Source organism: Schistocerca gregaria, chromosome 3 (genome assembly GCF_023897955.1).
Source record: "Schistocerca gregaria isolate iqSchGreg1 chromosome 3, iqSchGreg1.2, whole genome shotgun sequence".
Classification (NCBI taxonomy): Eukaryota; Metazoa; Arthropoda; class Insecta; order Orthoptera; family Acrididae; genus Schistocerca; species Schistocerca gregaria.
In genome coordinates, this window is record NC_064922.1 from 896,309,285 (window position 1) to 896,381,373 (window position 72,089).

The 72,089-nt window shown below is 43.7% G+C and overlaps 1 protein-coding gene across 1 annotated transcript; it reads left to right on the forward strand.

The window, feature by feature from the left end:
• Positions 1–3,282: 3,282 nt before the first annotated feature.
• Positions 3,283–34,939, forward strand: LOC126355663 (aminopeptidase N-like). Its single transcript, XM_050006027.1, has 18 exons — positions 3,283–3,416; positions 5,174–5,369; positions 9,401–9,507; positions 13,071–13,229; positions 14,064–14,151; positions 22,674–22,829; positions 22,921–23,063; positions 23,223–23,290; positions 25,638–25,719; positions 26,311–26,491; positions 26,587–26,761; positions 29,279–29,592; positions 29,760–29,932; positions 32,564–32,728; positions 32,951–32,983; positions 33,042–33,185; positions 33,716–33,794; positions 34,802–34,939. Exons 1-18 carry the CDS (start codon positions 3,283–3,285, stop codon positions 34,937–34,939), a joined length of 2,535 nt encoding a protein of 844 aa, XP_049861984.1.
• Positions 34,940–72,089: the final 37,150 nt, after the last annotated feature.

Here is a 72,089-nt window from a genome sequence, read left to right on the forward strand (position 1 = left end):
TACCAAAGTAGCAACGTCTGAAGATAGTAAGAATTTGCAGAACGACCTGCAGAGAACGGATGAATGATGCAGACTCTGGCAGTTGGCCCTGAACGTAAATAAACGTAACATATGGCGCACACATAGGGAAAGAAATCCTCTACTGTACAGCTGCACGCCGACTGGAGTGGCCGTGCGCTTCTAAGCGCTACAGTCTGGAAACGCGTCACCGCTACGGTCGCAGGTTCGAATCCTGCCTCGGGCATGGATGAGTGTGATGTCCTTAGGTTATTGAGGTTTAAGTAGTTCCAAGATCTAGGGGACTGATGACCACAGCAGTTACGTCCCATAGTGCTCAGAGCCATTTGAACCATTTGAACTGATGCACTATTGATGAAAAACAGCTGTAGACAGCGGCTGCCGTAAAATACCTACGCATAGCTATCCAGAGTGACCTAAATTGGAATGAAAATATAAAACAGAAAGTAGGAAAAGCGGACACTAGACTCAGATTGATCGGAAGAATCTTAAGGAAATGTAACTCATCCACGAAAGAAGTGGCTTATAAGACGCTTGTTCGCCCGATTCTTGAGTATTGTTCATCTATGTGGAATCTCTATCAGGTAGGACTGATAGAGGAGGTAGAGAAGATCCAACGAAGAGCGGCTCGTCCTGTGACGGGATTGTTTAGCTGGCGAGAGAGTGTTACGGAGCTGCTAAACAAACTCCTCTTGCAAACGTTACAGGAGAGGCGTTGTGCAACATGGAGAGATTTACTATTGGAATTTCGGGACAGCACTTTTCAGGAGGATTCAGACAACGTATTACTTCCTCAAACATACATCTTGCATATTGACCAAGAGGAGAAAATTCGAGAAAGTAGAGCCAATACAGAGGCTTACCAACAATCATTCTTTCCATACACTATTCGCTAGTGGATAAGAGTTGGAGGGATCAGATGGTGGCACCGAAAGTACCCTCCTTCACACATCATTAGGTGGCTTGCGGAGTATGATGAAGATGTAGAAGAGTTTCCTTAGAACATCAGAGGTACTTAATACCACTGCTGTAAAACACCAGGGTGCAACTTTGGAGGGATAAGACTTCTTTTCCCTATGGTTGGAAAAGAGTTTCCGAACTCTGCCTCCAGGACATGACGAGGAATGGATGACCCGGAAACCGTTGATTAGGCTGAGATCAGGAGTGGGTAGATGAGGTTTTAATCTGGCAAGACTGAGGTACAGTAGAGAAAACAGTATCAGGTATGATTGTGGAGAAGTCCAGATTGTCCAGCACATGCTTCAGTACCGACTGTGTCCAGCCTCCTGTATTGCAGAAGACCTCCACCAAGCGACAGACAATTGACTGGAAGTGGCACAATTTTGAACAAAAACTGTATTGCGTGCACCTGACACGAAAATAGCAATGTATTCCGTTGATGTGGTTTGTTAATTTATTTAAAGTCTCCAAACTTTCCCTTCCATTGAATAAGTGTCCATACATATTGAAACGTCCCCTTAGAAAAATTATACACAACTGTGCTTAAACTGACACACAATATTTTTAGCGCAACGCAATCTGACTCAAAAATCCCTCCAAAATAATGGCCCTGACTAACAGTAACCTATACATATCACAAATCACTTACCTCACAAAAATCTTGGTTACTCCAACTACTGCAATACAGCGAACGCCACTACTGCCAGCTAATTAAAAGATTCAAACTACGGAAGTCACTAACTACTGATAGGCACCGTTAGCAAATGAAAGATTTTAATAGAGAACAAACGATGTATTTACCTTAATAGTCATAATACATATATCAGTTCGTGACACCAATTCTTACAAATTTCAAAACTCCTCCATCTCTCTCGCCACGTCCACCACCGCTGGTGGCTCACCTCCAACTGCGCAACGCTACGCGCCGCTAAGAGCCAACTGCCCAACGCTACAATGGCGAGTATTACAACAATGCCACCCAGCCACAGACTGTACACGGCACAGCCAGTGATTTTCATACAGAGCGCTACGTGGCGGCGGAATTACCAATAAAAAAAACCTAAATAGCCTACTTACAATATTAGACTTTTATACCAATGGAATATCGCAACTACTATCTTCTCAAGATTAGTTACATACACAAATTCACAGTGAATGTGTCCATAGTGACCGTCAAAATGAGAACAGTAGTTAAAACTGTTATTGCGACAGTAATGCTTTAGAAACTGTATTGCACACAACACACACTGTTTACAAATATGTGACTGGGGAAAAGCATAACATCGACACGATTCACGTATCATAATATCATCTTGAATCAATAGGCGATAATCGAGGGACATCAGAATTGCTTATGGAGATCTTCAAGTTCTTAGTACCACATATTGGTGTCTCAGCAGCTGTCCCAAAAATTCGAAACGCAGCTGCTGTTCTGCAAGCGATCAGACCACAGAATATCATCCAGTTCGCCTGATACAAGGCACACCAAGAAGCAGTACCAAAGTGGGTGTCATACTAACGACACGCTCCTTGTCAGTAACTCGCCTTTATCATTTATAGAGGAGATAAATCAGTACAGCTGCCGTTTTAATCAACGGAATACGAGCCTCAGTTGAACTAGATCATAGAACGCCCTTACTTCATTTCAGGCACAACATATACCATACGATGCTCTCAGAGAGGCACAACTCTCAAGACTGAAACAGAAAGCTATGATACTTCCAGACCTCCAGTAGCTCCATCGTCATTCATTTACGTGATTCAAGTGATTTTGAAATACAAAAAGGAGTATATGTATCTCCCTAAAAATTTACTCTTCTCTCACAAAACGTTTAATGCGTTTCATAATACGTCTTCTATACTATCTGGAAACATACACTCTGTGATAATCCGATAAATGGCCGTATGTGTTACCCTCGAGCGCAATGTTATGTTCGGAACATGATTTTGAAATACAAAAAAAGATTACAAGTATCCCCTTAAAATTTACTCCTCTCTAGCAACACCGTTTAAGCTATCAAATGACGCTTCTGTACCCAACGAAATGTCCGTCATTCATGGCTTAGGGTCTGACACTACAAAACTGTGGAGAGATCTGGGCTTTATGCACATCGTTGTGGTTAGGAATCACATGACACCACTTTTCCTTTCCATGGTAAAAATCTGTTCATTTCTTCCACAACCAGTCTTATATCAGTGATAGGAAGCTCAACAACTCGCAGCACAAATACTTTTTGTTTGTCTTTGGCAACTATTACACCATTTGAAGCCCACAACGCGACTTATATCCCCAGCTGTCGCAGCATGAGGGTTGTGTGGTGTTTGGTGGCCCTGGCGCAGCTGGTGGCGGTGGCCCACGGACAAGACGACCGCCTGCCGGGGGAGAGCCGACCCAGTTCCCAGAGGGTCGACGTCACGGTCTACCAGGACAACGAGAGGCGAGTCACTCACCTCCTACCTCGCCACTAGCCTAAGCTACAAGTACTTCTGCTGCACAGCCGATTTCGATGACTATTGATACTCAGTTTGTTGTACATGTCACTCGTCTTCCACAGTGAAGAATCATTACGTCTGGTTTCTGCTTCTGGATTTCAAGTGACTAAACAGTAACACAATCGCCGGCCGGAGTGGCAGAGCGGTTCTAGGCGCTTCAGTCTGGATCCGCGCGACCGCTACTCTCGCAGGTTCGAATCCTACCTCGCGCATGGATGTGTGTGATGTCCTTAGGGTAGTTAGCTTTAAGTAGTTCTACGTTCTAGGGGACTGATGATCTCCACTGCTAAGTCCCATAGTACTCAGAGCCATTTGAAGCAGTAACACAATCAGTTAGCGAGGCAGACGTAAATCTTGAAAGATTCAAGTAAAGGGAATGGAGCACTACCAGATAACTCTGTCTTTTGTGAATCTAGTAGAGTTACAAACTGTGTATATGTCTTCAGGTAGTGTGACTCACAGAGAGCAAATTAACCTGGACGTTATTTATACAGTTTTTGAGAGTAAGAGCACTTAGCGACTTCCAATGAACTTTACATGTAATTTCAGGCATTTATGAAACCTATTTCACTCTGTCCCGCCCCCCAAGAAAATCGTGAAAAGAAAAAACTTTACCCCTTTCTACATTGTCGTTGTTCATGCGGTAACATTTCCGCATCAGATGTCTGTTTTAATTCATTACTCATTTACTATTGCCTCTATATACATGTCTATATAATTGAATATGCCTGCAAAGTTATATCATTATATGACAAATGGTTTAGGAGATTTAACGTCACAAACAACGAGTTTGGTGAATAAATGGCTATTGTTTTAACGGAGCGCAAATTACCCAGATTGTACTCATATTCTGGATTCTATAATCCGAGCACTTAGTTGACCATATGCTTCATGTAAACATGTAGCACATTAACGTATTTGTAAAGTAATCACACGTTTGAAGATGCTCTATACATGGGAGCTCGAGTCTTTAAAGAATCGAGCGAGAGGGTTTTGCTGGTAGTTGCGGAATTCGTAACAGTGTACATGCGAAAACATGTCCTACTACTGTGGCTCGCATGAAACATTTAAACACTATTTTGTATCACTAAACTCATACGGCATGATTCGTAGGGGGCGACGGAAGGCAGCTTCAAGCCACCTAACTGGAAAGGTTTTCCCCGTCGTTCATTCCCATTGGCATCTTCCCTTTGCAGAGTTTGAGAGTTTCGCATTTAAATGCACGTGGTAACTGCAGGTGACTGTAGTGAGTTTATGTGTGGTCTAGTGTCATGTTTGTATTGGACGATAATGAGAGAAGGGAGTGCTCTCGAAAAGTACAAAGGCAGCCACTAAGGTTGAGACATTGTGGAGAGGTTTGGAGTTTAATCCAGAACATCGACGCAAAGATTGGTGATTAGGAACGTTACGCAACTACCTCTCCTTCCGTTTACCCTAAAGACACAGGTAAAGCAGGCAACAGCACACGGCACTCACCTATGCAAGCTCTGCCCTTAACCACAGTTCATTAATTTCGGTGATGTGAAGGGAACCGGTGTATTCCACGAGCCAAGGCCGCTGGCACTATGACGGAATGAGGGTAAGTGATGGAAAGAGACGAGGGAAGTCAGCTCTCTGTTGTGCACCTGGCAGCAAACGATGTCCGTTGCTGTACATTCGCCACTCACTGCCTTAACGGCCGTTGTGTTTGCTGCCCTGGCAGGGAGCGCAGCTTCACCTTCGAGGGCCAGACGAGCGTGACGGCACAGGTGGTGCGTGACACGGCGCAGCTGGTGCTGCACGCCGCAGTCAGCGTCTCCTCCCTCACGGTTCGGTACCAAGGCGGCGATGTCATCGCCTCCAGCTACGACCAGCCTCAAGACGGCTGGGACTTCTTGGTGTTGTCGCTACAAGAGCAGGTGAGAGATGATAAAATTTCTGTAGCAGAGTTCATCCACATTCTACGCCAGAATAAATTCTTGGTAGCCGAACTGCTGTGAAAGACGTGAGACCATCACACAAGGAGGTAGTACACATCATCATTTAATAGTGTAAACAAATCTGAACATTGAGGAACTTATATTAAGAAACACAAATTTTTCTCCTGTTTCACTAGACTTTTAGCTCAAAATAATAAAAAAACAGCAGTTGATGTATTCTATTTCTTCCGTTTACCTTCAGGTAAAGATTCACTGAAAAGGTACATTTAATTGAGTTTGATAAAGTATGTACATTGACTCTCTGAATTAGGTGTTGCTGCATTTTACTCTTTGCTCTCACAAATTTTTAATAGCAATAGCCCATATTATGTAGTTTATCATATATTATTAAAATTCCAGTTGGAAATCTACAAATATCTGTAGATTAGACAGTTTTCCAATGTTCCTTTGCTTCTGACGCATTATTTTCTAAAAGTACTTTTTTCGGTTAAAATGTAATTGAGGATGAAGAGAGAGTTGGCTAGAGACAGAAAACGTGGCGGTTACGAGTCTAATGTTGTGGGTTGTATACTCGACATATCAAGTAATTGATGCTAGATCAGGGCTAACGGCTTCCACCGTTCTCGCTGCAGTTAATCGAATGTGACGTGTCTGAGAGGTGTGGCGCTGCGGTCGCTTCGTACTCGTCGACTCGTTCTCTCTTACTCAAGCACGCAGGAGCGTAACGCTAGTTGTGACTTGTTAGCACAGAAGATAAGTACACAATCTTCCTGCAATAATGTAGCAGCGACAAGGCGAAATGACCGATTGCTGGGGTCAGATAGCCATTAACGAAGCTATGTTTTGTGAGACTGGAGGGGTTGCGACGAAAATTACCTGTTGCAAAAGACACAATAGCAGATGCATTACTCCAGAGGAAGAGTGATATCTGGAATAAGTTTCGTGCTATAATCCATGCTTCAACGGAAAACATACAAATTTCGTCCAATGCAAACAAAATGATTCTATTCTTTATTCCACCTCCACCATGAGAAATAAATTGTGCCGTGACAGACGGAAACAGGGCACAAAGCGAAGTCAGTCTTATAGCCCTGTGACAAAAAAGGTCGCTATTTCTGTATTCATTTGTTCGGGGCAACCTGCGTTTGTGGGCAAATGGCGAGTTTGAGGCTTATACAGTTTCAAGGAGAGCATAAGGGAGCAATTAACAGGAATGGGGGAAAGAAATACAGTAGAAGAAGAATGGGTAGCTTTGAGGGATGAAGTAGTGAAGGCAGCAGAGGATCAAGTAGGTAAAAAGACGAGGGCTAGTAGAAATCCTTGGGTAACAGAAGAAATATTGAATTTAATAGATGGAAGGAGTAAATGAAGCAGGCAAAAAGGAATACAAACGTCTCAAAAATGAGATCGACAGGAAGTGCAAAATGGCTAAGCAGGGATGGCTAGAGGACAAATGTAAGGATGTAGAGGCTTATCTCACTAGCGGTAAGATAGATACTGCCTACAGGAAAATTAAAGAGACCTTTGGAGAAAAGAGGACCACTTGTATGAATATTAAGAGCTCAGATGGAAACCCAGTTCTAAGCAAAGTAGGGTAAGCAGAAAGGTGGAAGGAGTATATAGAGGGTCTATACACGGGCGATGTATTTGAGTACAATATTATGGAAATTGAAGAGGATGTAGATGAAGATGAAATGGGAGATACGATACTGCGTGAAGAGTTTGACAGAGCACTGAAAGACCCGAGTCGAAACAAGGCCCCAGGAGTAGACAACATTCCATTGGAACTACTGACGGCCTTGGGAGAGCCAGTCCTGACAAAACTCTACCATCTGGTGAGCAAGATGTATGATACAGGCGAAATTCCCTCAGACTTCAAGAAGAATATAATAATTCCAATCCCAAAGAAAGCAGGTGTTGACAGATGTGAAAATTACCGAACTATCAGTTTAATAAGTCACTGCTACAAAATACTAACGCGAATTTTTTACAGACGAATAGAAAATCTAGTAGAAGCCAACCTCGGGGAAGATTAGTTTGGATTCCGTAAAATATCGGAACATGTGAGGCAATACTGACCCTACGACTTATCTTAGAAGCTAGATTAAGGAAGGACAAACCTACGTTTCTAGCGTTTGTAGACTTAGAGAAAGCTTTCGCCATTGTTGACTGGAATACTCTCTTTCAAATTCTGAAGGTGGCAGGGGTAAAATACAGGGAGCGAAAGGCTATTTAGAATTTGTACAGAAACCAGATGGCAGTTATACGTGTCGAGGGGCGCGAAAGGGAAGCAGTGGTTGGGAAGGGAGTGAGACAGGGTTGTAGCCTATCCCCGATGTTATTCAATCTGTATATTGAGCAAGCAGCGAAGAAAACAAAAGAAAAATACGAAGTAGGTATTAAAGTCCATGGAGAAGAAATAAAAACTTTGAGGTTCGCCGATGACATCGTAATTCTGTCAGACACAGCACAGGACTTGGAAGAGCAGTTGAACGGAATGGATAGTATCTTGAAAGGAGGATATGAGATGAAAATCAACAAAAGCAAAACGAGGATAATGGAATGTAGTCGGATTAAGTCGGGTGATGCTGAGGGAATTAGATTAGGAAGTGAGACACTTAAAGTAGTAAAGGAGTTTTGCTATTTGGGGAGCAAAATAAATGATGATGGTCGAAGTAGAGAGGATATAAAATGTAGACTGGCAATGGCAAGGTAAGCGTTTCTGAAGAAGAGAAATTTGTTAACATCGAGGATAGGTTTAAGTGTCAGGAAGTCATTTCTGAAAGTATTTGTATGGAGTGTAGCCATGTATGGAAGTGAATCATGGACGATAAATAGTTTGGACAAGACAAGAATAGAAGCTTTCGAAATGTGATGCTACAGAAGAATGCTGAAGATTAGATGGGTAGACCACATAACTAATGAGGAAGTATTGAATCAGGTTGGGGAGAAGAGAAGTTTGTGGCACAACTTGACTAGAAGAAGGGATCGGTTGGTAGGACACGTTCTGAGACATCGAGGGATCACCAATTTGGTATTGGAGGGCAGCGTGGAGGGTAAAAATCGTAGAGGGAGACCAAGAGATGACTACACTAAGCAGATTCAGAAGGAAGTAGGTTGCAGTAGGTACTGGGAGATGAAGAAGCTTGCACAGGATAGAATAACATGGAGAGCTGCATCAAACCAGTCTCAGGACTGAAGACCACAACAACAATAACAATCCATTTATATCATGTATTTTAATGATTAATGATCATTATGCGTCTGCGCGTAAACCTGATGTCATGTTTTTTCGTACTATAGTTTAAGACTCTGCATCTGTCAATGTAATCGTTAGACATTTTCTGAACAGCTATAAAAATTAAATTTTCAGCAGTCTTCGGAAACGTTTTATGTGTATTAATCTTTGTATAAACAGAACTATATTTACTGCCCACCGAACGGTCATTGGCGAGACGGACGTTTTGTGACATTTCAACTTGCTCTTGAGAATGCTTTCAAAGCGGAAATCATGACTGTGTGAAATAAATGAATATTAATTTACAGTTCAATGGTGGAAATTTATTTCAAAACGGTTTTGCATGTAGCGGGAATGGCGTGAGTCCGCCGTTATACCTGCGATCTCGTGTACTTACTCTTCTCTGTGAGCGAATTGAATGAACTTGTGCCCAGCAGCAGACTCAGATGTGTGGGCTTCGGCAGAGGTTCACGAGTCTGGTCTACAGACACACGGGGACAGCGAGTCCCGAGATGACTTCACAGGACACGCTGATGAGTTAAAAGCGAGTTTCTAATCTCCAATAGTTGAGTTACTTCGGTACTAAATGATGGGAATAAAAACATTTGGGTCGTTCACTGAGAACAGACCAGCTAGTGGAAGTGATTTGTTTTGTTAGATGTCATCAAATTCTTTCTGTCACAGTTTTCCAGTTGAACTAACCTCTATCCTCAGTACCTAACAAAGTGTTCCATGGGCTGCATTATGGGTCATTCACGTCTCCATGTTGCAGGAGGCAGAGGGCAGCCTTTTGGTGCTGGACATCATCTTCAGTGCCAACATCGGCAACAGGGAGCCCGGCTTCTCTCGCTATGACTATCAAGGGCGGAACGAGCAAGCGTGAGTATCATACAGGTCACAGTGCTGTCAGCATTAGACACACATTGGGAGACACTGATCTTGACCCTTAGAAACAGCAATAGGCTATAACACTACTTAGCATCTACAAAATATCCTCATGCAAGGTATTATCTAACACTGCCCAAATGACTATTTAGATACTTGTTGGATGTGTACACGTTTGGCTGTTGTAGACGAGCAATAATGGGAGACTTGTCTAACTTGGAGGCCATAGGACAGTCAGGCAGAGAGGGCACTAGCAGCTATATCAACGATCGCCGTCATTTTAGATGAGTAGCTTCGAGTGAGCTGGTGACAACCCGTAGAAATCAGAGGTCACTAATAAAACGTAGCATGTATTCTCATATATACAGCATCCTTAGTAATTTCAGCTACATGTAAAGTGGTATGGTGGTTCTAATGCACACTTTTCAAAGATATGTTTACTCCTCTCACAACTATTATCAAATACCTCAAGGGCAATCGATAAATGCGGCTCAGTCAAGTATATGTAAATATTTTCTATTCTTCGTCGATATCTGGCAGCTTTTCGGAGTCGGCGCCTATTTTCTAAAGGTAAGGGATAGATTCAGTGCGTACTGTAGTGTCCGCTTTTCAGAGAATCAAAATATCCACTTCATGTACTGTTTTGCACCATTTGATCCACCTTCTGTCAAAACCTTTCATAGTCCTGTACAATGCTTGTAGAAAAGTTTTCTAGTTGTGTTTGTTCCCACCAATTCCTTCAAACAAGTTTCTTTTTTGCTCTTAGCTAAATATGTTAATCTACTTTCTTTTCTAAGGTGCTGACTATTATTAGTTACTGATTATTAGCATGCTTTAACTAATAATAATTATTGAGACTACCACTTCATTTGAAGCATAATAGTGATGTGCATGAAATGAAATTAATGTCGACTGGTAGATTTAATGCCATATTCTATTCTCTTATCGCAAAAGGCCAGGAATCAACTTAAAATTAGGTGCTGGTTTAGCGTCCTCTCGTTGTCTTACTGGCAACTACAGGAGGCTATTGTGGTGAGTGTGGGTGGGGGGGAGGGGGGGGGGAATGATAGGGGAAGATGCATTCGTACTATCCGGAGACATGTGTTACCAGTTCAGTCAACATTTCATTCTCTTGTCCTAACACGTTACGGATATTACATATGCTAACTCGGCTATAAAGTGATACGTTCCTTTGGCTATATCCCCAACTCTTCCTTATGATATCGTGTTATGTTCAAATATAGCAATTCATTATCATCATTACTTTGAGCTTATAGTACATAAATCAATGAAGAACGGTGAAATCTCCCCACCAGAAAAAAAGTCACAAAATGATTCAGACATGTTTAAAAAGCAGGAATTTCTTCTCGGTGTTTATTTATCAATAGAAACTGTTCACAGTAGGAAGTTTGCGCTTTCTGATTTTCAGTATGACGTGTAACACGACGAGTTTGTTATTCGGTTTGATTGTGTGGTGTAATGTTGTCTTTCATTTCTCACTCTTCACTGTAGCATTAATGGGCAGTAACACAACTTTATCAGGGAAGAAGGGGACATAGAGTAGAATACCAATGGCAAGATTAAAAAAGATACATTGCAGAGAACACTTACCTATCTCGACAGAGCACATTATCAGATCTTTCTCAATAGAATTTCTATGTCCTTTTGTCATGATCGTGGCAGCTTCTGATAGGAATCTCCTTCCAGTGAAATACACTCCTGGAAATGGAAAAAAGAACACATTGACACCGGTGTGTCAGACCCACCATACTTGCTCCGGACACTGCGAGAGGGCTGTACAAGCAATGATCACATGCACGGCACAGCGGACACACCAGGAACCGCGGTGTTGGCCGTCGAATGGCGCTAGCTGCGCAGCATTTGTGCACCGCCGCCGTCAGTGTCAGCCAGTTTGCCGTGGCATACGGAGCTCCATCGCAGTCTTTAACACTGGTAGCATGCCGCGACAGCGTGGACGTGAACCTTATGTGCAGTTGACGGACTTTGAGCGAGGGCGTATAGTGGGCATGCGGGAGGCTGGGTGGACGTACCGCCTAATTGCTCAACACGTGGGGCGTGAGGTCTCCACATTACATCGATGTTGTCGCCAGTGGTCGGCGGAAGGTGCACGTGCCCGTCGACCTGGGACCGGACCGCAGCGACGCACGGATGCACGCCAAGACCGTAGGATCCTACGCAGTGCCGTAGGGGACCGCACCGCCACTTCCCAGCAAATTAGGGACACTGTCTCCATGAAGCTGGGCTACGGTCCCGCACACCGTTAGGCCGTCTTCCGCTCACGCCCCAACATCGTGCAGCACGCCTCCAGTGGTGTCGCGACAGGCGTGAATGGAGGGACGAATGGAGACGTGTCGTCTTCAGCGATGAGAGTCGCTTCTGCCTTGGTGCCAATGATGGTGGTATGCGTGTTTGGCGCCGTGCAGGTGAGCGCCACAATCAGGACTGCATATGACCGAGGCACACAGGGCCAACACGCGGTATCATGGTGTGGGGAGCGATCTCCTACACTGGCCGTACACCTCTGGTGATCGTCGAGGGGACACTGAATAGTGCACGGTACATCCAAACCGTCATCGAACCCATCGTTCTACCATTCCTAGACCGGCAAGGGAACTTGCTGTTCCAACAGGACAATGCACGTCCGCATGTATCCCGTGCCACCCAACGTGCTGTAGAAGGTGTAAGTCAACCACCCTGGCCAGCAAGATCTCCGGATCTGTCCCCCATTGAGCATGTTTGGGACTGGATGAAGCGTCGTCTCACGCGGTCTGCACGTCCAGCATGAACGCTGGTCCAACTGAGGCGCCAGGTGGAAATGGCATGGCAAGCCGTTCCACAGGACTACATCCAGCATCTCTACGATCGTCTCCATGGGAGAATAGCAGCCTGCATTGCTGCGAAAGGTGGATATAGACTGTACTAGTGCCGACATTGTGCATGCTCTGTTGCCTGTGTCTATGTGCCTGTGGTTCTGTCAGTGTGATCATGTGATGTATCTGACCCCAGGAATGTGTCAATAAAGTTTCCCCTTCCTGGGACAATGAATTCACGGTGTTCTTATTTCAATTTCCAGGAGTGTATGAGTGGTGCTTGTCGAAAATTCAGCTATAAGGTTTGGTTATAGGACAGTTGATTGCGTTCCCAGTACTTGATCTCCACTCGTACGTTGCAGAGTTCGTTGTAAATCGTATGTCATAGAGTTTTCTTTTCAGATTTTCTGATTAATTTCTCTTATAGTTCCGCACAATTGCTGTAACCGTGCCTCCTAGTGACTGACTTTAATTTTTGTTCATCTTTTGTAGCTGTTGAAATACGTCTTCTGCACGCGTTACTCAGCTTGTTTAAAGCAAACTTACATCTGGTGATACAGTTAAGTGAAAGGCCGTCTGCTGTGAATTTCTCTGTTTGTATGATCATGATGCCCAATCCCCTTATGTTAATGGTAAATTGGTTCTACTGTACGATGACATGAGTAAAATATATAGGCAGCGCCTCAGCTACAACATAACTGCCACGTTACGCTCTTCTGTCCACAGGGCCGTATATGCGACGCAGTTCATGCCGAACTACGCGCGGCGAGCAATGCCGTGCTACGACGAACCAGCATTGAAGGCGCGCTATCAACTCAACATGCGACTGCGGCCCAAGACTTACCAGGGTTACGAGTCCAACACTCGGGCCAGCTACGATGATGAGTAAGCAAAAGTGATTGCCTCCCACTATCACATGTGCGCTATGTAGTTTGAGTCTGACGGCGGTCAGCAAGAAGCACCAATGCAAATATTTCACTGTCCACGACAGCAGTTTCGTGGATGGGGATGGCCGACATTTAAATAAAATGTTTGTAAGCAATGGAAGGGAGAAACTGATAAATATTTTGCTGTCGCAAGGTCCACTGAAGAAACCAAAACAAGTACAGGCATTCGAAGATCTTTCTCTCATTCAATGTGCTTAATATCTCGAACAGAGTGGCCTATTGCTTGGTAGCCGGAATGGATTCAAACAACAGTTCTCTTGCGAAACTCAACGGGTGCTTTTCCCACATGACATTCAGAATGCAAGATTCAGGGCAGTCATATTGCAGCAATATATCTTGGCTTCCAAAGATCATTCGACTCACAATCAGTGGCATATTAACAATTATTAACAAAAATACGATCGTATGCTGCATCAACCTAAATTTGTGAAAAATAATGATTCCTTTTTAGAAAGGTCACAGCATGTAATCTTGGATGTAGATTTAACTGCAGGCGTGGCCCATGGAAATATGTTGGGGCCATAGCCGTCATGTTGCAAATTAATGAGCTTGCAGACAAGAGTTACCTAATACTTTTTACGGATGATACACTTGGTAGGATTTCAAAGTGGTTCGAATGTTGGCCACGCACATTACAATGCTTATGAGAGTATGGATGTAGATGCACTCAACGTTCTAAGTTCTGTCAGCTGCATAGTAGTGGTGTAACATTGTAAATATATGTACTTCCAGAAGCTCACAAAATGTTACGTGGAGCACTTGTCATTTTCAGATTGGACGCTCAGGGTTTCCGTGGCTACTACTTGGAACAGACGCCCCCGATCAGCCCCTACCAGCTATCCTGGGTGCTGCACGACATGGTTGGTAGGGTGTCGTCTGGGGACGTTAGCACTGTCGTCTGGCAAGTGACCTCCAGAAGCGACCAGAACGGTTTCGCGAGCTACATGGGGCCTCCTTCTGTGGAAGCTATGGAGAGCAGCTGCTGGGCGTGCCCCTTTCATATTATGATATCAACAAGATGGATCATATGGCCGTACCTGGCTATATAGAGGAAAGCATGAGCGGCTTGGGCATCATCACACTACACGTAAGGACAAGATCAATCTCGTCTAAGGCACTGACAGTGCAGACAATAATTTGACAGACCTACTGAGCCATCTCTCATGGGAAACACATTTCTGCATCGTTTGTGTTTGAAATGATAAATTCTACTGGTGACGACTATACAAATAATTAATTGACTTCAACACAGAAATTACTTTCTAATTGTTCTTAATAAAACTCACAGCTTTGCAACTTATAACTGCACCCTTTTGGTTAGACTACTAAAACTTCATGCATGCACTTCGCATGAGTGTCGCTAATATTGCATATACTTTTTACTGTTCCAAGAGAAGATGTTATGTTAGCATTTATCTTCATCCGGCATCAGAGTATAGAAGAAAATTACAGACAACATACACCACTATATTAAGATTCATCAAGGCACTTTATTATAACGGCTGAAGCATTTTACTGTGCTTTAACTTTGACCTTTTTATTTCGACGGATTCTTATCACACGGTGTGATTACAAGAAGATTTGATCACAAAAATAAAAGATACAGTGTTTCCACACAGGAGACACAAAACAAAATACATGTTACATGTGCAGTGGAAGTTCTTAGAGATCGTAGCCTGGCTGACCCAACACTGAGAGATAACGAGAAGTGAGTGTTTTGGCACGCGTTGCGATGTATATGTAAAACAGTACTGCTTCCAGAATAATCTAAAAAATTCAGTACATCATATTAGTAAGTTATGCAATTTCTATTTTTGGGATAATGACAAAATAACAGAAATTATATTTTTTATGGCTTCTAAATTCTTAGAAACATAAAGGAAACATAAGTTATTTATATAGTTACGGAAGTAAATTCAGCAACTTTAAATGTTTCCCACGTCAAATTGTTTGTTTATATTTTGTTTTACACCAAGATAGTTCCCTTCTGTACTTTAAGCTTCTTTCTGAAGTGTAATGAAGATTCTTACAAGGAACCTCTTGAGTTCGAGGTTGCAGAAGGCCAATGATGTTTACGGCATTCGACGCCCTACATATTGTCTACCATGCAACGGTAATATTTGTTGGTAATGGTACTAGGCGCCTTAACTGGAGGTAGCCATTGGTGAGCATAGCATAAGGCTACGGAGGGTAGCTGAACTGTTTATTCTACGAGTAACAACAGGCAGTGCTAGTGGTGTTGATACAATGCAGAGCAATGGTAAAGATAAACGAAGCCGCCATTGCATTATCTGTACCACATCAGTTGCCAAAGCAACCCAAGGAATTTCGCAGGGTCAGAAAGACGTGGCAGAAGAAGTTTTAACGCTTCTGCAACTTGAGACAGTGCAATGTGGTGCCGTATACGCTCTGAAGTGCGGACATTGTGCATGAGGAGTTCAAATGTTCAAATTTGTGCCGAGGTCATCGATCCGTAGACTTACACACTACTTAGACTAACATATGCTAAGAACAATACACACGCCCATGCCCGAGGCAGGACTCGAACCTCCGGCGGGAGGGGCGGCGCAATTCGTGAGATGACGCCTCAAACCGAGCGGCCATTCCGCGAGGCACATGAGAGGTACAAAGATGCCGATCTGCAGTTAACAAGTGAAAGTGATACTGAAAGGTGTCAAGCCACGTAGTTCATCTTCCTTGTCGGACACGGAGCCATAAGTCCTAATCCCAGTGGAACGTAGTATAGACTGATCTTTGTCCTAGGAGAGAGTGGTAAACATAATTACGTACATAAAAGAGGATGAACATTTATGAACAGATTTAGAATAAGTACGCAGCAATATGACCGTGTAGTGCATAAGGCTCAACCTCGATATAGTGGGGATCAGTGAAGTGAAATGGAAAGAAGAGAAAGATTTCCAGTCTGATGAGTATAGGGTAAAATCAACAGTGGCAGAAGATTGTATAATGGGAATAGGATTCGTTATGAACAGGAAGGTAGGGAAGAGGGCGAGTTTATGTGAACAGTTGAGGGATGGGGTGTTCTCATTAGAATCGACAGCATGCCGATGTCGCAAGTGGAAAATAAACAGAGAGAGAAAGCATACGCTGAGCATCCAGAACATTATGATGACCGACCTACTATCGATATAAATACGACCAGGTGGCCGCAGCTTCACCTGGCGATGAATGACTGCTAGTCAGACACATGCACGACTCATGTAGTATCAGTGAGAGTGCCTTCCGTGTGTAGAATGAGGAAGGCGCGCCATATGAGGGCGCGGAGCCTCGGCACGACCATTTCACAAACAGCACGATTGGGGAGAAGAGACGTTTGTGGTACAACTTGACTAGAAGAAGGGATCAGTTGGTAGGACATGTTTTGAGGCATCAAGGGATCACAAATTTAGCATTGGAGGGCAGCGTGGAGGGTAAAAATCGTAGAGGGAGACCAAGAGATGAATACACCAATCAGAAGGATGTAATTCTTCATGCTTTCCCGGCGATCTGTTGACAACTTGGATATTCGGGAATCCAGCCGGATGTTCGCGTCGTTCTCGCACGATATTTCAACAGCGTGCCTCGCTGTCTTCTTCAGGTGCTACCTGAGACTGGTCCTTGGGTCGATCGAGTCCAGTATTTATGCCTGGGAGGAGCTGGGCGTTCCCTAATCGGTCCGCGCCGCGTCGAGTGTTCCATCTGTGGTCCGCGCCCGCCAGACTCAGCTTCAACGGACCCCTCCAGTCGCGGATGTTCCGACTGCAATCGGCGCCGGTTTTGGCCGTCCTCAACGGTTGTGGTTGTCATTTGAGGTGTGTCAGACCCGATCTGAGATGTTGGGTACTCTATCTCATGACTGTTACTACGGTTTCCACTTCTGTTGCGTGCTGGGCGCTCCCTAATCAGTCCGCGCCGCGTCGTGTCTTCCATCTGAGGTCCGCGCCCGCCAGACGCAGCTACATTGTCCCTCTCTGGTCGCTGGTGTTCCCTCCGCCGTCCGCGCCCGGCCTGGCCGTCGTCTGAAGTCGAGTTCCTGATCTGGGGTGTGTCAGATCTGGTCTCAAATGTCCAACACCTTGTCTCACGTCTGTTCCCTCGGTCTCCACTTATATTTCTTGCAGAATCCCGGAGTGTCGTGCGTTGAGTTTTCACAAGCTCAAGCGCAGGATTCCAGGCAGTGCTGATTTGGTATCCCGAGTCACAGTTGATTAGATTGTCTGTGACCTTAATCTCAATTGCTTCTTTAATGACACTGTCCCAAAATCTTGAGGTCTGTGTCACAATCTTGGTGTCATTGTAATCCATTGAATGACCAAGTTCCAGACAATGCTCTGCTATGGCTGATTTAGTTGCCTGCCTGAGTCTGGTATGTCTCTGGTGTTCTTTACACCTGATGTCCACAGTTCTGGTGGTCTGGCCAATGTATGACATCCCACACTGGCATGGTATGTTGTAAATACCTGGCTTGCGTAGCCCCAGGTCATCTTTTACATTCCCCAGCATAGCCCCAATTTTGGTGGGTGGGCAAAATATGAGCTTGATGTCATATTTCTGGAGAATCCTGCTGATCATGGTAGAGATAGGTCCGGCATATGGCAAGTATGCCATCTTCTTGGCCTCTTCTGGTTCTTCTTCTGGATCCTTTGGCCGGTTGGCAGGTTGAAGTGCCTCCTGGATATCTCTAGAGGAGTACCCATTCCTGCTGAACACTGATTGTAAGTGTTCTATTTCTATGGCCAGACTATCAGGATCTGACAGAGTTTGTGCTCTGTGGACCAGTGTTTTGAGCACTCCATTCTTCTGTGCCAGATGGTGGCAACTGCTGGCTTGAAGGTATAAGTCAGTGTGTGTAGGTTTGCGGTACACACTGTGTCCAAATGTGCCATCTCCCTTTCTCTTCACCAGGACATCCAAGAATGGAAGTATTCCATCCTTCTCCATTTCCATTGTGAACTTAATGTTCGGATGGCAAGAGTTCAGATGTAGCAGGAACTCATCTAACTTCCCTCTACCATGGGGCCAGATGACAAAGGTATCATCCACATACCTAAAAAAGCACTTGGGTTGATATGTGGCTGAAGAGAGTGCTTCCTCTTCAAACCTTTCCATAAATAGGTTGGCCACACCAGAGACATACCAGACTCAGGCAGGCAACTAAATCAGCCATAGCAGAGCATTGTCTGGAACTTGGTCATTCAATGGATTACAATGACACCAAGATTGTGACACAGACCTCAAGATTTTGGGACAGTGTCATTAAAGAAGCAATTGAGATTAAGGTCACAGACAATCTAATCAACTGTGACTCGGGATACCAAATCAGCACTGCCTGGAATCCTGCGCTTGAGCTTGTGAAAACTCAACGCACGACACTCCGGGATTCTGCAAGAAATATAAGTGCAGACCGAGGGAACAGACGTGAGACAAGGTGTTGGACATTTGAGACCAGATCTGACACACCCCAGATCAGGAACTCGACTTCAGACGACGGCCAGGCCGGGCGCGGACGGCGGAGGGAACACCAGCGACCAGAGAGGGACAATGTAGCTGCGTCTGGCGGGCGCGGACCTCAGATGGAAGACACGACGCGGCGCGGACTGATTAGGGAGCGCCCAGCACGCAACAGAAGTGGAAACCGTAGTAACAGTCATGAGATAGAGTACCCAACATCTCAGATCGGGTCTGACACACCTCAAATGACAACCACAACCGTTGAGGACGGCCAAAACCGGCGCCGATTGCAGTCGGAACATCCGCGACTGGAGGGGTCCGTTGAAGCTGAGTCTGGCGGGCGCGGACCACAGATGGAACACTCGACGCGGCGCGGACCGATTAGGGAACGCCCAGCTCCTCCCAGGCATAAATACTGGACTCGATCGACCCAAGGACCAGTCTCAGGTAGCACCTGAAGAAGACAGCGAGGCACGCTGTTGAAATATCGTGCGAGAACGACGCGAACATCCGGCTGGATTCCCGAATATCCAAGTTGTCAGAAGGATGTAGGTTGCAGTAGGTACTGGGAGATGAAGAAGCTTGCACAGGATAGAGTAGCATGGAAAGCTGCATCAAACCAGTCTCATGACTGAAGACAACAACAACAACAACTTGCTGGGTGTTCGCGGAGTGGTGTGGTGAGTGGCTTCAACACATGGCGAAACCAAACTGAAATCATGTCCGGACGTGAGGGGTTGGGCGATCACATATCATTAAGATATCAGACGTCGTAGCCTGGGCAGACTGGTAAAAGGCTTTAACGCTGGACGGAGTAAAGTGTGTCTGAACATGCAGCGCACTGATCACTCCAAACGATGGGCAGCCGCAGCTGATGACCCATCCACATGCCAATGCTGACACCACGATGTCGACAACTACGACTGAAATGGGCACGTGATCGTCGGCTCTGGACGTCGGTGCATTGGCAGAGCGTTGCATGGTCTGACGATCCCGATGCGTTCTTCATCACGCCCTTTGTCTTCAATGACGCCTGTATTGCAGGATTGAGACTAACTGGTGGCGGCTCCATTATGCTCTGGAGGCGTCCATGGCCCCAGTGATGCTCGTGCAGGAAGTGTTGACGGCCAAGAAGTGTTGTACATGACGATCATGTTTCCCCATGACAGTGACTTGTTTCAGCTAGATATTCCGTCCTGTCACAAGGGCAGGAGTGTCTTGGTGTTGTTAGAGGATCACAGTGGCGGGTTCCAGTTAATTTGCTAGTTCCCCAACTCGCCAGATCTGAAACCGATCGAACACATCTCAGATGTGTTGAACGTGGCGTTAGAGCTCATCGCCACTCTCTCCAGAATTTTCGGGAATTAGTGTGACTCGTGTGTGCAGATGAGGCGGCAATTCCCTACAGCAATCTACTAAGGTTTAATTATTTCTATGCGACGACGCGTCGCCGCTGTTATCCGTGGAAAAATGGACATCCGGTTGTTGGGTAGATGGTCATAATGTTCTGGATGACCAGTGTACGAGGATATTGAACGGGTAATTCAGTATGCAAATTTAGATGAAAGTCTCATGGGCGTGGGGGACTGCAATGCAGTTGTAGGGAAGGAGTAGAAGAAAGGATTGCGGGACAATTGACCTTTGCAGTTGGAGAATCGAAGGATTAGAAATGTGATGCTACAGACGAATGTTGAAAATAGGTGACTGATAAGGTAAAGAATGAGGAGATTCAATGCAGAATCGGAGGGAAAAGGAATATTTGAAAGCAGTGGCGAGGAGAAGCGACAGGACGATAGGACGTTTGTTAAGACATCAGGGAATGACTTCCATAAAACTGGAGGGAGCTGTAGAGGGCAAAAAGTGTAGAAGAAGACAGAGAGTGGAATACATCCATCAATAATTGGGGACGTAGGTAGCAAGTGGTACTCTGAGATGAAGAGGTTGACACAGGAGAGGAATTCGTGGCGAGCTGCATCAAGCCAGTCAGAAGACTTATGACTCAAAGAAAAAGTAGGAATGAGAGAGGAGTAAGATTAATTGAGTTATGCAATAAACATCAGTTAGTAATAGCGATTACTCTTTTCACAAAGCACAAGAAGAAGAGGTATGCTTGGAAATGACAGGGAGACACTATAAGATTTCTGTTAGATTACATCATGGTCAGGCAGAGATTCCGAAATCGGATACTGGAATGTAAGGCGTACCCAGGAGCAGACATTGATACAGATCATAATTTACGTGTAGTGCAGAGTAGGCTGAAGTTTAAGAAACTAGTCAGGAAGAATCAGTGCTCAAAGAAGTGGGATATGAAAGTGCTAAGGAATGAAGAGATATGCTTGAAGTTCTCTGAGGCTATAGACACTGCAGTAAGAAATAGCTCAGTAAGGTTTTCAATTGATGAAGCATGGACATCTCTGAAAAGGAAAATCACAAATTTTGGGTAGACAAATATTGGTACCAAGAAGGTAAACGCGAAGAAATCACGGATAAGAGAAGAAATACTTCAGTTGATAGATGAAAGAGTACAAAAATATTCAAGGAAATCCAGGAATACAGAAATACAACTCACTTAGGAAACAAATGAACAGAAAGTGAGCGGAAGCTAAGGGAAAACGGCTCCATGAAAGTGTGAAGAAATTGAAAAAGAAATGATTTTCGGGAGGACACACTCGGCATATAGAAAAGTTAAAACAGGAAGGGTTGTAGCATTAAGAGCGCGATGTGAATTCCACTGTTAAATGCAGAAGAGAGAGCTGGTAGTCGGAAAGAGTACATTGAAAGCCTCTATGAGCGAGAAGACTTGTCTGACAACGCTTTAGAAGTAGAAACAGGAGTCGATATAGAAGCGATAGGGGATCTACTATTACAATCAGAATTTAAAAGAGCTTTCGAACACTTAAGAACAATTGAGGCAAAAGATTACGATAATAGTCCATAAGAATATCTAAAATCATTGTGGGAAGTGGCAACAAAACGAATGTATACGTTGGTGTATAGAATAAATGAGTCTTGCAATGTACCATTTGACTTTCGGAAAAGCATCACCCACACAATTCTGAAGATTGCAAGAGCAAACAAGTGCAAGAATTATCGCACTATCAGCTTAACTGTTCATGTATCCGAGTTGCTGACCAGAATAATATACAGAAGAATGGAAAAGAAAATTGAGGGTGTGTTAGATGACGATCACATTGGCTTCAGGAAAGTTAAAAGTGCCAAAGGTGCGGTTAATAAATAATGGGAGCAAGACTAAAGAAAAATCAAGACACGTTCATAGAATCTTTTGACCTGGAAAAACTGTTCGACAATACCAAATGGTGCAATTTACAAGAAATTCTGAAAAAAGTATGAGTAAGCTATAAGGAAAGACTAGTAGTAGAGTATATGTACAAGAATCAAGAGGGGAAGATAAGAGTGAAAGACCAATCCAGATTAAAAAGGGTGTAAGACAGGGACGTAACCTTTGCCTCTACTGTCCACTCTATACATAAAAAAGCAACGATGTAAATAAAAGAAAGGTTCAATAGTGAAATTAAAATTAAAGATGAAAGGACATGAATGACAAGATTTGCAGATAACGTTGCTATTCTCAGTGAAGAAGAATTACAGGATCTGCTGAATGGAATTAAAGGTCTAATGAGTACAGAATACGGGCTGAGAGCAAATCGAAGTAAGACGAAAGTATTGAGAAGTATCAGAAATGAGGACATCGAGAAACTTAACATGAGGATCGGTGATCACGAAGCAGATGAAATTAAGGATCTCTGCTACCTAGGGAGAAAATAACTCATGACAAACGGAACAAGGAGGACATAAAAATAATCACTGCCAAATACGACATTGTGTTGATTAAACCATCCTGTAGAAGTGGTACGTTGCGTGATGTTGTGGTGATGACTGCAGGGAGAGCAGTGTGCTGGTGGACGATTAGTACACATCGGAGGTGACCAAGAAGCGAGTGCTGGGCGTCATCCAACGCAAGGCGGCCCACCAATGGTTCGGTGGCCTGGTCAGCCCCAGCTGGTGGAACGACCTCTGGCTCACCGAGGGCTTCGTCTCCTACTTCCAGTGGATCGCCGCGGCTCTGGTGAGTTCCGAGCAGTCCTCGCAGCGCACGGCCTCCCACTGGCCACCGAGAGGGAGCCAGCGCCAGTGTAACGTGCGGCCCGTGTTAACAGGTGCAGCCCTCGTGGCAGCTGCGAGAGGCGTTCGTGGTGAACGCTGTGCTGCAGGCCGCCATGCCGGCAGACGGCGCCCCCGGTAGCTACCCCCTCTCCAAGAGCCCCAACATCTCTGCTCAGCGAGTACTTCTACGAAAAAGGTGAGATTCGGTCTAAGCAAGCGACCAACGGAAAACGAATACTGCTACGGCATTAGTAGCGACTACTGGCAACACCAATCAGTCAGCATCACATATCCCATCGTAGTGGTCAGATTGATCAGCTGGGTAGCGCATAGTTTTGTACATTGCGTGATACAGATCATATGTCTTACTTGTACAGTATTACAATCAAGGAGACAGCCTGCTGGTTATGACCAGTGGACCAGGTATTTTGTCTCATGAATACTTGAATGTGGAAAGTAAAGAATAAATTCAATAAAATCGGGAATTAACCGAATCAGTGAAATGACATGGAAGGACTAGGTCCCTCTAACTAACTTCATTAATCCTTGGGCAACAACATTTATTTATATATATTTTTTTATAACAACAGGTCACTTTGAAAAACAGGTAGAGGAATAGAAGATAATTTGCCATTAAAGGCGTTCAAAATGAGACAGCCGGTAAATTCAGTAATAATAGCCTCAAACCAATTCAAGAAATAAGACGTTAACAATAGTGACGTTTTTAAAACGTTTACATAATTTTTTTAAATAAATCAGACAGGTAAAGTAAGTAACACACTTCTAGATAAATTTCTTCACGGGAATTCAAGTCTGAGACATTAAGCGGACCCTCAAAGAATATTAAGAAAGATAGCGTAGGTATTACCCAAAAGGTTTACACCAAAAAAAACACCATGAAACAGAACAAGAATATAGTATGTATTAAACTTTAAAGAGAATATTTCTTGTGTGAAGCCAGGTAACCAAAGACCCCTTGGCCGACAGCAAAATTTTGTTTACAATGTGGTGCCTCACAACCAGGATTGCGACAGATTTAAGGGAAGCATATGAGATGTGGACCCAAACATTTCGCCATTTGTTGTCTCATGTATAATACTATATTACTTAACGACAATAGAATCATTACAATTTTTAAAAATACCTATTAAAAGAATCAGAATCCTCGCAGTCATAGTTTGAATAGACTCAAATCATTAGAAACAAAATTTAACAGTTATACCATTAAGGGCAGAGCTTGAAACCGGAAGTATTTAGATCCCAAACACAAGAAGACGTCACAGCAACTGGGCGTGGCTGCAAGCGAGTTCAACAATCCGTTTTCTCAACCAAATGAATTACAATGCAGCCATTAAATGTACTAACAATTTCCACACTCAGGTAACCGTTACACAGTTGGATAACATTCATCCAAATACAGGAAGGATAAAGAGTCCCGCTACTGGTTGTAGCTGTTGGAATGCCGCTTAGAAATACAAATGTCTCAACAACAAAATTCCTTAAGCAATAAAATACACGTTCTCTCAAAACAGACAAACTGTGTTCAAAATGTATGTGAATTCCTAAGGGACCAAACTGCTGAGGTCATCGGTCTCTAGACTTACACACTACTTAAACTAACATAAAGTAGCTTAAGCTAGCAACAGCACACACATCAATGCCCAAGGGAGGACTCGAAACTCTGGCGGACAAACTGGAAAGGTAAAAAACTTAATTATAGATTCCAACTGGCACACTGCAATCGAACAATGAAAATGACCTTTAATAAATAGAAAATTGCACAAAATTCAAGATAAGTTGAGAGTAAATGCAACTGAAATGTACTTCTAGCTGGTACAATGAAGCAGAAACGGAGACAACCCTTAATAAGTACACAATTGACCCAAATTTAATATGTACTTCCAACAGATAAAAACAAGTAGAGACGTTGACAATAACCTTTACCAAATGTACAGTTAGCAAAAATTCAAAGAGGCTGACAACTATGGTATATGGATGTCACAGCCAAAACCAATAAGGAACGAGCAGCCATTTTCACAATAAGTGCAGTTAACTAATGACTGTGGACCAATGTAAGATCAGACAGTTGATACTGATAAGTAACAGGTCTGAAAAGTAAAGCACTGAGAAGCAGTAATAAGAGTGCAAGGTTTAAATGGGTAATTATAGAGGTATAATGTCTTTATGGGTATATGGACAATGGTGCTTCTTTTTGAAATTATATGCATTTGAAGTTGCAGGTAAATAATATCAGAACAGGTAATATTTCATTCATTGAAGTAATTGAGATTCATGGTTCAAACGGCTCTGAGCACTATGGGACTTAACATTTGAGGTCATCAGTCCCCTAGACTTAGAACTACTTAAACCTAACTAACCTAAGGACATCTCACATATCCATGCCCAAGGCAGGATTCGAACCTGGGACCGTAGCAGCAGCGCGGTTCCAGACTGAAGCGCCTAGAACCGCTCGGCCACAGCTGCCGGCCTAAGAAAATGCACCTAGAGTTCACTATAAGCTTTTTTCATTGACAACTGTCACTACTTCGACTAAAAAACGATGGTTGTTAAGTGTTTCATTTCAGAAGATCAAATATTAGTCACATACTCCTGTGAGAGAGTACTACGCCCTCTGGACCTAGATAACGTGACCTCACACTCCAGTCATCCGTTATTATCTCTCCAGTGAAGTAAGGTCGAAATGTAAGGTAGACGCAGCTTTGACATTTCTGATCCGTTAAATTTCTCTTAATTTGTATCTCTGTTGCAGGTGCATCGATTGTCTGGATGATAGAGAATATAATGGGATCAGAACCATTGTACAGAGCCCTCAACAAGTACCTCACACAGAAGTAAGTATTATTTGTCAGAATTCATAAGATAACCTTTTACTTGCAGACTCTATTAAATAAAGCTTTTAACTGTTAATGTTTACTTTCTGCCAATCATTCACTCAAATTTTCTGTTCAGTAGATATATCTGGAATAACAATAGGCAGAAATATCCTATTTGGATAGCCTCTTCTAAAAAATTACATCACAGTTCAGTTTGCTGGTTACTAGAGTTCTTTATGCTTGAATATGTGGGCATATTTGTTAAAATGTAAAACACGGTTCGTAGGTATGTGCAAGCCACTGCTCAGAATTAATGGAGTAGTGGATATTTGGTCCCAGTACTTCACTTCTGCGCAGTAGACCTTGAATTTTATTATCAATGAATAGACATGATGCTGTTCCGTATTGTCAAAAATTCAATAAATAATATTGATAGAGGTCGTCTATCTCACAATACTGGGACATTGCTCAATTTACTTGCTGGTAAGACAAGGAGAATTAACTCAGATGGAGTGGCCATTTCAGTTTAGTGTTAAAACATACTTAAATAAATATATATTAGCTTTATTTTATAGTCTGTAGATGACATAACTAATCATTTTCCCATAGTATATACATGGACGTATGGGAGGATCTGTTCTTGTCAGCCCTGGACTCAGAGTCACCTGCATCTTCCCTGCCAGAAGGTGGCTCCCTGTCCTCTGTGGTGCAGCCGTGGCTACAGCAGAGCGGCTTCCCACTCATCTCTGTCTCCAGAAACTACTCCGACGGGTCAGCTGTCATATCACAGGTGCTTTGACTTTCCCACCTCCTACAGAGGTCTACTCAGCTGTCTCTGTGGTGGTCCATTGCAGCCCTAATGTCACCTCCCATGTGATTTTGCAGGCACCGTACCTGTCACAAGTGGACGCCGTGTGGCCAGTGCCCATCAGATACACATCCCGCTCTGAGGCGAACTACTCGGCGACTGCTCCACGGCTCTGGCTGCTGGATTCTGAGCTGCTAGTGCCCGCTGTGGCAAAGCCAGATGACTGGCTACTTCTCAACATGAATGTGACTGGTGAGTGTCTTGTACTTTCACCTCTTTACTACATTGATACTGTTTATGCAATTTGGTAACTTTTGTCTGCATTATCTCAAGATTTCAGTCTGCATATTACATTGACAACTACATTGGTTGGTTATAAAGAGTACACATTGCTGTCATTAATTTCGGCCATTAGTCTCATGAATTGTGATGAATCTATTCGTCATGTCCTCTGCTGTAGTTATAGTTCCGATGCTACATATCTCACTCCCCAGAAATGCTATTGCGAAGGTTTTTCCAGACAGGTCCTCCGACAATTGTACATGGAAGCTACAGAATCTGTTCACTGAAATATTGTCCACCCTGTTGTTTGATTTCACTTGTGTTCTTATACTGCATATGCAGTAGAATCTGTACCATATTATATTATTTTCAGACTCATACTTAATTTCTGGTAGTTTTAATTTCACACAACTGTGTTGAGAAATATTTTTCTCATAAAAATTATTTTTAGTGTAGGTGTATTGGTGTTCTGTCACAGTGAAAGAGTTTTAGGAAGTCAATCCCTTCAGCTTTTATACACTCTTCTTGGAAATTTAATCAGTGTGATCATAAATCTGTATTGGGAAGCAAACTGCTGTGGATATTGTCCATCTTATCTGCTCAAGACGATATTACTGAAGGTGAGAGGGAAATAAGCCAACTCTGTGAAGAAACTTTTTCATCTCCATTATTTGCAACATTACATGAAGCACACTGCAGATAATGTACTGAAAGTCTTGCTCTACAGTGATCATGTCATGATCGTTGATTCTACTACAGGCTGAATGACAGAACAAATCCAAATACGATCAACACACATTAGATATTATGATAGGTTCTCAGGGAGGATCACAAGTGAGCGATAAGGTTATGGCTGAAGGATAAGTGGGAACAGGGGCGTGGATGACACTTATCAAATATAAACACCATTTGAAAAAGTAGTCTGGCCTAGGAGACTTCAGTCTTATACTGTGCAACACTGCATCTAGCCTTGGTAATGGCCACTGTTCGGCGAGGAAGGAAGCCCACAAACTTCTTCAGCTATAGCACATCCAAATGAAACCACTTATTGATAAATACATTTCACAGCTTTATCAAACTGTGGGGTTATTGATCATTGCATTTCACCTACTGTTCCAGAGATGTCAGGTATTTTGTATAGAATTAAAATCGGATGATCTGGAAGGCCAGATAATAAGCCTAAATTTCTGTCAAACCAGCAATGTCTGTTGTAGCCCTGTTGCAGTTGTAATATCATAAGATAGCACTTTCCACAATGCCCTTATATTTGTGAATGTGGTTTGGTAAGTGAGGTAAATTTCAATGAAAAAAATGGAACATTTTGGTTGCGCCTTCGTGGTTGGTGAGCTTGATTATTCCAAGGACCATATGAAGAATTTCAACAATGTACAACATACAGTGCATAGTTGACTGCCAGTGTTCTACTGTGATTCAATTTGCGTAAAAGAGTGCTTTGCTAAACATTTTCTCTTGAAGTGTTGGATTCTGCACAAATCGAAAAACAGAATTGGATAAATTTCACGAGGATTCTGCACCATCACTGACGAAAATTTACTTTTGAATTAATGAATTTAAACGTGGTCGGACAAGCACCAAAGACGAACGCTCTCCTGCTGTCCAAAGGAAACAATTGTCGAAATCCATAATATGGTAATGTAAGACAGCCGAATAAAATTTCATCAGAGTGCTGGGACTGCAGGCTTCTCAAATGGGAGAGAGCATAGCATCTTGCACAGAGAATTGGCTGTGAAGAAGCTGTGTACAAGGTGGGCGCTCCGATTGCTCACAGTCGCCCAAAAGCGCAACTGGCACAACATTTAAACACAATGTATGGTGCTGCTAATCACATCCGCAAGACATTTTGCACCTATCTGTGACTGTTGATGAAACCTGAATCCATCCTTACACACCAGAGTCAAAACAGCTGTGAAAACAATGGATAAAGGCTCGTGAAAGTGCGGCAAAGAAAGCACACACCATTTTATCAACTCATAAGATCATGTAATGATTTTTGGGGATTCTCAAGGAATAACCCACGTTGATTACTCAGAAAAAGACAGAGCCATAACTGGATACGATTATGATTCATTGTTGGATTGTTTGAAAATTACGTTGGCTGAAGAAAGACCATTATTGGCACACAAATAACTGCTCTTTCACCAGCCTAATGCATCTTCCCACACATTAGCAATAGCAATGGTGAAATTGCTTGTCATTGGCTTTGTATTAGGTACTCCAACCTGAACAAAAATCTCTGGACACCAATCCTCATTGGACCATCAGCGGCCTCGACTCCTTGCATCATTTGAAGAAGAAGAAAATTCTCGACATGATTGATCATATAACACGCCTACAAAGCAACAACAAAAAAAGAATTAAAGTAAGAGAAAACAACAACATAAGACTAGAACAACAACAACTACTACTACTGTTATTAATAATTGTACATAAAAAGTATGCATACATAATACTACCGTTTTTCGACAGCAGGTGACTGCCCTTGCGTGTTGGAGTCCACTGTGTGCAGGCTACTACCGGGTGAACTACGGCGAGCAGAACTGGGCGCTGCTGACAGCGCAGCTGCTGCAGAACCCTTTCTGGTGCCGGCGGTGGTGCGCGCACAGCTGCTGGACGACGCAGCCAGTCTGGCAGGGGCGGGCCAGGTGCTGCCCGCTCCCACGGCCCTGCAGCTCGCCTCCTACCCGCGGCTCGAGTACGGCTACATCCCGTGGAGGGCCGTCCCTGGCGTCTTGCGGAACCTCGAACTTCTTGTCGATGAAGGCGCGGCGGAGGACTTCAGGGTGAGGCCTCGCAACATCACATCACTAGCAATCGATATATTCTCTCTGGACTTACTGGTCTGTCATTAAGTCTGGTTTCAGCAAATAGTTTCTGTTCACATTGCAGTTAATGTTTCCTGTATGTGGTTTTCCAAGCACAACAACACTCTCCACTATCCATGATCCAGCACATGGCGATCCTGCTGCGCTACCAAGAGCAACCCGGAGAAGACCACACGACCCGCATTCTACGGGCCATCATTGTCAGCATCGCCTGCAACTATGGTGAACCGTCGTGTCTCAGTTCCATGTATGAGCAGTTGCAACACTTCATTGCTGCCCCTGGCAACTCCAGTAACCAGTGTGTGACCTGCTCAAAGTGCTTTGTCCTTTGTGTCATGGAGTGCAGAGAATCTTGGCTAGTGCCTGAACTAATCCCATGCTAGAGAACTGTCTCAACAAACTACAGTTTCTACCTGAAAAATTCAATGTAGCTTTTGAACTACACATGATTTAAAAAATTGTTTCTGAAGTAGAATGAAAGAAATTGATAGTCTGTGAAACTGTCACCTACATTTGGCTACAGTAAAGGAAGCATAATTTTATATGCTCTGTTTCATTTCGAAATCCATTCTTCCAATACATCCATCATCAGTTACGTAATAAGGCAACCTTTTTCAGTCAGACAATATGCACTTCAAAAAGATCTCCATTACTTTGTAGCCTTAAACACTAATACGAATTTTTAGCTTTCTCTAAATCAGAAATACGTTCCTACATCTGTTGTCCTAAACATTTCTTGTAGTAACTGTAATACCAATAAATAACCAATATTATAACCCACAAGTACGCAAGTACACCCATCAGATGTCACTTACTCATCAATGAAAAGTGGTATTTACCTTTCAATACATACCTGCATTTCATAAGGTTCCTTAAGTTTACTTTATTGCATAACAGAAGGAACCAGCTGTGAGTGATATCATATGCATCAAGTTACCTCTACCCACACGTCACTGGAGTATCGTTTATACGCCACTGGATAGAGCTTCAATCGTAGTATAGGTACAGGACCAGCTTACATGTAATTATATGAATGTGTGGTGTCAGTTCTTTCTGACATGTCTGTAAGGACAGATACCACACATTCATATAATTTGATAGGCCTAGCTGGGCAAAGAATTCACCTTCTTAGTGCAGATGCACAAACACGTCCAACCTCTTGTGTGAGAATATCGGGAAAGCGAATATGAAGGAATTGGACAGGGGCACCGGATAGGTGGTGCTCTATGGGAGCGTGGATAGGCCGTGAAGCGAGCCGAGATAGTCCATGCAGTGGCTACAACACTGTGTCCCGGATCGCTCAGTGGTTACCCCACCTGCCTAGTAAGCAGGAGATCCCGGGTTCGAATCCTGGACCAGTACGCGTTTTCACTCCTCGTCACCGATCCTGCGTAATGTCCCAGTGCAGATGACAACAATGATCCCTCCCCTTCCTTTCCTTTTTCCTCTCCCCACCTTCAATTTGTATGAAGGCCTTCAGCAACAATTATATACGGAATGTTCAATAGGTAATGCAACACATTCTTTCGGTTTTATGCAGTATTCAAATACATCATATCATTCTCCATGTTTTTGTTAGAAAACCCTATTTTTCTCTATTTTCTCTATTCCATGCGACAGCCTTAAGCCACCATACTGAGGGGGGGGGGGGGGGGGGAGCAGTATGCCCACATGGTACCACTCTACTGGTTGGCATCAGAGCAACATCTTGCTGCATCAGTAACCTCCCCATCATCCACTTATGTCTTTCTGTGTAGTGCATCTTTCATTAGGCCAAACAAATGGAAGTCAGAAAATGTGTAATCCAGGCTGTATGGAGGACGGAAGAACAGTCCAATGAAGTTTTGTGAGCTCCTCTAGGGTGCAAAGCTTTGTGGGAGGCCTTACATTGTCACGGTGTCTCATTGTGATCCATCAATCACCTCCAATGAGAGTGTCTGCCCGTTCTGACGATACTGGAGCCACAGCTGTGTACATCCAGCTGACATGCGGCTGATTGGACAGGTTGACGCGACTTGTTGCAATGACGATAGACTTCTCATCGTTTGCTTGTTTCCAGGTGCATATGAACATCTACAATGCTATGGTTTATCACCAGCACAAACGTAATGACAGCTTCCTGCTGTTAGAGAGGCCACTTTGAAGGCTACGTATATCGACACGACCTGTCGAAATTTCGTGAGACAATAGGGGCTGAAGTGGGAATATCCCACGATGCCCCACTACAAATCCCGCATTTCTTCTGTGATGTCTAGGAAGCGTGTTTACTGGATTCGCTAGATAAGCATTCAAACAAATCATGTTAACGAGTTTTATTACAAAATGAATACATACAACACATATGCGATTATATAGATTTGTCCCAAGCAAAGGGCGACATACGAAATAATAAATCTTCTTCACTATACACAGCTCCAAGTCTGTGCTACATAGAGAGTACCAGCGAACTGAATAGACACTGCTACTGTTGAACTGGCTGTCACCAGTCGGTCGAGGCGCTTATGTCCTCTTCATACAGGGGCCGCTGGTGTTGCGTTGTCGTCCTGGAGGGAAGTCGGTCAGCGTGCGATTGCCTTACTTCTTCTCACAGACATCTCTTCTCTATCGTTCCCGGCTGGGTGCCGACACTTGACTTTACGCTGTAACATCTTGATCTGAAATTGCCCGAGAAAAAAATTGTGCTGAATTAGTTATTGAATTTTCCTAGTACATTCCAATATTATGTGCTACACCACGCCTCCAACATGAGTATAGAAATCCGTTCTTCCATGTAAGACTTTCCAGTTACACCATCGTAACACATACCACAGATTACAGATTTACTGAACATTCTATGTTATCATCGAAAAAAGACGATCCTTATTAGAATCTGAGCCATGCTGCGCCAAGAAGTTCAAGTTGTATTTTCAACTGCCTTACTTTTTTGCAGGGTGGGACCAGACTTGAAACGTGTCGTCTACTGCTACGGTGCACAGCGAGGTGGGGAAAACGCGTACAATTTCCTCATGGATCTGTACCAAACAACCGAAATCGTCTCTGAGCTAAACGACATCGTGCTGGGGGTCACCTGCTTACAGGTAGTGGATGGGCTACGGTAGGTACAATGTCACAACATTGTCTATATGATGATGGGTGCTACTGATTTATCTTTCAACCCAGTTCCAGAAATATGCACTGTAAGTTAAAATGGCGCATATGCAATGGACTCAGAAAGCTTCTTGTACTTCACTTGGTCTTAAAACATTCAGTGCATGAATTTTTTCGAAATTACGATTTGATTTTGGATTATCTGTTTTAATGCCGTTTCTCATTTCAGGACTTTACTTGAAGTGTCACAGACTGTAAGCCTGTAAGTAATAGAGTGTCCTCAAATGTGAGACTGAGTGTAAAGCACCTCCTTTGTGCAGCCTGCTGGAGCTGACCGCCACTGGAGCCAAAGGCGGCTTCCGGAGAGAGCACCTCCAGTGGCTGCTGGAGGGACTGCTGCAGCGCCGACATACCCTTCCATCCGCTCTCCAGTTCCTCAGCCGCGGCGTAAACCTTCTCTCCAGGTGGGTACAGCCACCTTCTCCCTCAGCAGGCTCTCTGCGGCTCTCTCCAGAGAGCGCTGCAACACAATAACAAAAAAATACTGATGAGTAATGGTAATGTAAGATGAACTTTGATGGTCAAACATGGAACGTGCACTTGTCTTGACAGAGCAGGTAATCTAATTAAAGCTCGTTATTAGATCATCTGCTTGTATCTTTTCCGTCTGTATGGTTCAACGTAGAATGCTTTCCAAGTTCTCCAACATCCAGGAACATCGAGACACATCCAGAGACATCCCCAACGAACATTCCCAGTTTCCCTCGGTTGTACATTAGCATTCAAGTTTTGATCCATCCATGGCACTATAGACGAATATTGTTTCACCTAAACGACAGTGTACATCTGTTCCTGTGATTCCTCCAACAAAATCCCAATATATTCCAACAGAGACGTTAATAGATGTATCGAGAGGTTTATACCGACGTGACACTAAACTCCAAAATTTTGTCCTGCTCGACCCCTGTCTGACGTCACTGCTGTGTGTCTGCAGGCCAGATGAGAAGCAGGCAGCCAGGAAGTTGCTGAGGCTGGCCACACTGGAGATGCGCGACGAGCAGATGCTGGACAAGGTGAGCGGCGGGAGGGGGCTGTGCTGCTCATGCACCCACTTATGTTTGGGAGAGAGAGAATATGGGAGCAATAGTTGACAATAGCATCACTAATGCCACATACTCACACACACACACACACACACACACACACACACACACACACACACACACACACACACACACACAAAGTGGGGAGCAGAGAGTGAAAGACAAACAAATTATTGCTCCTATAAGGGTCAGAAACATTAAACTAGAGACTTTTATGGAACGATCAGTGCTGTTTATGCTGCAGATAACACATTAAAGGGGATCATTGCATTTCGACCCAGTATAATAATATAAAAATATAGTTGCAGTAGTCTAAATGCTAGTTAGTTTCAAGACATAATCATGGATTTCTATAAACATGCATCATACTGATATATATTTTGATAGTTTCGTTAGTTCATTACATGTTCATGAGTGTGAATAAATTTAACTCTACAGGATACAAAAGTCATAGCACTGGGTGAGGGGGGGATTACACTGGTTTGTGATATTATTACTTTTATTTAATGAGATTTAGATTCAATATTTATATGTCATGTAGCATACCATCAGTATTGATGATGATGATGATGAGTCCCATACTCCGTTTACCGAGCGTAGGGGAGCGACGCGGGAGACCCGCGCCGCCATACTAGGCAAGGTCCTAGTGAAGGTGGTTTGCCATTGCCTTCCTCCGACCGTAATGGGGATGATTGATGATGATGATGAAGACGACACAAACACCCAGTCATCACGAGGCAGGTGAAAAATCCCTGACCCCGCCGGGAATCGAACCCGGGACCCCGTGCTCGGGAAGCGAGAACGCTACCGCGAGACCACGAGCTGCGGACACCATCAGTATTATGCAGAAATAAATGCAGTCATTTAGACATGGACATCATATAATCGTTTATTGAGATAAAGTATTTCATCCCCTCCCTTTTCCGTTGTACTCTTGCCGCACAGAGCTTTCACCCTGTCCTCGTGACCTTCGTCAGGTGCTGCAGGCAGCCGTCGCTCTGGAGGACGAGTCGCTGGTCGCATTCGCAAAGTGGCGCCGTGACGTCATCGCCAATAGAGCAGCCGCATGCCGCGCTGCAGCTCGCTGGCTCACACGAAAATCATGGCACCTCTGAAATTGGGGATCGTCTGAGTCCCTGTGTTCAGAAGTACACACAGTGACCAGGCTGGCAAACTAGCAGCAAAAAAATGTAACGAAATTTACATAATAATATGCTATCAAAATCTGGTTGAAATTTCTTCTGTGTATTTCCCTTCATAATTTACATAACTAAGTATGTGGTGATTACTCGATATATTAAGAAAACCGACTACCAACATATATTGTGGTAATAATCTCTACAAATAAAAGGCAATAACCTGACTAACTGACTGACTTATCATCGCTCAGCCAACCCCTAAGGATAGAAACTTGTCCGCAACTCGTGGTCGTGCGGTGGCGTTCTAGCTTCCCACGCCCGGGTTCACAGGTTCGATTCCCGGCGGGGTCAGGGATTTTCTCTGCTTCGTGATGACTGGGTGTTGGGTGCTGTCCTTAGGTTAGTTAGGTTTAAGTAGTTCTAAGTTCTAGGGAACTGATGGCCATTGATGTTAAGTCCCATAGTACTCAGAGCCATTTGAACCATTTTTGATAGAAACTTGAAATCTGCAGATGTTGTTGATCTTAAACTATAGGCGTCGTTTGAGAGATATTCTTAGAAATTTTGCAGCTAAGGGTATGAAATAAGGGATTAAAATTTGTAAGCAAATATTTGTTTGTTGTTGTTGTGGTCTTCAGTCCTGAGACTGGTTTGATGCAGCTCTCCGTGCTACCCTATCCAGTGCAAGCTTCTTTATCTACCAGTACCTACCGCAACCAAATTCCTTCTGAATCTACTTAGTGTATTCATCTCTTTGGTCTCCCTCTACGATTTTTATCGTCTACGCTGCCTTACAATACTAAATTTGTGATCCCTTGATGCCTCAACACATGTCCTACCAACCGATCCCTTCTTCTAGTCAGGTTGTGCCACAAACTTCTCTTCTCCCCAATCCCATTCAATACCTCCTCATTAGTTATGTGATCTACCCATCTAATCTTCAGGATTCTTCTATAGCACCACATTTCGAAAGCTTCTATTCTCTTCTTGTCCAAGCTATTTATCGTCCATGTTTCACTTCCATAGATGGCTACACTCCATACAAATACTTTCAGAAATGACTTTCTGACACTTAAATCTATACCCGATGTTAACAAATTTCTCTTCTTCAGAAAAACTTTCCTTGCCATTGCCAGTCTACATTTTCTGTCCTCTCTACTTCGACCATCATCAGTTATTTTGCTCCCCAAATAGCAACTCCTTTACTATTTTAAGTGTCTCATTTCGTAATCTAATTCCGGCAGCATCACTCGACTTAATTCGACTACATTCCATTATCCTGTTTTTGCTTTTGTTGATGTTCATCTTATATCCTCCTTTCAAGACACTGTCCATTCCGTTCAACTGCTCTTCCAAGTCCTTTGCTGTCTCTGACAGTATTACAATGTCATGGGCGAACCTAAACGTTTTTATTTCTCCTACATGGACTTTAATACCTACTCCAAATTTTTCTTTTGTTTCCTTTACTGCTTGCTCAATATAAAGATTGAATAGCATTGGGAGAGACTACAACCCTGTCTCACTCCCTTTCATGTCCCTCGACTTTTATAACTGCCATCTGGTTTCTGTACAAATTGTAAATAGCCTTCCGCTCCCTGAATTTTACCCCTGTCACCTTCAAAATTTGAAAGAGAGTATTCCAGTCAACATTGTCAAAAGCTTGCTATAAGTCTACAAATGCTAGCAACGTAGATTTGCCTTTCCTTAATCTACTTTCTAAGACAAGTCGTAGCGTCAGTACTGCCTCATGTGTTCCGATATTTTTACGGAATCCAAACTGATCTTCCCAGAGGTCAGGTTCTACTAGTTTTTCTATTCGTCTGTAAAAAATTCGCGTTAGTGTTTTGTAGCTGTGACTTATTAAACTGATAGTTCGGTAATTTTCACATCTGTCAACACCTGCTTTCTTTGGGATTGGAATTATTATATTCTTCTTGAAGTCTGAGGGTGTTTTGCGTGTGTCATACATCTTGCTCACCAGATGGTAGAGTTTTGTCAGGACTGGCTCTCCCAAGGCTGTCAGTAGTTCTAATGGAATGTTGTCTACTCCCGGGGCCTTGTTTCGACTCAGCTCTTTCAGTGCTCTCTCAAACTCTTCACGCAGTATTGTATCTCCCATTTCAGCTTCATCTACACCCTCTTTCGTTTCCATAATATTGTCCTCGAGTACATCGCTTTTGTATAGACCCTCTATATACTCCTTCCACCTTTCTGCTTTCCCTTCTTTGCTTAGAACTGGGTTTCCATATGAGTTTTTGATCTTCATACAAGTGGTTCTCTTTTCTCCGAAGGTCTCTTTAATTTCCCTGTACGCAGTATCCATCTTACCCCTAGATAAGCCTCTACATCCTTACATTTGTCCTCTAGCAATGCCTGCTTAGCCATTTTGCACTTCCTGTCGATCTCATTTTTGCCTGCTCCATTTACTGCATTTTTATATTTTCTCCTTTCATCAATTAAATTCAATGTATCTTCTGTTACCAAGGGATTTCTACTAGCCCTCATCTTTTTACCTACTTGATCCTCTGCTGTGTTCACTACTTCATCCCTCAAAGCTACCCATTCTTCTTCCACCGTATTTATTTCCCCCATTTCTATCAATTGCTCCCTTCTGCTCTCCCTGAAACTCTGTGCAACCTCTGGTTCCTTTAGTTTATCCAGGTCCCATCTCCTTAAATCCCCACCTTTTTGCAGTTTCTTTAGTTTTAATCTACAGGTCATAACCAATAGATTGTGGTAGAGTCCACATCTGCCCCTGAAAATGTCCTACAATTTAAAACCTGGTTACTAATGCTCTGTCTTACCATTGTATAATCTATCTGAAACCTAGCAGTATCTCCAGGCTTCTTCCATGTGTACAACCTTCTTTTATGATTCTTGAACCAAGTGTTAGCTATGATTAAGTTGTGCTCTGTGCAAAATTCTACCAGGCGGCTTCCTCTTTCATTTCTTACCCCCAATCCATATTCACCTACTACGTTTCCTTCTCTCCCTTTTCCTACTGCCGAAATCCAATCCCCAATGACTATTAAATTTTCGTCACCCTTCACTATCTGAATAATTTCTTTTATTTCATCATACATTTCTGCAATTTTTTCGTCATCTGCAGAGCTAGTTGGCACATAAACTTGTACTACTGTAGTAGGCGTGGGCTTCGTATCTATCTTGGCGACAATAATGCGTTCACTATGCTGTTTGTAGTAGCTTACCCGCATTCCTATTTTCCTATTCATTATTAAACCTACTCCTGCATTACCCCTATTTGATTTTGTGGTTATAACCCTGTAGTCACCTGACCAAAAGTCTTGTTCCTCCTGCCACTGAATTTCATTAATTCCCACTATATCTAACTTTAACCTGTCCATTTCCCTTTTTAACTTTTCTAACCTACCTCCCCGATTAAGGGATCCGACATTCCACCCTCCGATCCGTAGAACGCCAGTTTTCTTTCTCCTGATAACGACATCCTCTTCAGTAGTCCCCGCCCGGAGACCCGAATGGGGGACTATTTTACCTCCGGAATATTTTACCCAAGAGGAGGCCATCATCATTTTACCATACAGTAAAGCTGCATGCCCTCGGGAAAAATTACGGCCGTAGTTTCCCCTTGCTTTCAGCCGTTCGCAAGCAAGGCCGTTTTGGTTAGTGTTACAAGGCCAGATCAGTCAATCATCCAGACTGTTGCCCCTGCAACTACTAAAAAGGCTGCTGCCCCTTTACAGGAACCACACGTTTGTCTGGCCTCTCGCCAGATACCCCTCTGTTGTGGTCGCACCTACGGTACGTCTACCTGTATCGCTGAGGCACGCAAGTCTCCCCATCAACGGCAAGGTCCATGGTTCGTATTTAGTTGTATTAAAAATCCTTCAAAGGTAAATCTACGATTATTGGATTTACCTTCTCCGTTAGATACAAATGGATGAGAGTGTCTGTGGAGATATCACCATACGAACGCCAAATTTATGACTAATTATAACCTTGGATTCCAGCTAACAGAATCGCTTTTTGGCGATAAGTACACTCGGAAAAGACTATGCTTCTATGGCCCTCTTTAGAGCGTAAAGTTTAGGTGCAGTAACAAAAAAATTTGAGCAGGTTATACAGTCTATGTGTGTGAAGCAGCAGGCGATAAGCTAGTAGATAATGTAGTGTAAAATAGCAGTTAAAAAATTCAGTTGTTCAGAATAATGCCCTCTACCATAACCAGTTAAGTGCAGGGTATAGGGTACTTCCAATAGTACTGTGTAGTAGAGTTTATTTCTATTTCAGGGAGAGCGAGAAGAGTGACTGGCTAAATGCCTCTTTTCATGTTGTAATTAATCTTGTGTTCAGCGTTTCTCCTGGAGCTATATGTAGAAGCCTATAGAAAATTTCTACATTACGCACATAATACTGACTCCTGCAACTTTAGAAGTTGATTGCTAATGGAGAGTTAACGTCTATTTTCAAGCGTCTAACAGTTACCGTTTTCCAATATCTCTGTGGCCTTGTTTATATACATTTAGTATCCCCTGTTCGGACGTTTTGTAAATAGTACTTTAAACTTGCGTATTGATTTAGGGTTGTCAATTGATTGCATTCGGTTAGTATCATTTCAATGAACTGGAGTCTTCAAGCTGCATTCACTACGACAGAGATTATGTGCCCATTCTGTTTCTTATCTTCATGAATTGTTACAGTCAGGCTTTTGCAGATTTCTACATATTTTATTTTAAAATTCTAATTGTCTTATACTTTTGTTGCAAACGCCACTCAAGCTAATTTCAGTCTCAGCTGCGCTATCAATCACATAAAATAAACTACTACTACTACTACTACTACTACTACGTGATCAGACCCAGTGGACCGCACGCATCTACAAGTTTCCTACTCCACTGTATTCTGTACATTGCTGCTATCTGACATCGGTTCACATCTATTGACACTTGGTTTAAATCTTCATGGAGTCCATCCCTCCAAAGCTTCTTGGGTCTCCCTGGTGGTCTCTTTCCTGTAGGTGTGAAATCCAGGAGCTTCCGAGGCCACTCGTTTGGCTTTGACAGTTCCTGCTATTTTGAGCTGCTGGTATAGCTCCTCAAGCTCTCGGTTGTATCTGATCCTCCATTCCCCTGTGTCTGCATCCAGATCCGGACCGAAGATCTTCCGAAGCACTTTTCTCTCAAAAACAAGTAGCTTATGTAAGTCCTATTTCCGGATACTCCATGTCTCACAGCCATACAGAACAACAGACTGGATCAGGATTTTCCACAGTCGAATCCTGAACTGTCTGCAGAGATATCTGGACCGAACAAGTTGTGCTAGGCTGTGGTAAGATCGAGTTCTCAGTGAAAAGTGCCCCCAGGTATTTATTGGCGGTGTTTGACGCACCACTACACACATTACATTGCAAGTAGATCAGATGTTACAAAATTGTTTGGTAGGCCGTGCAGAGGACACAAAGTTGCTATTTGTACTAATATGCTTACGTAACAATCTCTTAGAAAATCCGTCAAGACTGTTGTTGACTCACATGAATTATTTATGAAATCTTTAACGCATTACCTTCCAATGCCAATAAAGAGCTAAAAATAGAGAATATAAACATTAGTTTTAATAGTTTAAAAAAACGGTCAATTTCCCATGACGTTAGATGTCGCCTGGTCCATGCCTAATCCGTGAAACCACGGCTTTTGGGTGATCGGGTTGGATATTGCAGTCCTCACAGCCTCGTTGACGTCGTGTTTCTTCCCACAATTCATCCATGAGTTAAAATTCCAGCGATGTCGTCGAATAGATTGAAATTAGAGATAATGAAGTGCACATTGTGTGTTGCGGTATTTGTGAGGAAGTCCAAGTAGTCGATTCGTACGAGGCCACTGTAAGTTGGAATCCAGAGAAAGTTCCATGCCACAGCAACTGTACCACATAATGAGCAATTGTTATCCTTCTATACTGCTGAAACGTTTGAGCTGGTAGTAGAAAAACGAATCTGCTGGAAACGGGATATCGTTTAGTCCAAGTAGACCGGCGAACTGGTGAGCGTACAGGAGAGCCACTGCCCCGCGGGAAACTCACGCGTTCTGGGGGAAGGAGTACGACCGTCGTTCCTGAAGTCGAACTAAAGGTGGCACAAGTCACAATGTTGCATCTAGCTGCTACATTTCTTCGAATATTTTATTAATATATGATCTTCCACTTTTTGGGTACCTGATGGATGTTGTACGAGCTGTGAAAAATATATTTCCAAGTCCTCATAAGTCTAGTGACGTTTTTAGTAAGGAAATTTTCTGTTAAGTATAAATTTCTTTTGCTTTACGTTTATGGTCACAAAGTTTTGTCATCAGACTGCCGGTTTCGGTCTATAATGGCCGTCTTCAGATCTGCAGCAAAATATAGCAAAAAACGTAAGTACACTAGCAGATTGTCTACAGCTTAAAACATAACAGACCATAATAAAAAGTACAACTGAAGGGGGCGGGCTGGCAGCAGCCTAATATGCTGCTCTTCAGCCTACAGAAGTTTTAAAAACATAATAAGAAGATAATAAATAATAAAAGCAGGCAATAAAAAAGGTGACTTTTAAATTGTAAAATGACGGAAAATTGTGGAAATGTTCACAAGAGATAAAAATTCATCCCTAGCAAGATGCCAAATACTTATCACTCACTTAAAATACTGCACTTAAAAGTTAGCACAGAAATGACGCACCATACGCTAGGGCATATAGGGGAGGGGGTGGACCCAGACAGATGAGGAGAAAGAAAGGACGAGAAGAGGAAAAATGTGGGGGGAGGAGCCGATGGAGGGAGAGGACTCATAGAGGGAGGACAAGGTGGACACGAGAGGGAGTGGGGAAAGGCAGAGGAGGGGAATTCAAAAGGACTCGGTGGAGTGAAGGGAGTCAAAGGATAGGTGGAGAAGAGAGAAAAAGAGAAAGGGAGTTTGGAGGGAAAGAGGCCCAGAAAAAGGATAGAGGTAGGAAGGGGGACATGAGGATCAGAGTTGATAGGAAGGATAAATGGAGGAAGAGAAAGCATCCTTTCTGGAGGCGGTGTTGACGGAAGCCACCTTGGGAAAGGAGATAAAGGGTATAGAGGTGGAGGGTAGGTGGGACATAGCGGTGAAGGCGTGGCAGTAGGTGGAGGCTTGAGAGGAGAGGAGCAACCAGGGGATGAGGGGGATCAAGCCTGGAGCAAGTGAGAAGGTGAAGTGGACTCAGATGTGTTCGAGGAAAAAGAGCAGATGGGGCAAAACAATCAGGTCATAGAGGATCTGTGTGGGGGATGGGAGGCATATACAGAAGGAAAGGCAGAGTGCATGGTGCTCGGGGATCTGGAGGGACTAAAAGAGTTTTTTTTGGGGGGGGGGGGCGGATGTTCAGGTGGGACCGGCATAACAAAGGATGGGATGGAGCAAGGAACTGTAGGTGTGGAAGATGGTAGATAGCTTCAACCTCCATGTCGATCCGGAGAGGAGTTTAAGGAGATGGAGACAGTTGTGGGTTTTGGATTGGATAGAGTGGAGCTGAGAGGTCCAGAGTCAATGGTTAGTACTATGTAGGTGAGGGTGGAGAACAGGCGGAGAGGACTGGCGCAGATGCAAAGGGAAAAACAGGGAGCCAGAAGGAGGGAGTGGAGCAATCTATGATGATTGTCTGGGCCTTGGAATGATTGATTTTTACGAGCCACTGGTTACACCATGTGGCAAAAAGGTCAAGATGATTTTGGACAAGAAAATGGGATCATTGAAGTGTATGAGCGAGGGCAAGGAAGGCAGAGTCATCAGCATACTTCAGGAGGTGGACAGGAGGGGGTTGGGACATATGTGCTGTGTACAGGAACTAAAGGAAAGGGGGAGGACAGAGCCCTTGGCCGCACCCATGGAGGGGTAGAAGGTGTGGAAATCGATCTTATGGACAATGATGTAGGAGGGGCGGCAGGAGAGGAAGGAGACAATCAGACAAATATAGTTGATAGGAACAGCATAGATCTGGAGTTTAAACAGGAGACCGGGATGCCACATGAGGTCATAGGCCTTTCAGAGGTGTAGGGATACAAAAATGGCGGAATGACAGGAGTTACGCTGGGGGGAGAGGAGATGGGTGAGGTGTAGGAGTTGGTTGTCAGAGAAGGAAGGTCAAAGCCATTGGATGTTGTGGAGGAGGTGTTGTTGGTGGAGCTGGTGATGGGTGACATGGGTAAGAACAGATTCTAAGGGCTTGATGAATGCCAAGATGAGACATAGGGGGCGATATGAAGGGACATCAGTCAGAGGCTTTTTAGGTTTGGGGAACATCAGGATATGGAAGGTTTTCCACAGGTAGGGGTTGAAGCCCATGGAAAGGATTGGATTATAGAGGGCGGCAAGGAAGCAGCGAGGGCAGTGTTTGATGTGGCAGCAGATAATGCAGTCATGGCTGGGGGCAGTGTTGCATTTAGTGTGGACTGTGAGGACAATGCCCTGTGTAGTGATGGGAGTGTTAAGTTCTGATAGTGGTGTGTGGCTGGAAGCTAGGAGCAAGGGTAGGAGCAGAGGTATCTGTACATTTGATGACGTCGGTTAAGGGGGAATAATCAAACTGGGGATCTTTTGGAATGGAAAAGACTTCAGATAGGTGGAAGGCGAAATGGTTGGCTTTACTGAGGTTATCAGGAAAGTGACGTTCATCATGGAGGAGAGGGTATTGGGGGCAGGATGGTTTCCAGTAAAGTGGTGGAAAGCAGACCAATACTCCATGCTCTGGACTCATAAGTAGCACACCATGCCTTGTACATGTCCACCATGGCACTTGGGTGTCACAGCACCAAGTTGTGTGCCTGAAGATGCACGTATAAGAGCCCGAAAACGGTCGTGTGATAACAAAAGAACTTTACAACTGTAGCCGTATTATCAACCTCTGGTTGGAGTAGTTTACTGGGAGCATGACGTTGAGTTGTGTGCATGTCTGTCGCCAGGCACGGCGTTTCTTCGCAGTAAGCATGTTGTGAATGTGTCATTGTAATTGCCAGTGGCTAGTGAATGTGTTCAAGTCACAAGTGCGGAGGAAGCATCGGTAGAGGCGATGGGGCAGAGTTAGGCGGTGAGGGTGGATGGCCTTGGTAGGAATATGGGTGTCTATAGCGTCAGTCAAGGCCTGGTGGATGAAGGTAGCAGTATGGAAGATATCATTGGGAGATTGGAGGGCAAGGTTGTGACGTGATCTGGGTGTGTATGGAGTCCTGGTAGGCATTCCAGTTGGCAGGGGAGTAATCGTGGACCAGTTTAGGGGGAACGTTAGACAGAGGATCAGAGTTGGGATGGCGCCCCTCAGGTATAGTGAGGAAGACAGAGGCATGGTCGCTGCCAGTGAGGTCAAGGACTTCTGCAGTGAAGTGCCCAAGGAGGTAGGGAGAGGCTAGGATAGCGTCCGCAGTGGTGTTGAGTTGTGGGGGGGGGGGAACCAAGTCTCCCTGGAGGGTGGTGATAAACTGATACCACTGCTGGAGATTGCTGGAAGCATGACTGTGGATACTGAGGTCTGCAGCAATAACATAAGTGGAGAAGGTACGGTCAATGTGGGCCAGGAAATCGTACAGGATGGGGGTGTGAGGGCAGATGTGACAGAAAGGGTGGGGAAGAAAAGGCTGAGGGTGAGATTCTTGGTTGGATTGTTGAGGAGAGGTTGGAGCTGAATAGGGAGGTGTTTAAGGTGGCTCATAGCAACCCCACCATGCACTAGGGAGTATGGGTTATCAGTGTGGTGGAGGGTGTAAGGGGCAGTGAAGGTGAATAGACGGGGTTGGAGGAAGGTTTCATTGAGTATGAAGGCATCCAAATGGTGGTGATTGAGGGCGTGCAGGAAGAAGTGTTTGTGGCTGGGCCGGGAGCAGATATTATGGTGAAGGATACTGTAATGTTGTTGCATCATGGTAGGGGAGATTTAAATGAGGATGGTGAGGGGGGTGAAGGTGGGTGGGCCTGGTTGTGGGAGTAGGTGGCATAGATGGTAAGGTGAAACATGGAACAGGCAGTGGGGTCGATTTGGGAATGGGTGTGGGGGTGTTTGAAAGGGTGGATGTTTTGTTGGACTATGGTGATGAAGTGGAGGAGGGGGATGGAGTTTTTGGGTGAATGAGAGCATCTACTGGATGGATGGGGACGGTGAGCTCTGAGGAGATGGGAGGAGTATTTGTTTTCCATTTATACAAGTAGGTAGGATGGGATTCGTTTCAAGTATTACAGAAGAGGAGGGGGGGAGGAGAGGCGAGGTTGGGGCAGTTCTTGAAGATGTGTAAATCTTTGCCGTGGGGATAGGTAGGGGGACTCTTACAATCGGCAGTGACATGCACATTATATCTAAGATATCGTTGGCAGTGATAGGATTCAAGGAGGGAAAAGGAGGGGCGAATTTTGTGGCATCTGTTAGAGACAAAGGCTACCTCTATAATGAGGCAATCCATGGAGGAGGAGGATTTAGTGAAGATTCTCATTAGGTAAATCGGCCTGGCATCATTAAAGATGCGATGGGCGGAGCAGATTTCAATGTTGGATGGGAACTGAGTTCGGCCAATGTCTCAGCCTTTGTGACCATGGGGCTAAGCTTCATGATCATGGCAGTGAAGGTCAGTGGACACTGGCAAGGTTGAGGCTGTTGGGGTAGGAGGGGTTGCGGTAGGGGGTAAGGGTGGCTCAAGGGCCAAAGTGGACACATGGGATTTTTGAGAGGAGAGCATTGTGGAAGGATGCATTGGTGGATTTGATGAGGACTGAGTCCTTGCAAGCAATGACAAGGGAGATGGGGGCATTGGGGAAGTATTTATAGATGGCCAGGGTGAGGGTGCAGGTGTCGAGAATTTGACAGTCAGGATTTGAGAGGATGAAGGTGTTGGTCAAAGGAGATGTAGGGGGGGGGGGGGGTATGGGTTCAAATCCATGTGGGTGAGTGTGTCATGGGGATCAGGGGTCTTCCTTGTGGAGAGGCTGGGGTCAGGCTCAACATTAGGGCGTTCGGTAGGTTCCTTGGGTAGGGAGGCTGGGATGGGGGCTGGAGGATGTGTTGGGGGGTAGTGACGGGGGCAGGTGATACAGGTCGTAGGTTTGTGGGTGTGGCAGAGACTGTGGTGCAGTGTGCTGAGATCAGTGGTGGCTGGGAGCTTGATGTAGGTGGTGCAGAGACTGGTGGGAATTCTGGAGATCACAATGAGGTAGCACCTAAGGGTGGGGGCGAGTCAGGTGAAGTGATGGCTGAAACCAGCATGGGAATAGGACAGACAGGGAGGGAAAGGCTAACGGGGATGGGGTCTGCCGATGAACTCCATGTGATATGGTTGGAGCAGTAGAGGGGGAGGTGAAATTATTGAAATGGTAGAATGGGCCATGTTGGTAGTGAGTAAGTGGGAGGTAAAGATGGCGATGGTGGTGATAGCGACAGCAGTGTTGATGGTTGCAGGGGCGAGAAAAGGCGGCGGCAGATATGACAGCAGAAATGGTGGCAGCAGCAGTGGAGACAAGGTAGATCTCAGTGAGGGGAGGGGGGTATGACGGTTCGACCAGGGCGACAAGGCAGCGCTTCTATCAAGTGGTGAAGATGGTCGGGCGAATCCCCTGCTGGAAGAATAGCCCAGGCAGCGTAATCTTCCGATTTGGAAGTGAGGGGATCCGACCCTCGAGGTACAGTAATATTTTTTTCTTTGCTGTATTTCCAGTTCCGCATATACGGCGGGCCAGCAGCAGCATATGCACTGCTCTTCAGCTGAAAGACATTACAAATAGACAGGAGAAGATTTAAAACAATATCATGACAAAAAAGAACATAGAAACATAAAAGGTGGAACGTAAGGGGAAAAATTGTAAAAAAAGTGGCGACTCTAAAACGGAGTTAAAAGTCTAAAAAAGTATTGTATACACAAAAACACCCACTGTAAAAGGCACCAGGCACTGTACAGCCGGAGCATTAAAAGTCGCAGAATGAGTAAAACAGCCAAGTGATGGATGGCGTAACACAGAACAATCATGGACTATATACAGGGCGAGCACACAATTAAAACCACTTCACAGATGACACTATAGAATAGCACCAGACACAGCACTAATGCAGCACACTTGATGATGATGAAAATCCTGGGAGGATCTGCCATAGGATGAGCATGAGGGAGAAGGGAAAGGTGGCAAGAAAGAGGGGAGAGAAAGGTGGGGCACACTGAAGGGGACCAGGGAGCAAAAGGACAGGTCTGCAGTCAGTCCCGGCGTTTCTTTGCTTTAATGAGGTCCCAGACGTGTCGCAGTCTTTACCAGTGGCATTGGAGTGTATCCCTGTCACGAGTGTGCAGGAAAGAGCGATAGAGGTGGCGGGATTCGAGGAGGAGGAGGACAGCCAGCGGAGGGAGAGTGGGATGGTGGGGGTGGATGGTTTTAGTTGGAACATGGGCCTCCATGGCGTCAGTAATGGCCTTCTGAAGAAAGGACGAGGCATGAACAATGTTGTCAGGATGGCTATAGGTAAGTGGATGGCTTTTGATATGGGTGGTGATGGATTCCGGGTAGGCATTCCAGTTGGTGTGATGGTAGTAATAGACTGCCTGGGGAGGAGGTGATGGGTGGGGAGCCAGAGGGTGTTGGTGAGCAGATGGCATGGTGAGAAGAATGGGGAGGCGGTTGCTACCTATGGGGTCAAGGATGTCAATGGCGGTACCCCCGAGGAGGTTGATGGAGGCAATGAAAACATTGGAAGTGGTGTTACTTTCAGGATGGAGAAAGGGGAAAATGGAACAAGGAGGAAATGATGCCACCACCGAAGGGTGGCAGGGGTGCAGCTATGGATGTTGTCAGTGGGATGCAGTGAATGTGGGAGATGAAGTCATAGTGAATAGGAGCATTGGAGCAGACATAGATGGTGGTGCAAGTAACAGTGATGGAGGGGAAAAAGTCGCTGAGGATAAGGTGTGGGAGGCCAGCCGGTGTGGCTGAGCAGTTCTAGGCGCTTCAGTCTGGAACCACACAACCGCTACAGTTGCAGGTTCGAATCCTGCCTCGGGTGTGGATGTGTGTGATGTCCTTAGGTTAGTTACTTTTAAGTAGTTGTAAGTTCTAGGGGACTGATGACCCCAGATGTTAAGTCTCATAGTGCTAAGAGCCATTTTTTATAAGGTGTGGGGTCACTGAGGAGGGTTTGTGGCCAGACAGGGATGTGCTTAAGGTGGCTCATAGCGACTCCACACTGTGCTTGAGGATCAGGAGCATCAGTTTGGTGGAGAATATAGGGAGAGGTGTGGATAGTATAGTGGGGCTGGAGAAAGGTTTCGTTTGGGAGGGAGGTGTCGACCTGCTGACAGGAGAGGGTGTTCATGAGTAGGTATTTGCTGGTGTAAAAGGAGCAGATGTTCTGGAAGAGGATACAACACTTCTGCTGCGCCATGACAGTGAAAAGAGGGGAGGGAAGAGGCTTAAACTAGGGTGTTGTGGGGAGTGAAGATGAGGAGAGCTTGGTTGTGGGAGTAAGTGGTGAAGGTGTTGAGGTGAAAGACAGAATGTTTTGAAGGACTATGGTTAGGAAACGGATTATGTCTTCAACCATGGGGTGGTTGGAAGGAGTTGTTGGGGTGCACAGGGGGATCAATGGGATGGACAGGGACAGTAAGCCCAGGGGTGGCAGGAGGGAGCTTAGCTTTACACTTGTGAGAGTAGGTGGGATGGAGGCCATTGCAGTTGTTACAGGAAGGAAGGGTGGCGAGGTCAGGAAAGTTTTTGGGTAAGTAGGAAGCCATGCAATGGGGACAAGTGGGTGGGGGGGGGGGGTAGTGGAATTGGGGGTGAGGTGATCATTATTTATGAGGCAGCGCTGGCAGGAGTAGGACTGGGTAGGTGATTTGGGGGATTCAGCAGGATGGCGGCAGTGGGAATTCGGGGCAAACCGGGCGAGGAGGGGGGGACTCCAAAAAGACCTGCATGAGACTGGTAGGACGGGAGGCATTGCAGATACGGCAGGCAGAGCGAATTTCCAGGTCGGGATGGGAGTTCAGTTCAGCCAACACTCACGGCCCATGATCACCGGGCTGAGCTTGGTGATTTTAAAATTTAAAATGCTGTCATAATCTACTCATTAAGAGGTATAACCTTATCTTAAAAGTTTGACACAATAACACAGGTATAACAGTTATTAACTGTGTGTTTTGTCTTGAAATTGTGCAACTGACAGCTAGCGGATATGCAGACTTAATTCATCCGTTATTTGAGAAGGCGAGCATTTAGCGACTTCCAATAAACTTTACACATAATTTCAAACCTTTATGACACTAGTTCTTGCCAACAGCCCAAGAACCTTCCACAAACACACACATACACACAGACATGCACAAATACAAATTATGAAACGAGGAAAGTTTACTTCTTACTGAATTTTCCCTGTTCATGCAGTAAAATTAAAGCGTCAGACATGAGGTTTTAATTTATTATTTCCTTACTACTGATTCCATTCGTAACATATATTTTTGGGACATATGACGTCGTAGACATTTAGATGCGTGAAAAGCTAACGTCTGTATAAAATGGTGCTCAATAAAACTCCAACATCAAGCATGACGTTTGAATTTATTGCTTTTTTACTACTACCTATACTCGCAACACAATATAAAGACGTTATCCACACTTATCGCCAAATGTACCTGCGAAATTCTATCATTGTACAACGCACAGTTCACGAAATATGACGTCATGAACATTGAGATGAGTGAAAACTAGCTTTTGCTTAAAAATGCATCGCAGTACAACTTCAGCATTAAGCATGAGGTTTAAATTTATTATTTCTTTACTTCTAACTCTATTCGCAATATATTCTGAAGATTGTATACACCACTGAATTTTCCTTGGATATAATATCATTGTACGTCACATAGTTCAAGAGACATGGCAACAAAAATGTTGAGATGCATGAAAAACTAGCGTCTGGATAAAATGGAAAGTAAAAAATCAGCGTAGAAAGGGAGAATGAACAGCTCGCAACTTCCTAGAGACAGCATTACTCTACTACAACGATGGAACTTCTGACGTGGACCGCACTCCGTGCAAACACTTCACATCTACTCAGACAACGTCGGCATTGTTTCGCGTCTGTACATGGTGCTCATCACCCACCACATAAAGTCCGTAGTTAGTTTTTGGCATCTGCTGTCAGACTTCTTCCACAAATTCGTCTCCTGATCGTTGCACACACAATAGTGCGTCTCGTTATGACAAGATTCTTTCTCTAAGCCAATGGCGAACACTTGGCAAAATAATAAAACGAAGAGCTCGTGGTAACAGCAACGATGGCATAAAAACCAACTGCACACCACTCACAATTCTGCCCACAAGAGCGTGGCTGGACAGGACTACAATCAACTACGTCAACGACCTCAACTAAACACTTAATAAAAAAACCTAAGCTATAGCTCCGACCAAACCGACTTAAAGGAACGGTTGTTGTTGTTGTGGTCTTCAGTCCGGAGACTGGTTTGAAGCAGCTCTCCATGCTACTCTATCCTGTGCAAGCCTCTTCATCTCCCAGTACCTACTGCAGTCTACATCCTTCTGAATCTGCTTAGTGTATTCATCTCTTGGTCTCCCTCTACGATTTTTACCCTCTACGCTGCCCTCCAATACCAAATTGGTGATCTCTTGATGCCTCAGAACATGTCCTACCAACCGATCCCTTCTTCTAGTCAAGTTATGCCACAAACTCCTCTTCTCCTCAATTCTATTCAATACCTCCTCATTAGTTATGTGCTCTACCCATCTAATCTTCAGCATTCTTCTGTAGCACCACATTTCGAAAGCTTCTATTTTCTTCTTGTCTAAACTATTTATCGTCCATGTTTCACTTCCATACATGGCGACACTCCATACAAATACTTTCAGAAACGACTTCCTGACACTTAAATCAATACTCGATGTTAACAAATTTCTTTTCGTCAGAAACGGTTTCCATGCCATTGCCAGTCTACATTTTATATCCTCTCTACTTCGACCATCATCATTTTTTTCCCCAAATAGTAAAACTCCTTGACTACTTTAAGTGTCTCACTTCCTAATCTAATTACCGCAGCATCGCCCGACTTAATTCGACTACATTCCATTATCCTGGTTTTTGCTTCTGTTGATGGTCGTCTTATATCCTTCTTTCAAGACGCTGTTCATTCCGTTCAACTGCTCATCCATGTCCTTTGCTGTCCATTTAGTAACTGGGTATCTGCATTTGGGATCAACGAACCCGCACACTATCGTAATACCTTTCAAACTGATAAGTTAGATGAGTCAAGCAGAAATCACACCAGGAGGTCCACAGGGCACCAAGTCACAGAGCTGACTGATGCTCTTCGCCTCCAGCGCGCACCACATGTCCGCCAGAGAGGGCCCTCACGTTACTGCATTGCGGCTAGCTGCAGATCAGCGAACCCAAAATCCGGCGCCAGCAAGGGACGCGCGAATCCAGGTCGCCGGAAAGATGCATATCCCGCTCAGTCCTAGACTCTGGTCACCGCGAGTGGACTCAGGGGAGATGTGAACATAATAAAGAGACTGAATAACCACGAGAAAGATTTTACGAGCCGGTACGTGGATTATCAAAGTCTTAATATTGTAGGGAGTCTATAAAATCTGAAAAGGACCATACACAGACACAGTTTAGATGGATTGAGGTTGCTTGAAGTGAACTGGAAGAAGGTAAAGAAGCTTGGTCAGATGAATACAAGGCAATATCAAGTGGAAGAATATACTATAATGAGAGTAGGGTTCATCACGAGTTGGGAGGTATGACACACTAAGTCATTGTGAATACTTCAGTGATAGTATTATTCTCATTAGAATCGACAACGAACCAACAACGCTAACAATAGTTCATTTATACGTACCAACATTGCAAGCAAAAAAGAGAGAGAAAATTTTGTAACGATACTGAACATGTAATTCACAATGTAAAAGGAGATGAAAATGTAGTAACCATGAGTGAGTCGAACGTTGTGGTCGGGAAAGTAATGGCATACAAGGTTGTGGAAGAATATGAGGTCAGTAGTAGGAATGAGAGAAGATATCTGTAACAAATTTTCTGCAAGTAAGAGTAAATCAAAGTTCATAGGAGTAGGATTTATCTTTGAAACAGGCCAGAAAACGTAGAATGATACCAGTTGGGCCACAACTCTGTGAGACAGATTTCAAAACCAGATACTTTATTGTAAGGCGTACAAAGAGGCAGATATACTGTTCAAAATTTATTAATCACGAAGAGTAAACTGAAGCTTAAGAGAATCGCCAGGGAAAGTAAACAAGTCAGATACTGAAGTACTAAGAAATGATAAGTTGCATTTGCGGTATCCCAAGGCTGTCGCTACTACGATAACGAAGCCAGAGTAAACAATTTAGTTGAAGAGGAATGGACATCTCTAAAAAGACAAATCACCGATGTTTCCAAACAACTGAAGAGCCAAAGAAACTGGTACACCTGCCTCATATCGTTTAGGGCCCCCGAGAGGACGCAAAAGTACAGCAACACGACGTGGCATGGATTCGACTACTTTCTGAAGTAGTGCTGGAGGGAACTGACACCATGAATCCTGCAGGGCTCTCCATGAACCTGCAAGAGTACGAGGGGGTGGAGATGTCTTCCGAACAGCACGTTGCAAGGCATCCCAGATATGCTCAATAATGTTCATGTCTGAGGAGTTTGGTAACCAGCGGAAGTGTTTAAACTCAGAAGAGTTTTCCTGGAGACACTCTGTAGCAGTTCTGGACGTGTGGGGTGTCGTATTTAATTGCACAATGGACATGAATATATGCAGGTGATCAGACGTGATACTTACGTACGTCTCACCTCTCAGAGTCGTGTCTAGACCCCTATCAGGGGTCCCATGTCACTCCAACAGCACACGTCCACAGCACTACAGGGCCTCCAACAGCTTGAACAGTTGCTGCTGACATGCAGGGTACATAGATTCATGAGATTGTCTCCATACCCGCACATGTCCATCCGCTCGATACAACTTGGGACGAGACTTGTCCGACTAGGCAACAAGTTTCCAGTCATCAACAGTCCAATGTCTGTGTTGACGGGCCCTGGCGAGGCGTAAAGCTTTGTATTGTGCAGTCATCAAGATTACACGAGTGGGCCTTCGGATCCGAAAGACCATATCGATGATGTTACGTTGAATAATTCGCACGCTGACACATGCTGATGGCCTAGCATTGAAATATGCAGCAATTTGAGGAGGGGTTGCACTTCTATAGTGTTGAACGGTACTCTTCAGTCGTCTTTGGTCCCATTCTTGCAGGATCTTTTTCCGGCGGAAGCGACCTCGGAGACCTGATGTTTAATCGGATTCATGATATTCACGGCACACTCGCGAAATGGTCGTACGAGGAAACCCCTACTTCATAGCCACCTCGGAGATGTTGTGTCCCATAGCTCGTGCACCGACTGTCACACCGCGTTCGAACTCATTTAAATCTTGATAATCTGCCATTATAGCAGCAGCAATCGATCTAACATCTGTGCCAGGCACTTGTTGTCCTATATAGTCGTTGCCGACCGCCGACCCGTATTCTGCCTGTTTACATGTCTCTGTATTTGAATACGCATACCTTTAACAGCTTCTTTGGCGCTTCAGTGTAGATACAAGCAAAATAACTGCGAAGATACTTCAAGTAAGAGACGAAATACTGCAGTTGATCGTCGAAAGAAGAAAATACAAAAACGTCCAAGAAAAGACAGAAATAGGCGAATATAAGACAATCAGAAATAAATAGTAAGCGCAGACGGACTAAAGGGCACTGGTCGGCCAGGTGTAACACTGTGTGTCTCCGATATCAGTACACCTCTGGCAGGTTTTCTGATGCAAGCGCGATATTCACTTGCACTTAATCTGTCATTGTCAAAAGCACCGGAGGTAACTAGTTTTGTTGTACTTGACCCGTACTTCTGGCATAAACACTTGAAGGCACACTCAAGTGGATCGAAAGTTTTTAACAGCAACTGATCACTCTGTTATCTCGCATCGTTTTAAGTATCCATGACGCAAAATTCATTCTTTTAACACTTCGAGATATTAAAAGCCTGACGAAATAAGCCAAGTATAAGTGTGGAGTACGATCTAATTTAACACACAAGGCAGCATTTCCATCCACAAAGGAATTCAGTGAAAAGACTTTAAAAAGAATGTGGAAAATTAAAAACAGATTGCAATTCTGTCTAAGGGCGCAGAGGATTATTGCAAAAAGAAGTCAGTTTTAAGAAAGGTAGCAGTGTAAATGATGAAATAGAGCTTGCTGTTGTGTGAATGATTATGGTTTCAGAATTTTGCAGAAAATTACATTACCTCTCAGCATTTACATCAGGAAATTTGTGGAAATTAATACACTCTCCCTAAACGACATGTCGGTTCACTGATAAGTAAATTGCAATGCGAAGTTAAAAAATGTAAAAAATTCTTAGCACATTGTCAACAAATGCCATCGGTTAAATGGATGCTCACCTACTCTTAGTCCTTTGTCTTTACCACATAACGTCCACTATTTCAGATACCACAGTGCTTTAACAGAGTCCAAACAAATTAAGCTAATTTTACACATCAGAGAATCTGTATTTTCACAAAACCTGCATAATAGTTGCTCCTCCTCAAGATACAATGAAGGTAAGTAAGCTTTAGTGCAAGAACTACTGTCATTATTAAATTTACATATAAGAAACAAACTCCTGTTATGCAGAGTTAAGCAGATTTGAGTCAAGTTACTGTTACCTATGTCATACAGATTACAATAAATTGTTGTTCTTGCCCACCTGTTTCTAGACTAATGGAAAATTACTATAAACCCAAGAGATTAAAACAATTATGCTTGTCGGTCATTTTTATTTACTTTTTTGACGCATTTCGAGAGCTTATACTCTCATCCACATGTTGGCTAGTGGATTACGTTATAACTTCAGTTGTTTGATGTTGGGAGATTTCTTTTTTTTAAAATTCAGTTCGAAAATGTCACAGCAAAAATAGCCCCGTGTGTCGTTATAAATTTATAAATTATATAAATTTATATACTCATAATTAAATGGCACACAAAACAAATTATAATAATCATTATCATTAAAAGACACACAAGACGAAATGATATCGCACACATCTGTTTTCGGTCCATATAATGAAGAGAATATATACTTCTAATGATTGTCAGGGTTCTTTCGCCGGAGCACCTTCGAATTAAGTTCAAAACAAACAAGTGGTTACATCCATCTGAAATTAAAATGAAACTCACTGATCAACCTGAAGATGAAGGTGAGTTATCTAAACTCATAGTAAAAGTAGATAAAAATTGTTGCCGCAGATAGTTGTTTAAATTCATCTTTTATGTGATAAACAGGTGCACTTTCAAAACAAAAAAATAAACCTAATGTTTATCGTGCATCGTTTAAATGTGGCCAGTCTCGGCTCGTTCCAGTCATATTTCTTGCCTGATTTCTGTACAAATTGTAAATAGCCTTTCGCTCCCTGTATTTTACCCCTGCCACCTTTAGAATTTGAAAGAGATTATTCCAGTCAACATTGTCGAAAGCTTTCTCCAAGTTTACAAATGCTAGAAACGTAGGTTTGCCTTTTCTTAATCTAGCTTCCAAGATAAGTCGTAGGGTCAGTTTTGCCTCACGTGTTCCCATATTTCTACGGAATCCAAACTGAACTTCCCCGAGGTCGGCTTCTACCAGTTTTTCCATTCATCTGTACAGAATTCGCGTTAGTATTTTGCAGCCGTGACTTATTAAACTGATAGTTCGGTAATTTTCACATCTGTCGACATCTGGAACAACTATTTGATCAATAAATTTATTGTAATATTCTGGCTATCGACAACTGTTATCCGATACATTTTCTGATCTTGGAATAAGATTTAGTTCTTTACTCCCGTACCATGATTATGAACACTCTTTCTTCCAAATATTCAAGTTTCACGTTGTATTGAGGATTTTTAAAACTAAACGGCGAAACAGATCACCCGCTGCCAATGGCAAGTTGCCTATCTAACGGCTTTCAGCAACAAAATTAATTTGATTTTTGAGTATCTTGAGAAATTATTTTTGTAATTACAACTGAGTTTAAAATTTTAAAGTGCTATCGTGTATTTTATTTGTCATTTACGCGAAGAAATTAGAAGCTATGAGACATGTAACGCAGGCCCCCTGGTTTGTGTACAAACTAACCCATCCGTAATTTAGGTTATTCCACGATTCCGCTGAATCTCTGCACAATGTTCCGCGGACAGAGCGAACAAAATCACCACCCTTCCGTTCCGTAAGAAGGATCTCACAGTGAAAGTCTCCAGAACTTTCTGAGGAAACCTTGCCTCTCGAAGGTCATCCCGCCATTAGATATCTTGATAGCGAATCTCACGTAACATATCCATACGGTCAGACAGACAGACAGATGTTATCACTGGTGTTGCATCGGATGAGATACGGTGCATCTCAAGGTCTGCACAAAAAGTTCACATTTCGCCCAGATATATAAGTTGCTCTGACCGACAGATCATCAGTGCCTTACTGACACAACCTGCAGTGCTGTATGCGCTTCGCGGTGCCGACCAACTTTGTCTGAATCGCCATATCTGTCTCCACAAACAGGTCAGTCAGTTACACCCTACTGTTATGACAACGATGATTATTAACTACTATATACCACAGACTGTGTGATCTGTTATACAGTATTTAGAAAAGTAGGATAATAGGCACATTAAGAACGTTTTAGAGACTTGTGTACATCAGAAAAATATCTTCTTTTAATGATAATTCTGATTATCAGTAGCGTGCTGATTGACAGTATATTTACACTTGCTGACCTCAACAGAATAAACTGTCATGTTTTTATATTGACATAAAAATTGTAAATATATAGGCCTCTGCTTTCACAGACAGTAAGCATAAACATTTTCTGGGTATGATGTCACGTCATATTTTGACGTAACTGCAATTAAATATAAGCGACATTTCGACCATAGTTGGACCATCCTTCGTCTGGTTGTAAACGTGAAATGTGTTCTCAGCGGTCTACCTACATTTCGTCATGACTCCTCTACTGAACACGACATTACAATTGAAAAGAAGTGAAGATACGATTGATTTCCTGCAGCGGAAGGACTGGAAAAGTTCGTTAGATTGCTTTGTCGTGATGGAAGGAGCGGCGGATTGCTGTTGTCCCTTGTGGCATTCAGCATGAGCTATGCTTCCCACTGGCAGTAATTTTACCACATTATGCAGTACAATGCCTAGAAGAAGTTGTGCTAGTAAAACATGTGACTGAGGCTACAAATTTAGAAATAACTGATGACTAAGAAACACAGTTATTATCCGCAGCATATTTCACTGTAATATGGATTTTCGCGGAATTTTTATTTAATGGCAGTGAAAATATAAACGGACCAGTGCTCAAATTACAGCACGGTAACATTGAGTGAATAATGTGATGACACTGAATAAACAAAAGAAAAGTGATGTATTACACTCAAGGCAGTTGTGCACAGATAACCACATGATGACTTCATCTACTTATCGGTTTGCAGTTGGCAACAAAAGATTCAATGAGTTGGTAGGTCTAGCAACCCTCCAATACTCAAGCCAGGAAAAAAAGGCTGTAGCACTTCAGGTTACATTGAAAGAGAATACCTGTGACGTTTCACATGTACTCTCTTATTGATTTTTAAACTTATTTAAAGATTTCAAATATTCTCTTGCTTTGTTCAGAATTACACATATTATACTTTTATTCTGATTGTTTCGCATCTACTTGCTTCAATACACCTGTTTCGTAATGCATCTATAGTGACCTTAGAAAGATGGGAACAACAATAGCGTGTACTGTGAATGGACTGAATGCTTCAGAAACGAAGCGCCACATAACACATACTGCCAACAGATATGCGATACGGAAACAGCATAAGATCTTCATGACGCGTGAGTCAAAGTATCACCCTAGATCAATATGAGAAGCCAGAGAACATTAAAATCGCTTGTGGAGATCTTGAATAACGTAATATCACATATCAGAATATTAGTAGGTATCTGGAAACATGTAATCTTCATTACTGTCCTATGTTGACGGTATGCACTACCCTTGCATCATAATTTAATATTATGTTCTGTATTACCCTTGCAGCATAATTAAATATTATGTTCTGGGTAAATGATTTTGAAATACAAGGAAGAGTAAGAGGACTGAACGTTTTTCTCCCTAAAAATTTACTACTCTATAACGACATCTTTAAAGCAGTCAGGTTCCACATTTCTGTCCAATGAAAGATCCATCATCAGTCGTGGATTGTGGTCTGACTCTGCGACTCTGTGGAGAGATTTAGACTTCGTACCAGAGCAGTGATGAGCATCGCGGTGGTCATGTAGCATATGACACCACTTTTCCTTTCCAATACAAAAACCTGTCAATTTCTTCCACAATAAGTGCTGTGAACAGTGACAGCAACCTCAGGCACTGGTTCTACAAACATTTTCAGTTTGTTCTTTAGCAGCTCTTCCGTTATTTGATTCCCACTGTGAGACCTATATCCGCAGGTGTTCCGGCATGAGGAGTGTGTGGTATTTGGTGGCCCTGACTCTGCTGGTGGTGGTGGCCCACGGTCAAGACGACCGCCTGCCGGGGGAGAGCCGACCCAGTTCCCAGAGGGTCGACGTCACAGTGTACCGGGAGAATGAGGGGTGAGTCACCTACTGCTTGTCTCGCTACTAGCCGAAGCTACAATAATCTTGTGGCACAGCAGGAGTTGAGTGACACTCAGTTCGTTGCATATGTCACTCCTGTCTTCCTCAGTAAAGAAACCTTTTTACCTGGAATTGTATTTTACCTGGCATAACTTGAACAAATATCATTTACTATGTATCAACAGCTACATTAAAGGTAAAAGAATTTTCTGAATCATTGGCTTTGTTGCTAGACATTTCACCAAATTTCATCTCATTCAAATAGCACAAGAATAGCACAGCACTGAACAGCAGTTAGAACTGCGCCAACAGAGCCATGCTTACCGATCTGTACTGTAGAAAATACAGGGTGTCCCAAGAATAATTACCCAATTTTAAACAGAATTATATATTAGGAAGAAGGGGTTAACACCAACAAATTGCACACTGAATTACTCAGAAAAGACAGAAATTTATAAAAATCCCTCATAAATGTTCAATATGTCCTCCACTGGCTGCACAGACGACATCTAGCCGATAGCGGAATTCATCCCAAACTGAGAATAAGGCGTCTTCTACCACTGAAGCTACAGCAGTTGATTTTCTGGTTTTTAGTTCATCAATGTCATGAGGTAAGGGAGGAACGTAAACACATTGTTATCGTATCGCCATAGGAAGAAATCGCATGGTGTTAAGTCTGGGGACCCAGGAGACTAAGAGCGTAAAGCATGGTGTTGCAGTCCTGTACGCCCTGTCCAGCGTTGAGGCGTGTTGGCACTGAGGAAACTGCACACGTTGTTGTGCCAGTGCAGTGGTGCTCAAACTTGCTGATAGATGAAATTATCAGAGTCAAGTTGTGGGAATAACCACTTCTGTAGCATTGCAAGATATGATTGTCCTGTTACGGTTTCTTCCTCAAGAAAGTAGGGTCCATAAACCTTGCTATGCGAAACAGCACCAAAAAAATTCACTTTTGGTGAATCACGTTCGTGTTCAGTTGATTCATGAGGATTTTCGAGGCTCCATATATGCACATTATGACTGTAAACCTCATTGCTAATATGGAAAGCTGTCTCATCGCTTAATGTCAACTGTGACATAAAAGCGTCATCTTCTATGTCCTCTAAAATAGCGTTTCTAAAGTCCACTCGCTTCACTTTGTCAGTATCTCAAAGAGCTTGTACCAGTTGTAATTGGTAGGGTTTGAGGGGTAAACGACGCCACAACACACGCCACACTGTCCTACACGGTTACGCTAGTTCTCAGATAGCACGACGCGTAGACTTGGGGGGGGGGGGGCTCTGCTGAAATGCTCGTCGTATTTGTTCCACTGTTTGTTCAGGAGCTCGTGACTGGCAAGGACTTTTGTTTCTTCAAACTGTTTATACCACCGTCAAATGTTCTTTGGTGATGGTGGTTTATGAACTCGAATATGAAACGTCCGCTGAACTGCGATCACTGATTGAGTGCCTTTAAATTCAGTAACACAATATATGCCTTCTGTTGAGCGGACGCCATATTGCGCGAGACTGGCTGCAATTTCCAGGTCACCGCTCGCAGCGACACCTAGCGGATTTTTTCTGAAACTCTAGACCATGCCGATTACATCTAGCGTTGATTCAGTTACCTAGTGACACTTGTCTCAATGTTATTACAAGTTAAAATCGGGTCATTCTTTTTGGGACACCCTGTATAAAAACTCTTACATCATTTCATCAAGTTTTAAAGTTTGGTATACATAAATGTAAAAGTTGGAGGGTTGAATTATGGGTGAGAGGAAGGCCGAGAAAAATAAGAAAAATGGTGAAAAGACGGAAAACGAAGGTAGAACACGACCGAATTAATGACGAAACGAATTAATGACGAAACGAATTAATGACAGAATGAGGGTAAGTGATGGAAAGAGACGAGGGAAGTCAGCTCTCTGTTGTGCACCTGGCAGCAAACGATGTCCGTTGCTGTACATTCGCCACTCACTGCCTTAACGGCCGTTGTGTTTGCTGCCCTGGCAGGGAGCGCAGCTTCACCTTCGAGGGCCAGACGAGCGTGACAGTGGAGGTGGTGCGTGACACGGCGCAGCTGGTGCTGCACGCCGCAGTCAACGTCTCCTCCCTCACGATTCGGTACCAAGGCGGCGATGTCATCGCCTCCAGCTACGAACAGCCTCAAGACGGCCGGGACTTCTTGGTAGTGTCACTCCAAGAGCAGGTGAGGCGCCATAGAGCTTCTGTAGCGGAGATGGCCATATTCTGCGCCAAAAGTAATTGTTGGTAGCCATATATGTGAAATGCTATGAAAGAAATGAGACCTCACACAAGGAGGTAGTATGTGTCATAATTTAATAGTGGAAATATAACTGAACCTTGAGGAACTTATACTGTGAAATAGGAAATTCTCTCTTGTTTCAATTAAAAAATATTCTGGACTTTAAGTGCGATGTAATGAGAAAGAAAGTGGTCGGTGAATATTATTTCCTCCGTTTTTCTTCAGGAAAATATCGACTGAAAATTCACATTTAATTGATTTTCATACTGTATAAACTTTGACTCCTTCTGGATTAGATGTTGTTGCTTTTCACTCTTTGCTCTCTTAAATTTTTAATGGCACTTATCCATATTATATTATTTATCATATGTTATAAAAAGTTCCCACTGGAAAATCTAAAAATACGTGTAGAATAAGAAGTTTTCCAATTTGCCTTAGCGTGTGACACAGCACATTTGGGCTAAACATAAACGAAGACAAGACAGAGTACCTCATTATGACACGTGGTCATTGTCAGACTGCTGATCATCTACAATCACTGCAGGTTGGGGATCAGTCTTACAAGAGAGTGCAAGAATTCAAATACCTAGGGGCACTTTTCACTGAGAACTCGTCATATGAAGCAGAGATCAATGTCAGAATACAAGCAGGAAACTGATCTTACCGCAGCCTAGTCAGCTGCTTCGGTCCAGATATCTCTCCAGACAGTTCAAGATTCAACTGTACAAAACCCTGATCTACATCTACATTTACATGACTACTCTGCAATTCACATTTAAGTGCTTGGCAGAGGGTTCATTGAACCACAATCATACTATCTCTCTACCATTCCACTCCCGAACAGAGCGCGGGAAAAACGAACACCTAAACCTTTCTGTTGGAGCTCTGATTTCTCTCATTTTATTTTGATGATCATTCCTACCTATGTAGGTTGGGCTCAACAAAATATTTTCGCATTCGGAAGAGAAAGTTGGTGACTGAAATTTCGTAAATAGATCTCGCCGCGACGAAAAACGTCTTTGCTGTAATGACTTCCATCTCAATTCGCGTATCATATTTGCTACACTCTGTCCCTTATTACGTGATAATACAAAACGAGCTGCCCTTTGTTGCACCCTTTCGATGTCCTCCGTCAATCCCATCTGGTAAGGATCCCACACCGCGCAGCAATATTATAACAGAGGACGAACGAGTGTAGTGTAAGCTGTCTCTTTAGTGGACTTGTTGCACCTTCTAAGTGTCCTGCCAATGAAGCGCAACCTTTGGCTCGCCTTTCCCACAATATTGTCTATGTGGTCTTTCCAACTGAAGTTGTTCGTAATTTTAACACCCAGGTACTTAGTTGAATTGACAGCCTTGAGAATTGTACTATTTATCGAGTAATCGAATTCCAACGGATTTCTTTTGGAACTCATGTGGATCACCTCACACTTTTCGTTATTTAGCGTCAACTGCGACCTGCCACACCATACAGCAATCTTTTCTAAATCGCTTTGCAACTGATACTGGTCTTCGGATGACCTTACTAGAAGGTAAATTACAGCATCATCTGCGAACAGCCTAAGAGAACTGCTCCGATTGTCACCCAGGTCATTTATATAGATCAGGAACAGCAGAGGTCCCAGGACACTTCCATGCGGAACACCTGATATCATTTCAGTTTTACTCGATGGTCCAGCTTGTTGTTCTATATGGCTGTGAGGCATGGAGTATCCAGAAACAGGACTTCCATAAGCTCCTTGTTTTTGAGAGAAAAGTGCTGCGGAAGATCTTCAGTCCGGTTCTGGATGCAGATCCAGGGGAATGGAGGATCAGATACAACCAAGAGCTTGAGGAACTATACCAGAAGCCCAACATAGCAGGAACTGTCAAAGCCAAACGAACGCAGTGGACCGGCCATGTGGCCCGGATGGAGGATCACAGATGGCCTCGGAAGCTCCTGGATTTCACACCTACAGGAAAGAGACCGCCAGGGAGACCCAAGAAGCGTTGGAAGGATGGACTCCATGAAGATTTAAACCAAGTGTCAATAGATGTGGACGGATGGCGGATATCAGCAATGGACCGAATACAGTGGAAGGGGAAACTTGTAGATGCATGGGGTCCACTGGGCCTGATCACGTAGTAGCAGTAGTCTGACACATGGTTTAAAGAATAATTTTTTGTGGTTATAGGGTATGGGGACATGAAAAATGAGCCGGTAAGTGACCAGAAATGGAGCGATTATGATTATAATGTCGCGGTTTGCATAATCTACAAATCAAGTCGCCGCTTTCAGATCAGTGCTAACGGGCCCCACCGTTATCGCTGTACTTCAACGAGTATGAAGAGCCTGAGAGCTGTGCCGCTGCGGTCGCTTCATACTCGTCGACTCGTTCTCTCTTATTCAAGCACGGAGGAGCGTAAGGCTAGTCGTGATTTATTGTTAGCACAGAAGATGAGTACACAATCTTACTGCTTAAAATTAGCACTGAAGAACCTAAACAACCGATTGTTGGGATCAGACTGCCTTAAATGCAGCTGTAGATTGTGAGACTGGAGGGGGTATGACTAAAATTAACTGATGCAAAGTACACAATTGCAGATGTGTTCCAGTAGAGGAGGAGTGATTTCTGGAAGATGTTTCATGCTACAATCCACGCATCAGACGAAAAACATACAAATTTGTCTAATGCAAACCAAATGGTTGTATTTTTTACTCGACCTCCGCCATGAGAAAACTTATGCTGTGTCACACGGAAAGTGGGCTCAAAGCAATGTCATAGCCCTGAGACAAAAAAGCGCGCTATTTCTGTATTCATTTGCTCGTGGTAACTTACGTTTGTGCCCTAACGCTGAGTTGTGAAGCTTATCGTTCATTTCCTTAATTTCTTTTAATAATTAACGGTCATTTTGTGACTGCATTTAATCCTAATGCTATGTTTTCTGGAAGTTTGGTTTAAGACTCGTTAAAATCTCGAAAGTCTGCATATGCCAATGTAATCGTTAAAAATTCTTTGATAGCAATAATTATTAAGTTTACAGCAGTGTTCGAAAAAGTTTTATCTTTAGAAGTGTTTGTGTAAACAAAACAATATTTACTGCTTACCGAACGGTTGTTATACTGGTATGTAACAATTGTCATGCCCAATGGTTGCCTTTGGCATTTAAGGCAAGACTGACGTTTTGGGACACTTCAAATTGCTCTTGAGAATGCTTAAAACGCCGAAATCATGACTGTGCAATAAACGAATAGTAATTTACAATTTAGTGGTGGAAAATTCCTTCAAAACGGGGCTGCCGCGAGTCCAACGTTATATCTGCCATCTCGTGTACTTACCCTTCTGTGTGAGCGAATCGAGTGAACTTGTGCCCAGCAGCAGACTCAGATGATGTGTGGGCTACGGCAGAGGTTCACGAGTCTGGTCTACAGACACACGGGGACAGCGAGTTCCGAGATGACTTCACAGGACACGCTGACGAGTTTAAAGTGAGTTTCTAATCTATAATAGTTGAGTTACTTCGTTACTAAATGAAGGGAATAAAAACATTTGGGTCGTTCACTGAGAAAACAGACCAGCTAGTGGAAGTGATTTGTTTTGTTAGATGTCATCAAATTCTTTCTCCCACAATTTTCCAGTTGAACTAACCTCTATCCTCAGTACCTAACAAAGTGTTCCATGGGCTGCATTATGGGTCATTCACGTCTCCATGTTGCTGATGAGTTTAAAGCGAGTTTCTAATTTCTAATTGCTGAGTTAATTCGTTACTAAATGATGGGAATACACATATTTCGGTCGTTCACTAAGAGAACAGACCAGCTAGTGGAAGTGATTTGTCAAGTTAGATGTCATCAAATTCTTTCTGTCACAACTTTCCAGTTGAACTAACCTTTATCCTCAGTACTAACAAAGTGTACCATGGGCTGCATTATGGGTCATTCACGTCTTTATGTTGCAGGTGGCAGAGGGCAGCCTTTTGGTGTTGGACATCGGCTTCAGTGCCAACATCGGGGACAGGGAGCCCGGCTTCTCTCGCTATGACTATCAAGGGCGGGACGGGCAAGAGTAAGTATGATACAGTGATACAGGTCACAGTGCTGTCACCACCATACACACATTAGGAGACACTGCTCTTGATCCTCGAAACTGCAATAACGTCCGACTCTACTTGTCAGCTACAAAACATCCACTTGTAAGCTACACTCCTGGAAATTGAAATAAGAACACCGTGAATTCATTGTCCCAGGAAGGGGAAACCTTATTGACACATTCCTGGGGTCAGATACATCACATGATCACACTGACAGAACCACAGGCACATAGACACAGGCAACAGAGCATGCACAATGTCGGCACTAGTACAGTGTATATCCACCTTTCGCAGCAATGCAGGCTGCTATTGTCCCATGGAGACGATCGTAGAGATGCTGGATGTAGTCCTGTGGAACGGCTTGCCATGCCATTTCCACCTGGCGCCTCAGTTGGACCAGCGTTCGTGCTGGACGTGCAGACCGCGTGAGACGACGCTTCATCCAGTCCCAAACATGCTCAATGGGGGACAGATCCGGAGATCTTGCTGGCCAGGGTAATTGACTTACACCTTCTAGAGCACGTTGGGTGGCACGGGATACATGCGGACGTGCATTGTCCTGTTGGAACAGCAAGTTCCCTTGCCGGTCTAGGAATGGTAGAACGATGGGTTCGATGACGGTTTGGATGTACCGTGCACTATTCAGTGACCCCTCGACGATCACCAGAGGTGTACAGTCAGTGTAGGAGATCGCTCCCCACACCATGATGCCGGGTGTTGGCCCTGTGTGCCTCGGTGGTATGCAGTCCTGATTGTGGCGCTCACCTGCACGGCGCCAAACACGCATACGACCATCATTGGCACCAAGGCAGAAGCGACTCTCATCGCTGAAGAAGACACGTCTCCATTCGTCCCTCCATTCACGCCTGTCGCGACACCACTGGAGGCGGGCTGCACGATGTTGGGGCGTGAGCGGAAGACGGCCTAACGGTGTGCGGGACCGTAGCCCAGCTTCATGGAGACGGTTGCGAATGGTCCTCGCCGATACCCCAGGAGCAACAGTGTCCCTAATTTGCTGGGAAGTGGCGGTGCGGTCCCCTACGGCACTGCGTAGGATCCTACGGTCTTGGCGTGCATCCGTGCGTCGCTGCGGTCCGGTCCCAGGTCGACGGGCACGTGCACCTTCCGCCGACCACTGGCGACAACATCGATGTAGTGTGGATACCTCACGCCCCACGTGTTGAGCAATTAGGCTGTACGTCCACCCGGCCTCCCGCATGCTCACTATACGCCCTCGCTCAAAGTCCGTCAACTGCACATACGGTTCACGTCCACGCTGTCGCGGCATGCTACCAGTGTTAAAGACTGCGATGGAGCTCCGTATGCCACGGCAAACTGGCTGACACTGACGGCGGCGGTGCACAAATGCTGCGCAGCTAGCGCCATTCGACGGCCAACACCGCGGTTCCTGGTGTGTCCGCTGTGCCGTGCGTGTGATCATTGCTTGTACAGCCCTCTCGCAGTGTCCGGAGCAAGTATGGTGGGTCTGACACACCGGTGTCAATGTGTTCTTTTTTTCATTTCCAGGAGTCAATTATCTAACACTAGCCAAATGCATCATTTCGATGCTTGTTGGATGTGTAAACATTTAGCTATTGTAAACGAGGAATAATTGAACACATGTCTAACCTGGAGAGAGGGCACTAGCAGCTACGTCACCTATTGCCATTATTTTAATTGAGTAACAGCGTGCTAGCTGGTGACAACTTGTAGAAATCAGTGGTCACTAACAAAATGTAACATGTATTCTAATATATGCAGCATCCTTACAAATTTCAGCTGCGTGTAAAGTGATATGGTAATTCCAGTGCTAACTTTTCAAAGGTATATTTGCGCCTGACACTACTTTCTCAAAAGGTGAAGGATACTTTTCAGAGAATCAAAATATCCACTTTATATACCCTTCTGCACCTTTTGACCCACCTTCTGCCAAAATGTGTCATAGTCCTGGCTGCTAATGTACAATTTTTATAGGAAAGTTTTCAAGTCATGTTTGTTCCGATCAATTCCTTCAAACAATTTTATTTTTTGCTCTTATCTAAACATGTTAAATTGCTTTGTATTCTGAGATGTTCATGATTGTCACTGATTATTAGCATGCTTTAGCTAAGCAGAGTTATTGAGACTACCATTTCATTTGAAGTGTAGTGGTGATGGGTCGGGTTGATATACTGCGTGAAATGAAATTAATATTTACTTACAGATTTACGGCGAAATTCTATTCTCTTATCGTAAAAAGTCAGGAGTCGACATAAAGTTAGAGGTTGGCTTAGCGTCCTTTCGTTGTGTTACTGGCAACAACAGGAGGCTACTTTCCCGCTAGTATGATGATGGGTGGGTGAAGGGGGAGGGGGAGAAGGGCAAGGGGAAGGGCAGGGGGAGATGCATTCGTGCTATCCGCAAACATGTGTAGTCATTTCAGTCAGCACTTCATTCTCTTGTCAAAAGGGTAAGGAAATATCTCGCCTTGAATATTCTCAGAGTTACGGATATTACATATCCTAATTCGGCCATAAAGTGACACATTCCTTTGACCATATCCCCAGATCTTTCTTATGAAATTATGTTATGTTCAAATATAGTAGTTCACTATTGACGTTACTTGGTGCTTGTAACTCATAAACCAATGAAGAACGGTGAAATCTCCCGCACAAACACGACTCGTAAAATGCTTCAGACATTTTTTTAAAAGCAGAAATTTCTTCTCATTGTTTATTCAGCAATAGAAACTGTTCACTGTATGATGATTGCACTTTGTTCTTTTCAATACGACTTTCAATAGTGTGAATTTATTATTTAAGTCAAGAAACAAATTTGTTTCCGAATTTGGGTACAATGTTTTACTACAGCACATTTTTATTATGCAGGATCTCTGACTGAATACAGTTACATTCTTTTGTTTTTATTTGTAGTTAATATCAGACAGTCTCTGAAGTTACTCGTACCATTTACACTTACTGAGCCTTCTTTGCACATTTAACGACACTATAACTACATTACTGCTGTACATAGTTATGTTTTTCAGCAATGTTGATGTCACCATTTATGTTTACCTTTTTGGTCATTCAAATGCTGTCATTCACCTCTCACTTTTGGATTTGCCTTTCACATATCACGTTTTAAGACTTATTGCATACCATCTACATTCTGATTCGTTGCGGTTGATGTTACATTACAATGAATTACATTTACTTTTCCCTGAGATTTATAAATTTTGTTAAAATGCATTATAGTACGAATCTACAGAGACTGCAACCTCATAGTATGTGCCCCATTGTTTCATTTATTCGAAACACTTGCAGCGAAACCACATTATTCAGTATAACTTCAACGTATAAAGTTGTCTTTCCTTTCTCATTATTCACTGTAGTCTTTATGGGCAGTAAAACAGCTTCATCAGGGAAGAAGGAGAAAAGAGTAAAATGTCAATGGAAAGGTTAAAAACGATACACAGCAGAGAATTTTTATCCGCTCCTGCATAGCCCATTAGCAAATAGTTTCTCTGTCGAATTTCTGTTTGTTTCACCATGATCATGATACCATTGGATTGGAATCTTCTTCTAATGAAATATGAGTGCCGATTGTCGAAAACTGAACTATAAGGTTTGTTCAAAGGACATTTCCTACTCTTGCTAAACAGTTGATTGTGTTCCCAGCGCTTGACCACCACGCCTGCATTGTAAATCGTAAACAGTAGGGTTTTCCTTTTTTTTATTTTCTGATTCATTTTTCTTATAGTTACATGTAACTGCCGTAGTTCTTATAGTAGTGACTAATTTCAACTTTCATTCTTCTTTTGTAGCTGTTGAAATACGACTTCTGCAGCCGTCACTCGCCTTGTTTTCAGGAAACTTACACCTAGTGTTATGTTTAAGTAAAAGAGTGTCTACTCTGACTTCACTCTGCTTATTTGATTATGATGCCCCCCCTCCTTATGTTGTTGGTAAATTGGTTCTACTGTACGATGATATGAGTAAATTACATACGCAGCGCCTCAACTACAACGTAACTGCCACGCTATGCTCTTCTGTCCACAGGGCCGTATATGCGACGCAGTTCATGCCCAACTACGCGCGGCGAGCACTGCCGTGCTACGACGAACCAGCACTGAAGACCCGCTACCAGCTCAACATGCGGACCAAACCCCACCTGTATTTCGATTCCAACACTCGGAACAGAGTCGATGAATAGTAAGAAAAAGTGTTTTCCTTTCAGTAGCACATGTGCGCCAAGTAGGTTGAGATTGAGTTCTTGTTGTTGTGGACTTCAGTCCAGAGACTGCTTTGATGCAGCTCTCCATGCTACTCTATCCTGTGCAAGGTTCTTCATCTCCCAGTACCTACTGCAACCTACATCCTTCTGAATCTGCTTAGTGTATTCATCTCTTGGTCTCCCTCTACGATTTTTACCCTCCATGCTGTCCTCCAATACTAGATTGGTGATCCCTTGATGCCTCAGAATATGCCCTACCAACCGTTCCCTTCTTCTGGTCAAGTTGTGCCACAAATTGCTCTTCACTTCAATTCTATTTAATACCTCCTAATTAGTTATGTGATCTACCCATCTAATCTTCAGCATTCTTCTACAACACCACATTTCGAAAGCTTCTATTCTCTTCTTGTCTGAGCTATTTCTCGTCCATGTTTCACGTCCAAACATGACTACACTCCATACATATACTTTCAGAAACGACTTCCTGACACTTAAATCTATACTCGATGTTAACAAATTTCTCTTCTTCAGAAACGCTTTCCTTTCCATTGCCAGTCTCCCTCTCTACTTCTACCATCATCAGTTATTTTGCTCCCCAAATAGAAAACTCATTTACTTCTTTAAGATTGAGTAAAAAGCATGAATACAAAATATTTCCCTTTCCAGGAGACCAGTTTCATGGATATTGATGATCGACACTTAAATAAAATAACTGCGTGCAAAGAACAGATTTCGAGAACTTGGGTCTCGCGAAACTCAACTGGCGCTTTTCAACCGTGACATTCTGTGGTCATGGGTCTAGGCATTCATGTTTATGCAATATTTCGTGACTTACAAAAATTATTTGACTTAGTGACATAATTATTAATAAATATACTATCGTATGGCGTACAAACTAAATTTGTGAAAAATGAGGATTTCATTTTAGTGAGGTCACAACATATAATCTTGGATGCAGATCTACTTGCAAGCTTGGGCCATGGATGTGTTGGGACCGTCGCTTTTCATGCTGTATGTTAATGACCTTGCAGACAAGAGTTACCTAATACTTTTATGGGTGATACACTTGATACGGATTTCAAAGTGGTGTAAAGGCTGACATCTTGTTTTAAATGTTCAAAAATGAATAACTGAGCTCTTTAAACAATCGTAAACACAAAATTCATACAAACACATACCTGTAACAATACACGGTAATTGAAGAGGTCCAGAGTAATTTTAGATTTAGGGCAGTGCATGGTACGTTGGATTCGTACATACCTCTTAAAACGATATTTTCTAACATTTTAAATGAACAGTGCAACTATATAGCGTTATTCTACGATCGAGCTAAACGGGGGCTCCATTGACTGCCCTGCTGTTATCCCAAGAATCGGTTACCTCAAGACTTCGCTGTCTTCAAAGCCTTGTTAAACGTAATTTTGAGGTCGTTAGAGCAGATGAGATATGTCGAGCATGCTAAATTCCTCGTCTGTTCTGGCTATGTGAGCTCCCTTCATAGCCTACAACACTTCTACCCAGCAGATAAAGTGGTCCAGGATATGTTGGACGTCCTTCTCCACTTACGGAATCTTGGGAAGGAGTCGCCTTTCTCCTGTGGTCCTGGTGGACGCAGCAGCTAAGGAGGTGTGTCGCAGTCCTCATTTCGTTCACTGTAGCATTCCTCTGCGTAGTGTCACCTCGCTGTTGAGATACAGATTCATGCGCAGATGCGAAGAAGATAGGCTGGAAGTGGCAAACAATAAACTGCGCCTGGTAAAGCCCACAACTCGGCCGTGGCGTATCTCCTTCGAGTCACCTAAACGGGATGAGGTCCTTCTCACTTGTTTACGTGTAGGACACAGCTCTCATTGCTTCTTGTTCTGGCGTGAGCACCCTCAGACGCACGGTGCTTTGGGCGTACAGATCACGATGCGTCACATGTTGTGTGGAGTGTGTTTTAATTGACAGTTTTAGAATATATGATTATTTTAACGCTATCTTCCATGATAGTGTGAGTGTGCTAGCGATCGTAGAAGAGATTGGGAGACAATTACTATAAATTTATTCTCATTGGTTGTTACTTGTTTTATCGCGATTTATACATCGAAACACTCAGTTTTCACAAATTTTCGAATGGGCGCTGACAACCTCGTCGTTAAGCAATCCAACCCACGAAAAAAAACACAACAAAAATATGGAAAAAAGAAAATCAAACTAGCCCAGTCGTAGGTAGAGAAGATGGCTTCACTTCATTGGCATGATATTGAGTAAATTTAGTAAGTCTATAACGAAGTTTGTTTACAAAACACTGGTCGGCCTACGCTATAACGTTCAAGTATCGAGACCCATCCCAGACAGGGCAAACATGGGGTAACGAACGCTTACAAGGAAGCACGAATGGTCACGAATTGATTTGACCCATGGGACAGCCTCACGGATATTCCAAAAATCTGAACTGGAAGATCCTTAAAGCTCAATGAAAGGTACATTACAACTCTTACAGGGGATGTAAGTAGTCGTTCTTCTGAAGCAGCACTCGTGAATGGGATGGGAAGCACTTTCATCAATGGTAAACTGAAAGATACCCTCGGCCAAAGCACTTCACAATGCTTATGAGAGTAGAGATGTTGATGAACACCACTTTTCAACTTCCGGCAGCTGCATAGTATCCGTACACCATTGTAAATATGTGTACTGAGAGAATCTCACAAAATGTGACCTGGAGCGCTCGTCATTTTCAGCGTCGACGCTGAGGGTTTCCGCGGCTACTACTTCCAACAAACGCCGCCGATCAGCGCCTACCAGCTGTCCTGGGTGCTGCACGAAATGGTTGGCTTGGTCTCGTCTGAGGACACCAGTACTGTCGTCTGGCAAGTGACCTCCAGGAGCGACCAGTTCGTTTACGCGAGCCACATGGGACCGCGCTCTGTGGCAGCTATGGAGCAG

Coding starts and splice junctions, on each gene's coding strand:
- LOC126355663 (XM_050006027.1), top strand. CDS start 3,283: ATGAGGGTTGTGTGGTGTTTGGTGGCCCTGGCGCAGCTGGTGGCGGTG. Junction 13,230..14,063: donor CGGGCCAGCTACGATGATGA/GTAAGCAAAAGT, acceptor TGTCATTTTCAG/ATTGGACGCTCAGGGTTTCC. Junction 33,795..34,801: donor ACGAGCAGATGCTGGACAAG/GTGAGCGGCGGG, acceptor GACCTTCGTCAG/GTGCTGCAGGCAGCCGTCGC.